General features: G+C 41.9%; 1 protein-coding gene across 1 annotated transcript; it reads right to left on the bottom strand.

The window, feature by feature from the left end:
- Positions 1–36,042: 36,042 nt before the first annotated feature.
- Positions 36,043–61,222, bottom strand: LOC112216835 (myoD family inhibitor domain-containing protein). Its single transcript, XM_024376941.2, has 5 exons — positions 60,965–61,222; positions 60,533–60,695; positions 58,583–58,711; positions 41,436–41,729; positions 36,043–36,878 (listed from the first exon to the last, which is right to left on the bottom strand). Exons 2-5 carry the CDS (start codon positions 60,624–60,626, stop codon positions 36,628–36,630), a joined length of 768 nt encoding a protein of 255 aa, XP_024232709.1. The 5' UTR covers positions 60,627–60,695; positions 60,965–61,222; the 3' UTR covers positions 36,043–36,627.
- Positions 61,223–72,089: the final 10,867 nt, after the last annotated feature.

The raw sequence follows: 72,089 nt of genomic DNA, 5'->3' as shown, positions 1-72,089 counted from the left end.
TATGTGTGTATGTATATGTGTGCGTGCTACAGTAGCTTTATTAAGGCAAGGTAAGTATCTACAAACAGCCATATCCTAAATCAAATCTAATTTTATTTGTCACATACAGTGGGGCAAAAACGTATTTAGTCAGCCACCAATTGTGCAAGTTCTCCCACTTAAAAAGATGAGAGAGGCCTGTAATTTTCACCATAGGTACACTTCAACTATGACAGACAAAATGAGAAGAAAAAATCCAGAAAATCACATTGTAGGATTTTTAATGAATTTATTTGCAAATTATGGTGGAAAATAAGTATTTGGTCACCTACAAACAAGCAAGATTTCTGGCTCTCACAGACCTGTAACTTCTTCTTTAAGAGGCTCCTCTGTCCTCCACTCGTTACCTGTATTAATGGTACCTGTTTGCTCTTGTTATCAGTATAATAGACACCTGTCCACAACCTCAAACAGTCACACTCCAAACTCCACTATGGCCAAGACCAAAGAGCTGTCAAAGGACACCAGAAACAAAATTGTAGACCTGCACCAGGCTATGAAGACTGAATCTGCAATAGGTAAGCAGCTTGGTTTAAATAAATCAACTGTGAGAGCAATTATAAGGAAATGGAAGACATACAAGACCACTGATAATCTCCCTCGATCTGGGGCTCCACGCAAGATCTCACCCCGTGGGGTCAAAATGATCACAAGAACAGTGAGCAAAAATCCCAGAACTACACGGGGGGACCTAGTGAATGACCTGCAGAGAGCTGGGACCAAAGTAACAAAGCCTACCATCAGTAACACACTACGCCGCCAGGGACTCAAATCCTGCAGTGCCAGAAGTGTCCCCCTGCTTAAGCCAGTACATGTCCAGGCCCGTCTGAAGTTTGCTAGAGAGCATTTGGATGATCCAGAAGAAGATTGGGTCAGATATGGTCAGATGAAACCAAAATAGAACTTTTTGGTAAAAACTCAACTCGTCGTGTTTGGAGGACAAAGAATGCTGAGTTGCATCCAAAGAACACCATAACTACTGTGAAGCATGGGGGTGGAAACATCATGTTTGGGGCTGTTTTTCTGCAAAGGGACCAGGATGACTGATCGATGTAAAGGAAAGAATGAATGGGGCAATGTATCGTGAGATTTTGAGTGAAAACCGCCTTCCATCAACAAGGGCATTGAAGATGAAATGTGGCTGGGTCTTTCAGCATGACAATGATCCCAAACACACCGCCCGGGCAACGAAGGAGTGGCTTCGTAAGAAGCATTTCAATGTCCTGGAGTGGCCTAGCCAGTCTCCAGATTTCAACCCAATAGAAAATCTTTGGAGGGAGTTGAAAGTCCGTGTTGCCCAGCAACAGCCCCAAAACATCACTGCTCTAGAGGTGATCTGCATGGAGGAATGGGCCAAAATACCAGCAACAGTGTGTGAAAACCTTGTGAAGACTTACAGAAAACGTTTGACCTCTGTCATTGCCAACAAAGGGTATATAACAAAGTATTGAGATAAACTTTTGTTATTGACCAAATACTTATTTTCCACCATAATTTGCAAATAAATTCATAAAAATCCTACAATTGTTCACTTTGTCTGTCATAGCTGAAGTGTACCTATGATGAAAATTACAGGCCTCTCTCATATTTTTAAGTGGGAGAATTTGCACAATTGGTGGCTGACTAAATACTTTTTTGCCCCACTGTACACATGGTTAGCAGATGTTAATGTGAGTGTAACAAAATGCTTGTTCTTCTAGTTCCGACAGTGCAGTAGTATCTAGCAAGTAATCTAACAATTCCCCAACAACTACCTAATACACACAAATCTAACCGGGTGAATGAGAATATGTACATGTAAGTATATGGATGAGCGATGGCCGAGCGGCATAGGCAAGGTGCAATAGATGGTATGAAAGAGAGTATATACATGTGATATGAGTAATGTAGATATGTAAACATTATTAAAGTTCCATTATTTAGAGTACATTGTATAAAGTGACTATTGATCCATTTATTAAAGACTCTCTGAGTTAGTGATTGCTTTTCAGCAGTCTGATGGCCTTGAGATAGAAGCTGTTTTTCAGTCTCTCGGTCCCAGCTTTGATGCACCTGCTCTGACCTCGGCTTCTGGATGGTAGCGATGTGAACAGGCAGTGGCTCGGTGGTTGATGTCCTTGATTATCTTTTTGGCCTTTCTGTGACATTGTGCGCTATAGGTGTCATGGAGCGCAGGTAGTTGGCCCCTGGTGAAGCGTTGTGCAGACCGCACCATCCTCCAGAGAGCCTTGCGGTTGAGGGAGGTGCAGTTGCCATACCAACTGTGATACAGCCTGACAGGATGCTCTCGATTCTGCATCTGTATAAGTTTTTTTCACCACACTGTCTGTGTGAGTGGACCATTTCAGTTTGTCCGTGATGTGTACGCCGAGGAACTTAAAACTTTCCACCACCTCCACAGCTGTCCCTTCGAAGTGGATAGGGGGGGGGTGGGGGGTAGCTCCCTCTGCTGTTTTCGGAAGTCCACAATCATCTCCTTTGTTTTGTTGATGTTGGGTGAGAGGTTGTTTTCCTGACACCACACTCCGAGTGCCCTCACCTCCTCCCTGTAGTCTGTATCGTCGTTGTTGGTAATCAAGCCTACCACTTTAGTGTCGTCCCACTACTGTTGTGTCATCTGCAACCTTGATGATTGAGTTGGAGGCGTGCATGACCACGCATTCGTGGGTGAAGAGGGAGTACAAGAGGGGGCTGAGCACGCACCCTTGTGGGGCCACAGTGTTGAGGGTCTGCGAAGTGGAGATGTTGTTTCCTACCTTTACCACTTGGTGGCGGCCCGTCAAAGTCCAGGACCCAATTGCACAGGGCGGGGTTGAGACCCAGGGCCTCCAACTTGATGATGAGCTTGGAGGGTACTATGCCAGGGTCAACGATTGGGGGAGGGGATCTTCATTTGGGGCACAAAGACAGATTTATAATTAACAAAAGTTAAATAAACAATGTTATTATTTATGTAAACATGTTTCCCACGCAAATAAAGCCCTTTGAATTGAAATGAAGCGAGAGAGAGCTTGAGATAGTTAGAGAGAGAGAAGCAAGATTTGTGACCTGTTGCCACAAGAAAAGGGCAACCAGTGAACAACAAACATTGTAAATACAGCCCATATTTATGTTTATTTATTTTCCCTTTTGTACTTTAACTATTTGCAGATATGACAATTGACAATATTATTTTGGAACTTTTGTGAGTGTTTGTTTATTTGTGAGTGTTGTTTGTTTATTTCACTGTTGTTTATTATCTACTTCACATGCTTTTACAATGTTAACATATGTTTCCCGTGCTAATAAAGCCCTTAAATTGAAATTGAATTGAGAGAGAGTGAGAAGGGGGGAATTGAAGGGTTATTGAGGAAGGACAGGAGGTTCATCAGCCGTAACCTCTCAAACAGAGATAAGGAAGGAGAGAACAGATGAAGTGTCACAAGATGAGAGCCTCCACGTCTCCTCTGACTGAAATAACACGCTTCAAAGTGACACAAGGAGACATGTCCCAGAGAGAGAGAGGAGCTACAGTTCCCATCCCACTGTTCTATTCAGCAACACAATTCAATTCAAGGGGCTTTATTGGTATGGGAAACATATGCTTACATTGCCAAAGCAAGTGAAATAGATAAACAAAAGTGAAGAAAAAAAAAACATTACACTCACAAAAGTTCAAAAGGAATAAAGACATGTAAAATGTAATATGGCTATATACAGTGGTGTAACGATGTGCAAATAGTTAAAGTATTTGCACATCGTTACAAAAGGGGAAAAAAAGGGTTGTATTGGCAACAGGTCAGAAATCTTGCTGCTGTAAATGCTACACAAAATTGGATTTGTTTTCTAATTTATTGTGGGTCTGTTTAATCTGAGGGAAATGTGTCTCCAATATGGTCATACATTTGGCAGGAGGTTAGGAAGTGCAACTCAGTTTCCACCTCATTTTGTGGGCAGTGTGCACATAGCCTGCCTTCTCTTGAGAGCCAGGTCTGCCTACGGCGGCCTCTCTCAATAGCAAGGCTAAGCTCACTGAGTCTGTACATAGTCAAAGCTTTCCTTAATTTGGGGTCAGTCACAGTGGTCAGGTATTCTGCCACTGTGTACTCTCTGTTGAGGGCCAAATAGCGTTACAGTTTGCTCTGTTTTTGGTAAATTCTTTCCAATGTGTTAAGTAATTGTCTTTTTGTTTTCTCACAATTTGGATTGGTCTAATTTTGTTGCTGTCCTGGGGATCTGTATGTTTGTGAACAGAGCGCCAGGACCAGCTTGGTTAGGGGACTCTTCCCCAGGTTCATCTCTGTGTAGGTAATGGCTTTGTTATGGAAGGAATAGGAATCGCTTCCTTTTAGGTGGTTGTAGAATTGAACGGCTTTTTTCTGGATTTTGATAATTGGGTATCGGCCTAATTCTGCTCTGCATGCATTATATGGTGAAAAAAATTAAAACATGTTTTTCAAAAAAGCATTACTTGATGTTTTACCATATACACTACGCATATTTTTGCAGTCTCTCAATTTGGCGTTTGCCCCATTTTGTGAATTCTCGGTTGGTGAGTGGACCCCAGACCTCACAAGCACAAAAGGGCAATGGTTCTATAACTGATTCAATTTATTTTTTAGCCAGATCCTAATTGGTATGTCAAATGTTATGTTCCCTTTGATGGCATAGAAGGACCTTCTTGCCTTGTCTCTCAGATCGTTCAGAGGAAGTTACCAAGCGGTGTTGATGTTTTGTCCGAGGGACAATGCATTCGGAAATAATTCAGACCCCTTCACTTGTTCCACATTTTGTTACTGTTATAGACTTATTCTAAAATTGATTAAATAGTTTCCCCCCTCATCAATCTACAAACAATATCTGATAATAACAAAGCAAAAACAGGTTTGTAGAAATATTATCCAATTTATAAAATAACAGAAACTGAAAGCATTCAGACCCTTTACTCAGGACTTTGTTGATAGAACTTTGGCAGCGATTACAGCCTTGAGTCTTATTTGGCATGACACAAGCTTGGCACACCTGTATTTGGGGAGGTCCTCCCATTCTTCTCTGCAGATCCTGCAGATCCTCTCAAGTTCTATCAGGTTGGATGGGGAGCATCGCTACACAGCTATTTACAGGTCTTTGCAGAGATGTTTGATCAAGTCCGGGCTCTGGCTGGACTACTCAAGGACATTGAGTCTTGTCCCAAAGCCACTCCTGCATTGTCCTGTTGGAAGGTGAACCTTCGACCCAGTCTGAGATCATGAGCGTTCAGGAGCAGGTTTTCATCAAGGATCTCTCACTACTTTGCTCCATTAATCTTTTCCTCGATCCTGACTAGTCTCTCAGTCCATGCTGCTGAAAAACATCCCCACAGAATTATGCTGCCACCACCATGCTTCACCATAGGGATGGTACCAGGTTTCCTCCAGATGTAATGCTTGGCATTCAGGCCAAAGAGTTCAATCTTGGTTTCTTCAGACCAGAGAATCTTGTTTCTCATGGTCTGAGTGTCTTTAGGTTCCTTTTTGCAAACTCCAAGCAGGCTGTCATGTACCTTTTACTGAGGAGTGGCTTCTGTCTGGCCACTTTACCACAAAGGCCTAATTGGTGGAGTGCTGCAGAGATGGTTGTCCTTCTGTAAGGTTCTCCCATCTCCACAGAGGAACTCTTGCAGAGTGACCATCGGGTTCTTGGTCACCTCCCTGACCAAAACCCTTACCCACCTGATTGCTCAGTTTGACAGGGCGGCCAGCTCTATGACGAGTCTTGGTGGTTCCAAATTTCTTCAATTTATAAATGATGGAGGCCAATATGTTCTTGGGGACCTTCAATGCTGCAGACATTTGTTGGTATCTTTCCCCAGATCTGTGCATTGACAAAATCCTGTCTTGGAGCTCATACGGACAATTCCTTCAACCTCATGGCTTGGTTTTCTCTCTGACATGCACTGTCTTTTTTATATGTGCCTTTATAAATAATTTCCAATCAATTTAATTTACCACAGGTGGACTCCAATCAAGTTGTAGAAACATCTCAAGGATGATGTGGTGGCAGGTAGCCTAGTTGTTAGAGCATTTGGCCAGTAAGTGAAAGGATGTTATATCAAATCCCAGAGCTGACATTGTAAAAATATGTCGTTATGCCCCTGAACAAGGCAGTTAATCCACTGTTCCTAGGCCGTCATTGTAAATAATAGTTTGTTCTTAACTGACTTGCCTAGTTAAATAAAAGTTCAATAAAAGTTCAATTTAAAAAATGACCAATGGAAACAGGACGCACCTCAGCTCAATTCAAGTCTCATAGCAAAGGGTCTGAAAATGTATGTAAATAAGGTCTTTTATATATAGTGGGGCAAAAAAGTATTTAGTCAGCCACCAATTGTGCAAGTTCTCCCACTTAAAAAGATGAGAAGCCTGTAATTTTCATCATAGGTACACTTCAACTATGACAGACAAAATGAGAAAAAAAATCCAGAAAATCACATTGTAGGATTTTTAATGAATTTATTTGCAAATTATGGTGGAAAATAAGTATTTGGTCACCTACAAACAAGCAAGATTTCTGGCTCTCACAGACCTGAAAGAGGCTCCTCTGTCCTCCACTCGTTACCTGTATTAATGGCACCTGTTTGAACTTGTTATCACTATAAAATACACCTGTCCACAACCTCAAACAGTCACACTCCAAACTCCACTATGGCCAAGACCAAAGAGCTGTCAAAGGACACCAGAAACTAAATTGTAGACCTGCAGCAGGCTGGGAAGACTGAATCTGAAATAGATAAGCAGCTTGGTTTGAAGAAATCAACTGTGGGAGCAATTATTAGGAAATGGAGGACATACAAGACCACTGATAATCTCCCTTGATCTGGGGCTCTACGCAAGATCTCACCCCGTGGGGTCAAAATGATCACAAGAACGGTGAGCAAAAATCCCAGAACCACACGGGGGGACCTAGTGAATGACCTGCAGAGAGCTGGAACCAAAGTAACAAAGCCTACCATCAGTAACACACTACGCCGCCAGGGACTCAAATCCTGCAGTGCCAGACGTGTCCCCCCTGCTTAAGCAGTACATGTCCAGGCCCGTCTGAAGTTTGCTAGAGAGCATTTGAATGATCCAGAAGAAGATTGGGAGAATGTCTTATTGTGGGAGCAATATTCCTAAATATTGCAATATTCCTAAATACACCATGACCCATCACGAGAATGCAGAAGGTGGTAACTTGACCCATAGTTTAGATAGTTTAGACGAGTTCATGGAAACAGGTCATAGCTCACACAGAGAGAGAAGGCTATGTAAATCCACATACCCAGTATGGAAGAAGATGGAGTGTAGTGAAAGTAAGGGTTTCAGTTGATACCCTAGTGCCATTCCGGGAAAAAGAGGTTAGGGCAGGTGATAGCTCTATAGTCAGCCAGAATACAAGCAGAGCCCCTGACAAAACAGATACTGACAGTGGAGTCGTCAAGAGCCAAAGGCCGGTATGAATAGTTCAGACGAAAGATTTTAAGGAAGTGATTGAGGTGGAAACTGGTTATGGGGATTCTAACCTACAGTTAGAATGGATTCAGTATACAGCCAGATCAGTAGCGAAAGAAGAATGTTAGGCCTGCGCTACAGCAAAACCTCAGCTGACCACCATTCCCTTTCCATTTGATGGAATTGATACACCCAGGGGAATGGCCTGTATGGTAAAACTGTTCATGAAGGCAGGAAAGCCAGACAATGACAGTTGCATTGATCTGCATTATCTTTATCCACCATGTGCCCATTACATCCAGACTTCCCCCTTTCACAGGAGGACATTATTATTGCAAGGCTCGCTACATCACACACGGATGGGACGTAGGGGAAGTAAGAACATAGAACATGCCATAGGACAAAGAATGTTACAACCGACAAGACAATGAGGGACCTGACTGGCAGATGAAAAGGCCTAGAGTGGAGGTCTGATCATTTGTGGAGTTGTGAGGCTGTGGCCTAACCTGCCTACCAATTGGACCGGTAGTTGTGCACTAGTGCAGTTAGGCACGCCCTTCACCCTTATCAAACACAAGGACCTAGAGCCAGGTAGAAGAGAGAGTAGGAGTGCTCCGTCAGGATCTTTTGACAATAGAGTTTACATAGGATAGCATTGGATATGTTACTGGCTGAAAAGGGTGGTGGGTGTCATATTCGGAGCAGAATGTTGTTCTTTCATCCCCGATAACACAGCTCCAGATGGATCAGTGACCAGGGCCCTGGCTGGTTTAACCACATTAGCTCACGAATTGGTAGAGAACTCTGGGGTAGATGATGCTCTAACAAATTGGTTTGATAGTATGTTTGGGAAATGGAAAAATGTCATAATCACTGTGTTATGGGCAACCTTCACCTGTATGAGTGTTTTGGTTCTGTTTGGATGTTGTTTGGTCCCCTGTGTGAAAGTTTTGCTGATCAGGACTCTGGAGAGGTTAATGATGCAACAGATGGTGAGGTACAGACCGATTTCGAGCTCCGGCCTGTGTGATGACGAATACGGGCCTACAGGCCTAGAAGATGGCTCCGTTTCTTTTAACTACGAGGAGCCAATGTTGGATGAGACTATTTTTGTGGGTTAAGACAGGGTTTTTATTACAATCTTCATAAAAAACAAACAGGAAGTGTTAGGATACCTAATGTAGGCCTATAACTGTCATTGATGGATAAGGAATGAAAATACACATATTGGTTTTGTGAGATTGATTTTGGTTGACATTGACAATATTAATAAAAATACATGTGTCATTTTTTGTAGTTAATGTTTAGGCAATAATTAACAGGATTCCACCCTGTCACTGTATAACGTGTAAATGTATGGCATAAGCAATGTATTGGTCAGGATTATTCTTGTATACAATTGATGTGTCAGTGTGTATTATTTAGTCATTCAGGGTGGATTGTTAGTTGAGATGATCTGTTAATTGAATGATTAGAATATTCCGCCCTGAAACCAGGGCGGACATTTCTGTCCATTTCTGGGGGGAAATGGCCCTAGCCCTCACCCTCTGATCCAACAGGCCCCAGACGTGCTCAATGGGATTTCGATCCGGGCTCTTCGCTGGCCATGGCAGAACACTGACAAGCAGCCCATTCACCCTCTCAGAGTATTTGAATTAGACAGGAGTGCATGTGAACTGGAAAACGTCTAAGGTTACACCACAAACACAATTACAGCGGGGTAAACACAGAGACAGGGCCGGACCACAGGGTGCTATTGTCAAATATAGTTTGTATGAAATTAAACTACAATCAGTATTGGATCAGGTACAGTGGGGTAGACTACTAGACAGTCATACATGCAATACGGCTATGTCCTCGAGTCCACATAACAACCCTTGTTTTCTTCCATCCAGACCAGAGTCACATAAACAAAGCACGGGCATAGAAACAAAGAGTTTTCCACTTACACATTTTTCCACCGAGACCTGACACCAGTGTTAGTAGCTATTTACATACTGAGAAGGCACTGGCGAAGATTTGCATAATGTTTTTTTGTAGCCGGATGCTCAGGGGAGCAGCATTGTAACATATTGGAGCTTAATGAACTCAATAAAAAATACAAATCTTCCACAGAGTAAATTAAGGAACGCATTATAGCTGTTAAAGTCATCTGGAGGGAAATAGGAAGTCTTCCACTGCTAAACTATGCTTGAGCAGTAATAAATTACGTTACACTTTTTTTTTGCTTTAATTCATGCTAATTTCACCCAATTAATATATATCACAGTGGTTCTGAGAGAGGGCCGCCACAAGAGGTTTAATTATTTATCCGATTTCTGTATGTTCATGTGTGTGTTTTCCTGTTTGCATATCTGTGTGTATGGCGGGCTTCTTTCACTGAGTTTATTCATAAATGTCTGTGCGCTATTATGAATGTATATGTAGAAGTTAGTTTTATCCGTGCACAGGGGCGTTTCTAGGATTAGAAGACATTGTGGATTTAGTCTAAAGCCAGTAGGGGGGCATTCTCCCACTGAAGAAAAACAGTATTTCAACAACTAAATGCATGAATTTGGTACACTTTTAGATGAACTGAAGATTAGATCTAATAAGTTTTTTTGTGAACAATTTATTTAGTTTGTCAGTTTTACAATTGGGGGTTATACAGGTATAATATACCCTCCTCTCTGGCCCTGTCATTGTTGTGCAAAGTGTAAAAGTAAACAGTAGTTTTAAAAGCCATTTCACATCACCTGCAAATTATAGGATTCATTTCATTCATTTTCGTCACTTATACCAGCTAATGTGAGACTTTTAGATTATATTTGAGAACTATAACTTAATGGCCTATGTATTTTCAATGTATTGTTCACCTACAATCTAACCACAAAGCTGGTCCCTCTTTCTGGCTGTAGAATGGAAAACAGCATGACTTATCAGAACATCCTTAGAATCCCCTTTCATGAAATATACTGTTAAATACCTCTGACTGACCCAATAGCTTATGGAATACAGTACCAGTCAAAAGTTTAGACAAACCCTTAAATGAGTACTGTAGGTGTTTCTTTATTTTTACTATTTTCTACATTGTAGAATAATCAAAACTATGAATCAAAACTATGAAATAACACATGGAATCACATAGTGAACAAAAAATTGTTAAACACATTTTAGATTCTTCACAGTAGCCACATTGTGCCTTGATGACAGCTTTGCACACTCTTAATATTAAGAGTATATTTTGATTTGTTTAATGCGTTTTTGGTTACTACATAATTCCACATGTGTTATTCATAGTTTTGATGTCTTCACTGTTATTCTACAATGTAGAAAATAGTAAAAATAAAGAAAAACCCGAATGAGTAGGTGTGTCCAAACTATGAATGGTATTCTACAAGTTTTGAAAACGCACAGAAAGCTAAGTATGAATGTTTATTTTCATACACTATAGTTGTGGCTGCCCATAAGGTTAATGAATCACATTGTATTTATAAAACATGGTTTAGATATTGTTGTAATCAATGGCTGTATATGGTTGTAATCCACTATGGTTTTGGGCAGAGTCTCCCCTCCCCTCAACACTCGAAGATGACATTTGTGACAACTAACGTTTCTCCCGTCTCCTTTTTCTTTGTTCTGTTAAACGGGTATGTGGTGTACAAAAGCATTTTCCTATAGAAAATGTTAGAGTCAAAATGGTTGTCCGAGTGATACATACCTTTTATTTAGAAACTGTAAAGTTTAAATGTGTAAATTGATCAAGTGAAAACGGTTAGTAATCTTCACAGAGATGACTGGGTTTGAGGCTAGGCTAGCCCATAGAATAACATAAGAAAAAATTGTGCAAGCCAAATTTCTGGTTTGAACGTATTGATCTTTCGCTCCTCTGAGGTAATATTGTGGTTTCTTTCCTACTCCGTTTTATTTTCTAGCCATGACATCTCCCTATCTAAGGATTGTATTTTTCTATGACCTGACATCTCCCCATCCAAGTGTTAAATATTACAGAGTTGTATTATACTTTTTTTTTTTTACTGTATACGCATACGCTAGGCTAACTGCGCTAATGCTAGCCTGTCAAACCTATATGGTTGCTATTAGCTTAGCGGCTACCATTAGCAGGCTCAGTATTGAGATAGCTGCACTGGTTTATAGTTAATTTAGCTATGAAGGTTAAACAGACTTGCTTATGTGCATTTATTTTTATTGAAACAGTACATTATTGTTAACTTTTATATCATCTGAGGTTGCGACAAATACTGAGAAGACACATTTTCTAATACAAGTCAATGTTTTAGCTAGCGTGACCATTTTAAAAATAGAGGATGCATTATGTTACTGTACTTGCAATACTTTCAAGTCTTTTACAACATCTGACTGAATTATTCATGTTTTGCATTCCCCCAGGCTCCAACGTTACAGTCCCAAGGAACATCTGAAGGGTGGCCATGCAACCAGGCAAACAGTCTCACTGCGATGGCAAGAGTGCAGTTGGGTGCTTTTGATGTTGACATGTTGCTGAAAAGCAACCTGAGAGGTATGTACAGAGATTGCATAGATCGTAAAATTAGAACTAATAGAAGGGGCATAGCCCTTAGATCATGGCTAGGAGGAGCTGGGACTTGGGTGTGAGGGAGAAGCTTTCTCAGGCTCAATATAATTTTGTCTCCAAGTTTGAAAAGATTCAATCACATTGGGTCATTTTTGGGGGGTCCCCTTCTCAGATTGCACATATAAGGATAACAGGAGATACATCGCCTGTGAAAAAAGGCTAATTGCTGTTCACCCAAACCAACACTGTTTCGGATGGGACTGCCCGTTTTATTCTTTCTAATTCTATGGGAAAATGGCTGTGGTACAGGATGTACACTGAGTGTTTGAAACACCTGTTCTTTCCATGACAGACTGACCAGGTGAATCCAGGCGAAAGCTATAATCCCTTATTTATGTCACTTGTTAAATCCACTTAAAACCAGAGTAGATGAAAGGGAGGAGACATGTTAAGGCTTTTTAAGCCTTGAAACAGTTGAGACATCGATTGTGTATGTGTGCCATTCAGAGGGTGAATGGGCAAGACAAAATATTTAAGTGCCTTTGAACGGCTATGGTCATAGTTGCAAGGCTCATAAGTTTGTGTCAGGAGCTGCAATGCTGCTGGGTTTTTCAAGCTCAACAGTTTCATGAATGGTCCAAAACCCAGAGGTTCCTAATATTTGGTATATGCAATGAACATTTCAATACCATGAGTCACATATGAGTACATAAGGTAACATATGACATATCAGGGACATATATGTAATAAACATGTGTGTCACACATGACTATTTACACTACCGGTCAAAAGTTTTAGAACACCTACTCATTAAAGGGTTTTTATTTATTTTTACTATTTTCTACATTGTAGTATATTAGTGAATACATCAAAACTATAAAATAAGACATACGGAATTATGCAGTAAACAAAAAAGTATAAAACAAAAGAAAATAGCCACACTTTGCCTTGCATTCTCTCAACCAGCTTCACCTGGAATGCTTTCCCAACAGACTTGGAGTTCCCACATATGCTGAGCATTTGATGGCTGCTTTTCCATCAGTCTGTGGTCCGACTCATCCCAAACCATCTCAATTTGGTTGAGGTCGGGGGATTGTGGAGTACACCCACACATGCGGAGATCATCTGTTCACCTACTCTGCGACTCACAAAGACACTGCGGTTGGAACCAAAAATCTCAAATTCGGACTCCAGACCAAAGGACAAATTTCCACCGGTCTAATGTCCACTGCTTGTGTTTCTTGGCCCAAGCAAGTCTCTTGTTATTATTGGTGTCCTTTATCAAATCGAAGTTTATTTGTCACGTGTGCCGAATACAACAGGTGTAGTAGACCTTACAGTGAAATGCTTACTTACAGGCTCTAACCAATAGTGAAAAAAAGGTATTAGGTGAACAATAGGTAAGTAAAGTATTAAAAACAACAGTAAAAAGACTGTGAAAAACAACAGTAGCGAGGCCATATACAGTAGCGAGGCTACATACAGACACTGGTTAGTTGGGCTGATTGAGGTAGTATGTACATGTAGATATGGTTAAAGAGACTATGCATATACTCTATACTTTGTTATATACCCTTTGTTGGCAATGACAGAGGTCAAAAGTTTTCTGTGAGTCTTCACAAGGTTTTCACACACTGTTGCTGGTATTTTGGCCCATTCCTCCATGCAGATCTCCTCTAGAGCAGTGATGTTTTGGGGCTGTTGCTGGACAACACAGACTTTCAACTCCCTCCAAAGATTTTCTATGGGGTTGAGATCTGAAGACTGGCTAGGCCACTCCAGGACCTTGAAATGCTTCTTACGAAGCCACTCCTTCATTGCCAGGGCGGTGTGTTTGGGATCATTGTCATGCTGAAAGACCCAGCCACATTTCATCTTCAATGCCCTTGCTGATGGAAGGAGGTTTTCACTCAAAATCTCACGATACATGGCCCCATTCATTCTTTCCTTTACACGGACCAGTCGTCCTGGTCCCTTTGCAGAAAAACAGCCCCAAAGCATGATGTTTCCACCCCCATGCTTCACAGTAGGTATGTTGTTCTTTGGATGCAACTCAGCATTCTTTGTCCTCCAAACACGACGAGTTGAGTTTTTACCAAAAAGTTATATTTTGGTTTCATCTGACCATATGACATTCTCCCAATCTTCTTCTGGGTCATCCAAATGCTCTCTAGCGAACTTCAGACGGGCCTGGACATGTACTGGCTTAAGCAGGGGGACACTTCTGGCACTGCAGGATTTGAGTCCCTGGCGGCGTAGTGTGTTACTGATGGTAGGCTTTGTTACTTTGGTCCCAGCTCTCTGCAGGTCATTCACTAGGTCCCCCCGTGTGGTTCTGGGATTTTTGCTCACCGTTCTTGTGATCATTTTGACCCCACGGGGTGAGATCTTGCGTAGAGCCCCAGATCGAGGGAGATTATCAGTGGTCTTGTATGTCCTCCATTTCCTAATAATTGCTCCCACAGTTGATTTCTTCAAACTAAGCTGCTTACCTATTGCAGATTCAGTCTTCCCAGCCTGGTGCAGGTCTACAATTTTGGTTCTGGTGTCCTTTGACAGCTCTTTGGTCTTGGCCATAGTGGAGCTTGGAGTGTGACTGTTTGAGGTTGTGGACAGGTGTATTTTATAGTGATAACAAGTTCAAACAGGTGCCATTAATACAGGTAACGAGTGGAGGACAGAGGAGCCTCTTTCAGGTCTGTGAGAGCCAGAAATCTTGCTTGTTTGTAGGTGACCAAATACTTATTTTCCACCATAATTTGCAAATAAATTCATTAAAAATCCTACAATGTGATTTTCTGGATTTTTTTTCTCATTTTGTCTGTCATAGTTGAAGTGTACCTATGATGAAAATTACAGGCCTCTCTCATCTTTTTAAGTGGGAGAACATGTACAATTGGTGGCTGACGAAATACTTTTTTGCCCCACTGTATGATGAACAGAGAGGAGCAGTAGCACAAAAGAGGGGTTGGCTGGTAGTGGGTGGCGGGACACAATTCAGATAACCCGGTTAGCCAATGTGCGGGAGCACTGGTTGGTCGGGCCAATTGAGGTAATATGTACATAAATGTATAGTTAAAGTGACTATGCATATATGATAAACAGAGGGTAGCAGCAGCGTAAAATAGGGGTTGGGGAGGGGGGCACACAGTGCAAATAGTCTGGGTAGCCATTTGATTAGCTGTTCAGGAGTCTTATGGCTTGGGGGTGGAACTGTTTAGAAGCCTCTTGAACCTAGACTTGGCACTCCGGTACCACTTGCCGTGCAGTAACAGAACAGTCTGACTAGGGTGGCTGGAGTCTGACAATTTTTAGGGCCTTCGTCTGACACCGCCTGGTACAGAGGGTCTGCATGGCAGGAAGCTTGGCCAAGGTGATGCACTGGGCCCTACGCACTACCCTCTGCCATACCAGGCACTGATGCAACCCAACCAGGATGCTCTCGATGGTGGAGCTGTAAAGCCATTTGAGTATCTGAGGACCATTGCAAAATCTTTTTAGTCTCCTGGGGGGGAATAGGTTTTGTCGTGCCTGTCTAGGTGTGCTTGGACCATGTTAGTTTGTTGGTGATGTGGACGCCAAGGAACTTGAAGCTATCAACCTGCTCCACTACATCCCTGTCGATGAGAATGGGGGCATGCTCGGTCCTCCTTTTCCCGTAGTCCACAATCAGCTCCTTTGTCTTGATCACATTGAGGGAGAGGTTGTTGTCCTTGAACCACACGGTCAGGTCTCTGACCTCCTCCCTATAGGCTGTCTCGTCATTGTCGGTGATCAGGCCTACCACTGTTGTGTCGTCTGCAAACTTAATGATGGTGTTGGAGTCGTGCCTGGCCATGCAGTCGTGGGTGAACAGGGAGTACAGGAGGGGACTGAGCACGCACCCCTGGGGGCATGCACCCCTGGGGGGCTCCAGTGTTGAGGATCCGCGTGGCAGATGTTTTGTTGCTACCTACCCTCACCACCTGGGGGGCAGCCCGTCAGGAAGTCCAGGATCCAGTTGCAGAGGAAGGTGTTTAGTCCCAGGATCCTTAGCTTAGTGATGAGCTTTGAGGGTACTATGGTGTTGAACGCTGAGCTGTAGTCAATAAATAGCATTCTCACATAGGTGTTCCTTTTGTCCAGGTGGGAAAGAGCAGTGTGGATTCCAATAGAGATTGCATCATCTGTGAATCTGTTGGGGCGGTATGCAAATTGGAGTGGATCTAGGGTTTCTGGGATAATGGTGTTGGTGTGAGCCATTACCAGCCTTTCAAAGCACTTCATGGCTATGGACGTGAGTGCTACGGGTCTGTAGTCATTTAGGTAGGTTACCTTAGTGTTCTTGGACACAGGGACTATGGTGGTCTGCTTGAAACATGTTGGTATTACTGACTCAATCAGGGACATGTTGAAAATGTCAGTGAAGACACCTGCCAGTTGGTCAGCACATGCCCGGAGCACACGTCCTGGTAATCCATCTGGCTCCGCAGCATTGCGAATATTGACCTGTTAAAAGGTAGGTAGTGGTTTCTTTACAGGAATTCGACCATGAAGGGCTGATTCACACAGTCTCCTCTGAACAGTTGAGATGTGTCTGTTACTTGAACTCTGTGAAGCATTTATTTGGGCTGCAATTTCCGAGCCTGGTAATGAACTTATCCTCTGCCGCAGAGGTAACTCTGGGTCTTCCATTCCTGTGGCGGTCCTCATGAAAGCCAATTTCATCATAGCGCTTGATGGTTTTTGCGACTACACTTGAAGAAACTTTCAAAGTTCTTGAAATATTCCGCTTTGACTGACCTTCGTGTCTTAACTAACTTGCTAAATAATAATTCAATAATTAATGTGTTAGAGCCAATCAGGTGTGTTGTGATAAGGTAGGGGTGGTGTACAAAAAATAGCCCTACTTGGTAAAAGAGCAAGTCCATATTATAGCAAGAACAGCTCAAATAAGCAAAGAGAAATGACAGTTCATCATTACTTTAACTTCTTCGGGATCAGTGTCCCTTCCACGGGAAGGTTGAGCTAATGTAGGCTAATGCAATTAGCATGAGGTTGTACGTAACAAGAACATTTGCCAGGACATAGACATATCTGATATTGACAGAAAGGTTACATTTGTGTTAATCTAACTGCACTGTCCAATTTACAGAAGCTATTACAGTAAAATAATAACATGCTATTGTTTGAGGAGAGTGCACAATTTTGAACATCAAAAGTTATTTATAAACAAATTAGGCTTATTTGGGCAGTCTTGATACAAAATTTTGAACAGAAATCCAATGGTTCATTGGATCAGTCTAAAACGTTGCACATACACTGCTGCCATCTCGTGGCCAAAATATATATTGCACCCGGGCTGGAATAATACATTTTGGCATTTCTCTTGCATTTCAAAGATGGTACAAGAAAATACAAAATAACGTTGTTTTTTTTCTTTGTATTGTGTTTTACCAGATCCATTGTGTTATATTCTCATACATTCCTTTCACATTTCCACAAACTTCAAAGTTTTTCCTTTCAAATGGTACCAAGAATATGCATATCCTTGATTCAGGGCCTGGTAGTTAGATTTGAGTATGTCATTTCAGGCGAAAATGGGGGAAAAGGAGCAGATCCTTAAGAGGGTTTAAGAACAAATTCTTATTTACAATGACGGCCTACTGGGGACAGTGCCTTGTTCAGAGGGAGAACAACAGATCTTTTTTTCCCTTGTCAGCTCGGGGATTTGATCCAACAACCTTTCGGTTACTGGCCCAACGCTCTAACCACTAGGCTACCTGCTGCCCCTATTAAAATTAAGAAGGAAAGAAATTCCACTCACACATTTTTAAGATGACACACCTGTTAATTAAAATGCATTCCAGGTGACTACCTCATGAAGCAGGTTGAGAGAATGCTAATAGTGTGCAAAGCTGTCAAAGGCAAAGGGTGGCTATTTGAAGAATCTCAAATATGTTTTGATTTGTTTAACACTTTTTTGGTTACTACATGATTCCATGTGTTATTTCATTGTATATTAATAGTAAAGACAAACTAAACAAAAAAATTGTAAAAATAAAGAAAAACTCTTGAATGAGTAGGTGTTCTAATTTTTTTACATAATACATACATAAACTACATGACCAAAAGTATGTGGAAACCTGCACGTTGAACATCTCGTTTCAAAACCATGGGCATTTGTTGGTCCCCCCCTTTTGCTATGATAACAGCCTCCACTCTTCTGGAAAGGCGTTCCACTAGATGTTGGAATAGAGAATTTGTCAGTACGTCTAACCGGCCTCACACACCAATCGAATGCCAATTGTACTTTTTATGCGTATGAAACATTTATGGGATGTTTTATTTCAGCTTATGAAACATGGGACCAACACTTTACGTGTTGCGTTAATATTTTTGTCTAGTGTAAATACTGCATTGCACAAGTGATGTGAGGGTATGGAAACTCATATCAGACGTACAGCCTGAAATGTAAAACATATAGCTATAATAATTTTTGGTCCATCAAAACATTTGGGGCTGGACCAAAAACATCCGGGGATTCAGCCCCAGAAGCCCAGGTCTAACGACGCCACTGTCAGTGTATGAAAAAGTGTGTTAATGTGAATGTGTGTATGTGCGTCTGTGTATGTGTGTGAAAGAGACAACTCAATCCCCTGGCTGACAGAGCCTTATAAACAGAGTCCTGATTGTCTTTGTGTTGCCTGCCTTTGCTTTCCGGTACTCTGTGTGAGCAATGTAGGCTGCAGCAGCACAGACAGGCGATCTGCCTTCCTTCCCCAGCTAGCAGCAGGATGAGTCATTGTTTACAGGCCCTTGCATTCTGCCATGCTATCAAACGATGGTGACGCCACTTTTCCATTGAATCACAACCTTTGCATGTCGCTACATGACACAACGCTGGGCCTACGTTTCCTCTATAAAATGAGACACACTCTCTCTCTCACCAGCCTCTTGCCCATCCTGTTTGTCCACTGAGAATCGGTCATTGGTATTTTTTACCAGCTGCTGTACAATACTGTAGAAATATGGCAATAACATGGGAACATGTCAAGCACTTTAGAAGGTGAAGAAGAATATCAACAACAGGTCTTTCTGGACCAAACATTTTTACCACTTCAGAATGCACCAAGTAAATACAAACATACACCTCACTGGAATGTTAAATGGAATCGCAGGCTGCAGGGTAATGTTCCCAGAGCATGTTGGCAACACCCCTGGAAAAAGTTACTGTTGAATTAGCCTTCTGTGTCACTGCCGGCCGCAGAGAATACACTTCTACCTCGGAAAAATGCAATCCAACCAGGAACTGTATTGCTTGCTAATGTATATCAGGTTTTGATAAAACCACTAAAACAGTGCAATATCAAGAACCTCAAGCACTGCATAGAACACAAAGCTTTTGTTATAAAAAAAAACCCAGCACAGGCATTTAAGAAAAGATGCCCAAGAATCACACCTAGGCAAGAACCAAGAGAGATAAGGAATGAACTGTTTTCCCCCTGCTACAGTAGGCCTTCCCCTTCGGAGAGGCACCGGTAAGTATCCTTTCCGTCATACAGATATTAAAAAGCTTAACCGGAGATAGTTTTCAAGTAAATTAGAGAAAACAAAATCTCCTGATTATAGCAAATTAAGTGGCACATTAGCCAGGGAGTTAATTAAAAGATAGGGCCATAGTCTTTAAGGATACGTCGCTAAGGCAAGAGGAGTGTTTGAACAACTGGTGCTTATTAAAACACACATTTTACACATAGAGCTACACAAACAGATTGTCACACGGTGCCAGTCCTTGGATTCCACTATGTAAATCTTTGGGATGGGAGGAAGTGAGGAGATGGAGAAGAGAAGTGCCATGCTTCACACCATGCTGGCACGTCAAGATGTTAAAGCTTCCTACAATCAGGGGCTTAGTTTGGCTGCCACAGCAACCGAGGAGGAAAAACACACAGTTCTTACTGTTCACTGTGCGTTAATTCTTCTAATTGCTGAAATTAACGTTTTTAACGTTAGACATAACACATCTCTGGACTGGCGACAAATCTCAGCCACAGATGCTTAACCCCAGAAGTATCTGGTTTCGCATGAAGGTTTAGCTTGTGCATAAACAAGGCTGTGGGATGCTGTGTTTGTAAGCAGACGCAATCATTCAGAAGAACATTCAGCGAAAGGGAGAATGTTACACCTTCAGAATGAAACAAGAAAAAGAAAAACTCCCTGAGCAAAAGTCAGGAGTTGAGGCAGAGAGACAACCCAAGAGTTAACAGTAAGGTACACTAAAACATCCCAATTCAGTGGGTGTGTGTGAGCGCGTGCGTGTCTCTCAGACTGAGCCCTGAGAGTTAGGTACACTAAAACATCACAGTTCACTGCACTGTGTTGCCGCCTCAGTCACGTTCAATCCGGAACAATACGACAGCTGACAGCTCACGTCAAGGAGCATCACGCTAAAACTGAATTATTTCTGCCACGTGTTCATTTATTAACAACCTATGCATGCTCTAATGTAGGCACATTTGCATAAACATTTTTAACCTGGAAGCCGAATCATGAATATTCTTGCCAGGCAGGCATGAGGAATATTTCTCTTTGTTACGTGCGTTTGAATTTTGAAGGATGGGGTGAGGGAAAGAAATAGGAGAAAGACAAATGTGTGTGAATGTCTGCAGGCCACTTCTTTAAGGGCAGATATCAACACTTCATCACCTAGAACATATGAGCTATGGCAATACGATCTGAAAGCTCCTCCGCCCCCACAATCCTGTCTCTGCAGCTGCAGCTGTTTGTCTAAAAGAAGCAGGCACATACAGAAACAGGTTTTAAACTAACTGGTTTGAAGTGTTAAGGTCTTTATACAGTTGAAGTCAGAAGTTTACATATACCTTAGCCAAATACATGTAAACTCAGTTTTTCACAATTCCTGACATTTAATCCTAGTAAATATTCCCTATTTTAGGTCAGTTCGGATCACCTCTTTATTTTAAAAATGTGAAATGTCAGAATAATAGCAATAATAATTTATTTCAGCTTTTATTTCTTTCATCACAATCCCAGTGGGTCAGAAGTTTACATGCACTCAATTAGTATTTGGTAGCATTGCCTTTAAATTGTTTAACTTGGGTCAAACGTTTTGGGTAGCCGTCCACAAGCTTCCAACAATAAGTTGGGTGAATTTTGGCCCAATTCCTCCTGACAGAGCTGGTGTAACTGAGTCAGGTTTGTAGGCCTCCAATTTTGCTTTGTTGTCCTTAAGCCATTTTGCACAACTTTGCATTTTTTGGAAGTCAGTTGACTGATATCTTGAGATGTTGCAAATTTTCTATTACACAATCTATTTTGAATTCCCTCCTGAGGTGATGCACCCCGTGGCTTTTCGTGAAGGCCACTTTCTCAACATAACAGTGGCTTTCTTTTTTGTTTCATCAGACCAGAGAATATTTGTCTGATCTTTGTCCCCATGTGCAGTTGCAAACCGTAGTCTGTCTTTTTTATGACGGTTTTGGGCAGTGGCTTCTTCCTTGCTGAGCGGCCTTTCAGGTTACGTTTTACTGTGGATATAGATACTTTTGTACCGGTTTCCTCCAGCATCTTCACAGCGTCCTCTGCTGTTGTTCTGGGATTGATTTGCACTTTTCGCACCAAAATACGTTAATCTCTAGGAGACAGAACACATCTCCTTCCTGATTGTTATGGCGGCTGCGTGGTCCCATGGTGTTTATGCTTGCGTACTATTGTTTGTACGGATGAACGTGGTACCTTCAGGCGTTTGGAAATTGCTCGCAATGATGAACCAGAGTTGTGGAAGTCTACAATTTTTTGGTCTTGGCTGATTTTTTGGGATTTCCCATGATGTCAAGCAAAGAGGCACTGAGTTTGAAGGTAGGCCTTGAAATACATCCACAGGTACACCTCCAATTGACTCAAATGATGTCAATTAGCCTATCAGAAGCTTCTAAAGCCTTGACATAATTTTCTGGAATTTTCCAAGCTGTTTTAAGGCACAGTCAACTTAGTGTATGTAAACTTCTGACACACTGGAATTGTGATACAGTGAATTATAAGTGAAATAATCTGTCTGTAAACAATTGTTGGAAAAATTACTTGCAAAGTCTTCACCGACTTAAGTGTATTTAAACGTCCGACTTCAACTGTAGCAAACATATAGAAGACTTATCCATGAAGTAAAGAATTAAACAACACACCCTAAAGATGAGACACTGATTAACGGATGATAAAATATACAATTAAAAAAGAATAGATAGTGTGAAAGACAACTAATAAATTAAGTATCTTACCGTAGAAACTAGTTAACACCTGCAGAGCACTGACAAACAATCAAGTAATAGGCTGGGTCACAGAGTTCACATGAACATAATTGTAACACAGTACTACTAATGGGGCCATAAAATACTTGATATATTCATCAAGTACGTTGAGACAAAGAGGTCTGTCCCAAGTGTGAAGACAGGTGTTTCAATGCACATACACCTGCAAAGTTTCTCACATATTATCATTCCCCTAGGTTACACATGTGCGAAACCTGCAGAAACCTTCTTTATGTTATGGTGCTGACTTCACAATCACAAACAAAGCCCTTGTGTGTAACAGTGACAGGTTGTTAACGAATGGTTGGTAAAACAAGGATGTAAACAGAGATGTATTTGTTGACTTTGGATGAGACGATTAAGGGGTTGACAAGGAAACAAACACATCAAGGCGATGCGTCTGAGTTGAGAGTCTCAGGTGTAGATGTGTGCCTACGGTGGGTGGAATCTCTGTTACAGTGAGATTGAAAGACTAAAAATGCATTGTTAAAAGTGCTATATGAAACGACTCAATAGGTATACGGCGATTGATCAATTATTACATTTCATCTAAAACCATAGTAGGCATTTATTCATCTCTGTACTGCCTTTCAGAATGTGCAGCCACATTGCGGTGTGTGTGTGCTTGCCTCTGTGTATATGAGACTTCACTTGTCAGTCATGTTAACTCAATGTGAAGAGGGCTGCTCCAAGCATAGCAGCACAGGGCTGGTAGTATTAAGACCTCCTATAGCAGCACAGGGCTGGTAGTATTAAGACCTTCTATCCATCCGCCCATGTTTTTTTCTGCATGGGAGGAGGTAAACTACGCTCTCTTAACTACCAGCCTGTGTATAGTCACTCTGCTGGGCTTATTCGGGGGGTTTAACACCAGCCTGGTGTGTATCTACACATGCACACACACACAAAAGTTTTTGTTATTACACACCATTAGATATGATGTTCAATCTCCTGTCAGGATTCTAAAAGCCTGATAGCATTGTTGCATAGTGATAGTTTTAAAATGGAAGACATTCTGCAATGAAGAATCTACAGAGTAACATGAATGTTAATTATGCTAATTATTTATACATTCCGTCTATTTACTATTGAATAAAAATGGGAGCAAAGTAATGATTGATTTGAAAATAGGATACGTAATAAAGCGAAGATTGTATTTTTAAGAACAATCTTGAAAAATAAACCATTGTCTGTGTTTAGTTTATTAGGATCCCCATTAGCTACTGCACATGCAGCAACTACTCTTCCTTGTGTCCACATAAAACATACAAATACATGAAAGTACAGAACAGTTATAGACAAGATAAAACCTTTTAAGGATCGGACCCTTTATTCAACTTCCACCTAAAATGACATACCCAATCTAACTGCCTGTAGCTCAGGACTAGAAGCAAGGACATGCATATTCTTGATTTCATTTGAAAATAAACACTTTGAAGTTTGTGGAAATGTGAAATTAATGTAGGAGAATAACACATTAGATCTGGTAAAAGATAATACAAACAAAAAAACATGTTTTCTATTTTTTGTTGTTGTTCCATTATCTTTGAGATGCAAGGGACAGGCCATAATATAATATTGGCATTTAGGTACAATTTAGATTTTGGCCACTAGATGGCAGCAGTGTATTTGGAAAGTTCAGACTGATCCAGTGAATAATTGCAATACTGCACAACATGTATCAAGTCTGCCCGAATTGGTCAAATGATACATTTTCAAGTACATAAAAAAATGATATGGTAATAACAAATGTAAGTTTACACACTCTCAGAGAGGTCATATATGATTGAAAATTAGCTTCCCTACAGAAAAGACACTAATCCACACACATCTAGATGGCCGGTCGGGTTGGGTGTGGGGCCAGAAACAGCAGGGTTTCAAACTTTAGAACCCAGTTCCTATATTTGAATATAAAAAATGGATTTTATCAAACAAAGCTATGCTACATTTTACCTCTGGGATCCTCAAGATGACAAATCAGAGCAAGATTACTGAATGTAAGTACATTGTTTACCTTCAGAGTTGAATGTATCAAACCAAGTTCCGTGATAAAAGTTGTTGTTCTGCACTCTAAAACAATTGCATGGTATTTTTTCACTGTAATAGCTACTGTAAATTGGACAATGCAGTTAGATTAACAACAATTTAAGCTTTCCGCACATATGACATGTCTATGTCCTGGAAAGTTGGATGTTACTTACAACGTCATTATCATCACATTAGCAACAACATTAGCAACAACCGTCCCAGTGTAGGGACACTGATCCCGAAGAGGTTTAAATTCAAAATGAAAAATTAAATACGAGCTATATTTTGGAAAAAATACTCTACACAATATGCATATACTACATGACCAAAGGTATGTGGACACCTGCTCTTTGAACATCTAATTTCAAAATCATGGGCATTAATATGGAGCTGGTGCCCCTTTGCTGCTATACCAGCCTCCACTCTTCTGGGAAGGCTTTCCACTAGATAAGGAACATTGCTGCGGGGACTTGCTTCCGTTCAGCCACAAGAGCATTCGTGAGGACGGGCACTGATGTTGGGTGATTAGGCCTGGCTTGCTGTCGGCGTTCCAATTAATGGTGTCGGCGTTCCAAAATGTGTTCGAAATCAGGGCTCTGTGTAGGCCAGTCAAGCTCTTCCACACCTCTCGACAAACCATTTTTGGATGGACCTCGCTTTGTGCACAGGGGCATTGTCATGCTGAAACAAGAAAAGGGCCTTCCCCAAACTGTTAAAACAAAGTTGGTAGCACAGAATGGTCTAGAATGTCATTGTATGCTGTAGCATTAAAATTTCGCTTCACAGGAACTAAGGGGCCTAGCCCAAACCAAGAAAAACAGCCCCAGACCATTATACCTCCACAATTCCTTCACAATAACACTTCAAGTTGACCGGGGCAGCTCCAGCAGGGCAGAAATTTGACGAACTGATGTTGGAAAGGTGGTATACAGTGTCTTCGGAAAGTATTCAGACACCTTGACTTTCTCCACATTGTTTTATGTTACAGCCTTATTCTTAGATTAAATAAATAAAAATCCACCGCAATCTACACACAATACCCCATAATGACAAAGCAAAACCAGAAATACCTTATTGACATAAGTATTCAGACCCTTTGCTATGAGACTCGAAATTGAGCTCAGATGCATCCTGTTTACATTTATCATCCTTGAGATGTTTCTACAACTTGATTGGAATCCAACTGTGGTAAATTCAATTGATTGGACATGATTTGGAAAGGCACACACGTTTCTATATAAAATATCCCACAGTTGACAGTGCATGTAAGAGCAAAAACCAAGCCATGAGGAAGCATAGATCTGGGGAAGGGTACCCAAACATTTATTCTGCATTGAAGCTCCCCAAGAACACAGTGGCCTCCATCATTCTTAAACGGAATAAGATTGGAACCACCAAGACTATTCCTAGAGCTGGCCGCATGGCCAAACTGAGCAATCAGGGGGGGAAGGGCCTTGGTCAGGGAGGTGACCAAGAACCCGATGGCCACTCTGACAGAGCTCACGAGTTCCTCTGTAGAGATGGGAGAACCATCGAGAAGGACAACCATCTCTGTAGCACTCCACAAATCAGGCCTTTATGGTAGTGGCCAGACGGAAGCCACTCCTCAGTAAAAAGGCACATGACCACCCGTTTGGAGTTTACCAAAGGTTATTTATTTACAAGTTTGCAAAAAAGTTCAGAAGTTCAGCTTCTTCAACATGAATTATTGAGCCAATTGGAAGCTTATGTGGCCATTATGGTACGAGGTCCAAATTGGGAACTTCGCAAGCACACCGGGGTTAACACCCCTACTCTTACGTTAAGCGCCATGAGACACCCGCTTAACATTCCATCCGAAAGATTGCACCTTACACAGGACAATGTCCCTAATCACATAGTCCTGGGGTATTGGGATATTATTATTATTATTATTATTATTATTATTATTGACCAGAGGAAAGAGTGCTTCCTACTGGCCTGCCAACTCCACTTCCGGCAGCATCTGGTCTCCCATCCAGGTACCGACCAGGACCAACCCTGCTTAGCTTCAGAGGTAAGCCAGCAGTGGGATGCAGGGTGGTATGCTGCTGACCTGACGACTGACTGTGCATTTAACAGTTCTTACTTTCGCCACTAGAGGGTGATCAGACGATTTCTAGGGGTCTGTAAGTAGTTGACTTTTTATGCTTGCCAATTAGCTGGCAGTTCTCAGCTGTTAGCAGCCAATAACTAGAAGTTTCTCACTGGTGATAAAAACTGATTTTTGCTGTCATTACTGAATTATTTAATGTAACAAATCTAACAAACCTCAACCAATTCATGGTAACATCATAAACAATTCATTTAAACCCAGCGTTTATTTGAAACAGGCATTTATTAGCTTAAATGTGGGCCAATACCGGGCTATTAGAAAGGGACAGGTGGCTATTTGAGACTGCATTTAATTTATGTTTTATATTAGTAATTTGTAAAAATAGAGAAGAGTAACGGCCCAAGGCAACTGCCCTGAGGGATACCGCACTGTACATATCTGATATTATTGTTTGCATTAGTTAGTTACATACCTTTGACAAGCATGGCAGCATTACCTGGTTGTAAATACCCTGAGTATAATGAAGCAAGCACTCAGCGTTCCAAACAAACTGTCAATACTAACGAGATGACTGGAGGCCACTTGGAGCCGTTCATTTAAGTGATGTTAAGATCAAACAATCAAACCAGCGACCCGGGGAGAAAATACAACACATCCACATCAGTAAATGACGGGTAACAATGGTGACATCTAATTTATAGTTCAAGGACCGTGCACAAGCAAACAAACAGGCATTTCTGTTCCACACGTCCTTCTCAATTTGCCTCTCCCACGGTCCATTGCCTTTGGAAGGAAAAAAAAAGTTGAAAGTGCACAACTTTAGTCTGATGTCTCACTTGCAGTGCAGAGGCCTGAGCCCGCAGCCCACCAGTCTTAAACTCCCCCCCCACCCAAACAAAGGAAACAAGCTGACAGGCCTTGACACAAATGGTCCATTTACATGCACGCTTACTTACAGATACAACCCAGAGGGTGGGGTGGGGGGCTAGAAGGCTGTAACGGGTGGGGGTGCACTTTGGTGCAATCGAGCGGAAATGATTTGAAAACATCTCAATGTGTCTACCCTATTTCCTTCCATCCCTCCTTGCCTTCTTTCTTTACTTCATTTCTTCCTTTCATTCTCTCAGGCAGGTGTTGTCAGTCCCCACTTCACAGAGTCAAGTGGCAGAAACTTTGAACCTCTGCACCCCATTCATCTGGCAGGTTTTGGGCTCAGCTCGTGATCTTTATAAGCGCCTGGCTCTTGCTGTCTTTACATGTTGTCAGCAGCGCCTCCAGGTAACAGAGAGATTAAGCACAGTGAGATGCCCTCGTACATCAGCAAAGCTTTAGTGAAGGGGGTCTTTAAATATTTAGGGTATGAGTAGAATGACACGTTGCTGCGCAAAATAAAAAAATAATACAAATCTAACCATTTACATTTAATTCCTGGATGTCTTTTGTAGGTAACTATGGTTTAGAAAAACTGCAAAATGTTTATTTTTGTACAAGATAATACATTTGTTTGTATGACAGTGATATCCTATGTGAGGTGATGAGGAATATTTCATGTTAAATATAAAAGCGTTCATACATCATTAAATGCACATACATCAAATCAGCATGTTAAAAATATATCTATAAAGGCTCAGATATCTAGACATTTCTATAAATAATCATCCATCAAAATGATTTTTTTTAAATAAAAACTTCCTCTCAAAAATCCCTTTTACGTGACTTCCACTATCTTTTCATCTTAATCCATCAATATAATTTTCATGTGTGCAGACTCTAGCCACATTCTCAAGCATTTTCAAAACAAGCAAATAAACATCACGTGATTTCACCGTTCTGGCCCTGTGTCAGAGTCAATTAACTTCTCCAGGTAATGACCCTATTTGCATAGTAAACCAGGCCCGCGAGTGTGAACCCTAATGGGGCCACTACCTGAGGAGATTGAGAGTGACATGAATTGAACTCCATTCTTTTTCCCACCCCTCTTTCTTGCTTACCCCCTCCCAAAAGAACTGTCTCATTTTATTTTCTACCGCGCTACAAGCCTAAATAGCAGGAGTCCTTCAAACTTTGACATGGGGCTCTGAGAAGAAAGGATGTTGCTTGCATTATGCATCATTACATGTGATGTTCGGAGCAGGTGCAACACCGGGCTTGCATGGTGTTCCTAGCCATGGCAGAATATAAAATAAATACCCCAGCTTCATAAGTGAAATGGAACATGAGATGTGCCTTATTACCAAACATGCTGCGTCTCCGTTCTAATTACCAGGTAACGAGGTTTAAATTTGCACAGGCTGAAAAGGACAGCAGTACAAAAGCACACAAAAACAGACAAATCCCACTGTAATGCTAAACATAAGAGTACTATAGCTGGAGCCATTTGGAAGATAGTCTTCTCCGGCAAATTGCCATGTAATGCACCCATCCTCGTTTCCTATCAAATGACTTGTACTCAATATAATTACCGGTGTGGTTAATCTTATCAACATGTGAATGAAGTCCACCTCTAATGTGAAACTGAGGCAACTAAAAACACCATTAAAACCCTGTCCCTTTAAACCCCCGTCCCTTTATGCAATAAAAAGTGACAGAATAAATTTGTTCTCATGGCTAAGGGCAGCAGACATTCATTTTCTAAGTGACAATTCCATCCCACCCAGAAAGGAGAGGAAGGAAGTGAGAGAAAAAGAGTGTGCGCGCGAGAGAGTGAGGAAGAGAAAGAGGGGTGGCAAGGCACTCTGACTTATTTAATATTGTAAGAGCGATGACCCCAGGTCCAAGAAGCGGCAACTTTTAAGACTGAAAACAGAAACAATGGATTCGTCTTAATTGTGACATTACAGGCACTCGCACAGCCAGGAACAGAGGGGGACTGATTAAAAGGACGGGAAAGGTGGGTGACTTTGTGAAAAGGTCATCGCACACTTATACACCTGGGGTTTTCACGTATTTTCCTCTCAAAAAAAAGAGAAGAAAAAAAAAGAAAGAAGAACAAACTCCTATGTGATAAAAAGAGTAAGGAAAGGCGTTTCGGGTGCCGGGGATGATATTTTACAATGCATTAGTGAAATAAGATGGTAATTTCGTGAGCAGTGTGTATCCGGGCAGAAAATTACAAAAGGGAATGATCCTCCCTGTCTCTGTTAGCTTTCAGCGAGTTCGCCTGCCATCACCCAATTGCCAGGTGGGCTAGGCGCGGGGGTTAATTGAGAGGTTAACAGGAGGTTGTGTCAGTCAAAAGGTCAGTGCTGTGCTCTACCCGGCAGGGGGCCCCGTGGTCTCCATGGTCCCTGCTAACCTCGCCGAGTGTTGGTGGCCGTGTTTCCGTGTTCCTCCGCTGCGTCTATGTGAGAGGCTTTCTAATAGAGAGTAGAGCAGAGGGGAGTCACACTGAGCCGTACTACAGACTACCTATTGTCTCAGTGATGAATAGTGGGAAAAATGAAAAAGGACAGTAGCGCAACAGAGTATCATAGGGTCTATGGTCAGTGCCATAGTCATACTACTGACCTCCCACATGACACACCGGTGTCATTTGATGTTACAATATAGTTGGATAAAAAATATATATAATACTAGAAATTGCATAATATTGTAACTAACTGCCAATTCATAAGTATTTTGGAAAGCAGACAGTATAATTACAGAGCACCAACTAATAGAGTTGGTCAAAGTAGAAAGCACACAGACCTGACTTGGAGACCACCACACATTGACTGCTGCCAACCAATTAAGGATGTACAGTACATACGACATACAGTGTATTCGAAAGTATTCAGACCCCTTGACTTTTTCCACATTGTTACAATTTAATCCATTTTTAGAATAACGCTGTATTTTTTCCTCAATCTACACACAATGACAAAAAAATAAAAAATACTTTTGCTTTAAGGACAAAATTTAACATCATATTTACATAAGTATTCAGACCCTTTACTCAGTACTTTGTTGAAGCACATTTGGCAGCGATTACAGCCTCGAGTCTTCTTGGGTATGACGCTACAAGCTTGGTACACCTGTATTTTGGGATTTTCCCATTCTTCTCTGCAGATCCTCTCAAGCTCTGTCAGGTTGGATGGGTAGCGTCTAACCATCCCCATAGCATGATGATGCCACCACCATGCTTCACGGTAGGGATGGTGCCAGGTTCCCTCCAGATGTGATGCTTGGCATTCAGGCCAAAGAGTTCAATCTTAGTTTCATCAAACCAGAGAACCTTGTTTCTCATGGTCCGAGAGTCCTTTAGGTGCCTTTTGGCAAACTCCATGTAGGCTGTCATGTGTCTTTTATTGAGGCTTCCTTCTGGCTACTATACCATGATTACCTAACTGGTGGAGTGTTGCAGATATGGTTGTTCTTCTGGAAGGTTCACCCATCTCCACAGAGGAACTCTGGAGCTCTGTCAGTGACCATCGGGATCTTGGTCGCCTCCCTGACCAAGGGCCTTCTCACCCGATTGCTCAGTTTGGCCAGGCGGTCAGCTCTAGAAAGAGTCTTGGTGGTTCCAAACTTCTTCTATTTAATAATGGAGGCCAACATAGTCTTGGAGACCTTCAATGCTGCAGACTTGTTTTGGTACGCTTCCCCAGATCTGTGCCTCGACACAATCCTGTCTCGGAGCTCCACGGACAATTCCTTCGACCTCGTGGCTTGGTTTTTGCTCTGATATGCACTGTCAACTGTGGGACCGTATATAGACCGGTGTGTGCCCCTCCAAATCATGTCCAACCAATTGAATTGACCATTGGTGTTGTAGAAAAATCAAGGATGATAAATGAAAACAGGATGCACCTGGGCTCAATTGAGTCTTATAGTAAACAACATACCGTTTAAAAAAAAGTTATACATTTGTAAAAAAAATAATAATAATCAAAACCAATCTGTTTTTGCTTTGTCTTTGTGGTATTGTGTGTAGATTGATGAGGAAAAACACATTATCCATTTTAGAATAAGGCTGTAATGTAACAAAAAGTGAGAAAAAAAAAGTGAAGGTGTCGGAATACCTTCCAAATGCACTTCATGTGCTTTAGCCATGTGTTCACCCTGTTAATCTCATGCCAATGCTAGGTACGGCATGACAAGAGTGACAAAACAGTTGGCTAAAGTGCCAACAGATCTGCTTCCATGCCAGGAAAGTGTTACACAATGGCTCATAGCAACTCTGAAGACAAGTAATAAAACATTTACAACATTCATACTTATTTTTAAATGTTTTATTATTTCAGACATGATTCTGAATTCATGTATAACAGCCTACAAAGTGTGTTGTATGCTAAATGCAGTGAAAAGAGGTCTTCTAGAAGATAGAAACGGTGAAGACGGTACAGTATATCACATACACATCAACTCATGGACAGAATATAAAAACATACGAGTTTGAAGAAAAAAAAGATAAATACATGTAAATACTATGTCTTCACATTATCTATAGTGTTGTTCCTGTTAATAGGCTTGCATATCCAGAGGAAGACTGTGGTTAGTTTGTCATACGAACGTTAAGAGGTCTGCGTCTTCGTTTCATACAGAGTGCAACAGAACGCTATCGGCTGCGGAGGTGTCCTTCCAACTCCTTTAAACATAATAACAATCCACCATTAGAGAAGCAAGCCTAAGATTTGACAGCACATTATCTTTTGATGGTGTGAAGAGGAGGAACATTACCATTTAGAATAGCTACACACTAATGAGTCCCCGTGTTAAGTATCACTAAAACAAGATCAAAGCAAATCTTTTCTTCGAGGCCGAGGGAAATGATTCACCACAAACTCAACTTGATACACAGAACTAAGACGAGAAAAAAAATCTGCTGGGAAGAAAAAAAAATGTTGCGCATTAGTTTAGGATTCTCTTCTCCTCCGACTGACAGTCAAGAATATTTCCTTATTGTGTTGCGAGTCATTCACTTGTAATCCAAAAGCCGCTTATGGCAAACAGGGTCAGCCATGTCATAATTCCTTATCACTTTCTGTTTCTAAAGAGTGCAGTTGAAGTGGTAATACTGGAGGCAGTATCCCAAATACATGCCAAAATAACACAGAAGTAACCGTCGTACCGTATAGTATGTAATCAAAGTGGAGTGTAAGACTGAGCAAATAATTGGTCGTCGTCAATGTAAAAACATTGTTTCCTACAATATGAAAATGTTGTGCAATTCACCAGTCGGACAAATTTCTTTGCCCTTGTATATTCCAGGTAGCCAGTATTTCCAATGTATATCCAGTATATTCCCGTCTTGAAAGATCGACAGGTGAAAACCATGGTGAGAGTCTTCAGGATAGACTAAAACCATTATTTCCAACAATATGGCTTTAACATTGCGTAAGGGCACACGCTACAGCATAACTCAAATGTTAATTAAATCATTAGTTATATCAGGCCAACAATCAGGAACAATCTGACAAGATTAATACTATGCATATCTGGAGTGAACTGCTGACGGCCTAAATCAAAATCTCCTCTGATCTAATAACAGCAATGGCAGCATACTCCAAAGCCTGACAACCCAGATGTCCTTTAACTCAATGTTAACCCTGTAGTTAACCCTGCCTGTGATCCATCACTCCTTCTCGAAGAGATTTGTTGACACAGGAGGTAGATATTTTGCTATTAGACTACATCGCATAAATGGTATTGTAACATCTGTCAAAAGACACTGGGATGGGACAACTAACAAGCGATGGAGATTTTAGTTCTAGGTTTCTGAGATTAGCATTGGTTATATGGAATGGAGCTTCATTTGCGCAGTCTTGTAACTAACTCAAGCACACTTGAACCCGAAAGACAACTAAAATGTGTCCTACAAAGCATGTACATTTACATCATTTAAATGGCACAGAACAAAAAGTGATTAAATACATTGTTAACAGAAAAGGTATACATTAATCTACCGGATTTAGTGCTGATCTTCAAACTTTCTTTACATGGAGCTTTTCAATACGTATAGGTTTTGCAAACTACAGTAGATATGGACTAGAACTACGGCTGTTCTGATCGGTTGACGCATATTGTTCATGAATGTGTGTCATGAAGGTGTATTAATATGAGTAGGAAAAACACATCCCAGAAACATCAACATTATTACAGTGTCATACAGTACTGACTAAACACTAGAGGTCGACCAATTAATTGGAATGGCCGATTAATTAGGGCCGATTTCAAGTTTTCATAACAAATCGGAAATCTGTATTTTTGGACGAACGATTTTGCCGATTTATTATTATGTTTTACACCTTTATTTAACTAGGCAAGTCAGTTAAGAACACATTCTTATTTTCAATGACGGCCTAGGACCGGTGGGTTAACTGCCTTGTTCAGGGGCAGAACGACAGATTTTTACCTTGTCAGCTCAGGGATTCAATCTTGCAACCTTACAGTTAACTAGTCCAACGCCTGCCTCATTAGGATCCTGCCTGTTATGCGAATGCAGTAAGAAGCCAAGGTAAGTTGCTAGCTAGCATTAAACTTATCTTATAAGAAACAATCAATCAATCATAACCACTAGTTACAACTACACATGGCTGATGATATTACTAGTTTATCTAGCGTGTCCTGCGTTGCATATAATCAATGCGGTACGCATTCGCGAAAAAGGACTGTCGTTGCTCCAACGTGTACCTAACCATAAACATCAAAGCCTTTCTTAAAATCAATACACAGAAGTATATATTTTTAAACCTGCATATTTAGCTAAAAGAAATCCAGGTTAGCAGGCAATATTAACCAGGTGAAATTGTGTCACTTCTCTTGCGTTCATTGCACGCAGAGTCAGGGTATATGCAACAGTTTGGGCCGCCTGGTTCATTGCAAACTAATTTGCCAGAGTTTTACGTAATTATGACATAACATTGAAGGTTGTGCAATGTAACAGCAATATTTAGACTTAGGGATGCCACCCGTTCGATAAAATCCGGAATGGTTCCGTATTTCACTGAAGGAATAAACGTTTTGTTTTCGAAATGATAGTTTCCGGATTCGACCATATTCATGACCTAAGGCTCGTATTTCTGCGTGTTATGTTATAATTAAGTCTATGATTTGATAGAGCAGTCTGACTGAGCGATGGCAGGCACCAGCAGGCTCGTAAGCATTCTTTCAAACAGCACTTTCGTGCGTTTTGCCAGCAGCTCTTTACTGTGCTTCAAGCATTGCGCCGTTTATGACTTCAAGCCTATCAACTCCCGAGATTAGCGTCTAACCATCCCCATAGCATGATGATGCCACCACCATGCTTCACGGTAGGGATGGTGCCAGGTTCCCTCCAGATGTGATGCTTGGCATTCAGGCCAAAGAGTTCAATCTTAGTTTCATCAAACCAGAGAACCTTGTTTCTCATGGTCCGAGAGTCCTTTAGGTGCCTTTTGGCAAACTCCATGTAGGCTGTCATGTGTCTTTTATTGAGGCTTCCTTCTGGCTACTATACCATGATTACCTAACTGGTGGAGTGTTGCAGATATGGTTGTTCTTCTGGAAGGTTCACCCATCTCCACAGAGGAACTCTGGAGCTCTGTCAGTGACCATCGGGATCTTGGTCGCCTCCTGACCAAGGGCCTTCTCACCCGATTGCTCAGTTTGGCCAGGCGGTCAGCTCTAGAAAGAGTCTTGGTGGTTCCAAACTTCTTCTATTTAATAATGGAGGCCAACATAGTCTTGGAGACCTTCAATGCTGCAGACTTGTTTTGGTACGCTTCCCCAGATCTGTGCCTCGACACAATCCTGTCTCGGAGCTCCACGGACAATTCCTTCGACCTTGTGGCTTGGTTTTTGCTCTGATATGCACTGTCAACTGTGGGACCGTATATAGACCGGTGTGTGCCCCTCCAAATCATGTCCAACCAATTGAATTGACCATTGGTGTTGTGATTTGACCATTGGTGTCTATGATTTGATAGAGCAGTCTGACTGAGCGATGGCAGGCACCAGCAGGCTCGTAAGCATTCTTTCAAACAGCACTTTCGTGCGTTTTGCCAGCAGCTCTTTACTGTGCTTCAAGCATTGCGCCGTTTATGACTTCAAGCCTATCAACTCCCGAGATTAGGCTGGTGTAACCAATGTGAAATGGCTAGCTAGTTAGCGGGGTGCACGCTAATAGCGTTTCAAACGTCACTCGCTCTGAGACTTGGAGTAGTTGTTCCCCTTGCCCTGCATGGGTAACGCTGCATCGAGGATGGCTGTTGTCGATGTGTTCCTGGTTCGAGCCCAGGTAGGAGCGAGGAGAGGGACGGAAGCTATACTGTTACATTGGCAATACTAAAGTGCCTATAAGAATATCCATTAGTCAAAGGTATATGCAATACAAATCGTATAGAGAGAAATAGTCCTATAATTCCTATAACTACAACCTAAAACTTCTTAACTGGTAATATTGAAGACTCATGTTAAAAGGAACCACCAGCTTTCATATGTTCTCATGTTCTGAGCAAGGAACTTAAACGTTAGCTTTCTTACATGGCACATATTGCACTTTTACTTTCTTTTCCAACACTTTGTTTTTGCATTATTTAAACCAAATTGAACATGTTTCATTTTTTATTTGAGGCTAAATTGATTTTATTGATGTATTATATTAAGTTAAAATAAGTTCATTCAGTATTGTTGTAATTGTCATTATTACAAATAAATAAAAATTGGCCGATTAATCGGTATCGGCCTTTTTTCGGTCCTCCAATAATCGGTATCTGTATTGAAAAATCATAATCGGTCGACCTCTACTAAACACACTAAAAGGCTGCTAAATATCAAAGTAAAATATGTATTCCTTTGATTTTTCGTCAGGACTTGACAGTTTGGTCGAGAAAAAGAAGAACACTTTTAAAGGCAAAGATGTCAGTCGGATAGGATTCCTGAAATGATAGAGATCTTCCTATCCAATAAGGCATCTAAAGTAATACTGTTTAAAGAGCTGATTAACATATCTGTCAACAGTAAACACACTTTGGTTAATTAAAACATGTTTATACTTGTGGTACGTAACAAAAGCATTTCTAAACTATTTTTGGCCCCTGCTTGGCCATGTTGGCAGAGAGGCCCAGTGTAGATTAACAGATCTCTCTGTGTAGGCTTATATCGAAGGCACGCACTTGTACACACGCACATATGCTAGGTCACACACCCCACTTCCCCCTCTCCCTCCCTCTGCTGGAGTGTAAAGTACAGGTAACAGTAGCAATACGGCCATCATTCCCAATCCCATCATGGCCCTTCCTATGTGGGGAAGCAGATGCCGCAGCACTCCATGCAGATCTCCAGGCAGTCGGAGGACTCGCAGCAGGCGTCCATGATGCCACAGTCCATGTCGTCGCAGGGGCAGTTGCAGTCGTCTCCCATGTCCTCAGCGCAGCAGCAGCAGCAGACCTCCGACGTGCAGGTGCCACAGCTAGCCTGGGCCACCACCATGTTGCACAGGGTCAGGAACTCACAGAACAGACAGGCCAGGATGCAGTGGACACAGCAGTCTGGGTCCAACACACACCATGTCCATAGAGACGGGTGGAGGATGATGAAAAAGGATGAAGGATGCATGAAAAAAAAACACAGAAAACATGATCAAATACAAAGAAGACAAACAGAAAACAAGAACTAAAGCCTATTAAAAGGCCCGTGGGAAAAATCTGATTAAAACCCCTGCCTGGAACAGAGCGAGTTAATCCCTGGGTCCTTTGTAATCAGAAGCCTTGAGCAGGGCTCAGGCAGTTATACAGTCACAAATCAGACTGGCCAATTACTCAGACACATACAGTATGATAATGTCCTAACAGTAAATAGGGCAAGATAACAGACTATCACTATTAACTGACAAAATAATTTGCAAAACAAGACAAAACCACAGAATGAAATGGAACAACGGTAGAATAGTCAATAGTAGAATATTGTCTCTATGGATGAAACTGTGTCCATGACTGGGTGTGTGTATTGTGTGGGCGTGAACCTGTGTGTGTGTGTGTGTGCGTTCAGGTGCATAAGAGAGAGTGTAAACTGAGTAGAAGGTGCAGACTAAGCAGGGAGGAGGAAGGAGGGCCAAATGGAATCAGGGAAAATTCCAAGAGACTGAATTCCACTTTTGAGTTTTGATTAGCAGCTTTCTAAATAATAATTGGGGCATTATCATGCAAATGCAGACATGATTACGTAAAGCTGATTAGCAAAGTCCGAATTCTTCTCCCTGGCAAATTGTTGTGCCAATGCTGCCGTTTTCCTCATCACTGATTAACATTCAACCTCTTCTTCGACCTTTTACGTGGCTGGGGAGCACAACGCCAAATCACTGTTGTCTTCCAATGAACGGATGGAAAGCCCTCTCTGCTTCACCAATGAGACAGCTGTCATTTTATTTTATGGAATTTATTACTCCGTTGTTTGTTCAGAATGTAAGTGATGTCATGCACTAACGGCCGTTACATGAAAATCAGGTGGTACACAGTAAAAACAAAACAAAAATTGATGGACAACAGATTTAGACAAAACGATAAGCAAAGAACATGTAGACATTTTTAAAAATCAAAGCACATACAAGCATTTTAAACAATGTTAGTTGAAATTAATAATCAGCTTTGTACTAAGTCCTGTGTCCTACGTCACAGATCTCCTCTGCCGGGCTGTTTTCTGTACCATGCAAAGAGCTGAGAAGTCTCTCCCAGCAGAGCCAGCCCAGCAGAGCTTTGGAGCTGCAAGATATGGATATGGATGCAGAAAAATGCCAGTACAAACAGAGTGCATTTTCAGAACTTTCATCAGACCATCCTCAGCCTGTCAGAAAGACAGGGCTCCTTTCTGACTGGGTTTGAGGAAGAGAATGAAGGAGAAGGAAAAGAGGAGAGGATGGGACGGGCTGAGGAATGCTGAATGCTCATGTTTGAGCAATCAAAGTTAGTTTTTTTCCCCCCTGTTCCCTCACACAGGCAAAGCTTGACCAGTGGCGCTGTATCAGATACAAACCAGATAGAATGCCAACATGGAAAGATGCAATTGTGTTCCCAAAGATGTTTGAACGCAGCTAAATCATAGGCAAACTACAACGGAGACACTTTTGAAGAAACGCTTCATTTGTCAGCATTTGAAACGATGGCATTAAGTTACTGAAAAATCATGAATTCATGATACTGTGCCTATACATATTGTGCACTGTATTCTAGAACTGAAAGTGCTTGTGTACTACTGGAGAAAGTGGAATGAGCAGAACTTTGCCAATGTCAAATGATGAAACCTCAAAGCCTCTCAAACCTTGAAAGACGCCTTGCAATAATTAAGCTAGTACCAGAACAGTACACGGTTCTGATACAAAATTATCTAAATACTGGCCATAGCGTCAAGCAGTTAGGGCATCTTAGTTAGCTATTCACTTGGATGTATGATTCAACAGCAGCGATTAGTGAAAAACCTTACAGAAGGGGGCAAGGAAGGGGGCTGGGTCATGTACACAAGAACGCCAGACATCTCTCCTTACCACAAAGAAAAATACGGCGGAAATTGACACCGCCTCAGCGAGAGATCGTTCATGTTTAATGTCAGGCCGCGGCGAAGATGCCCAGATTCTGGAGGGCCAAAAACAGCGGCGAGCGCATCAGAGGAAATTGTTTGAGACATCTGGAGAAAGAAAAAAACTCCAAAGGCTCACATCAAAAAGAGGAGCAGCATGACATAAAACAAGCTGGAATGGGTGCACACCATCGAGCCAAAACGAAAACATTCCAAATGAAGAGAGACTGTTGGATGGAGGGCCAGGATACTGCCTAGCTGCCTGCCAAAAGCACAGGGAGGGAGAGAGGGAGGGTGAGGGAGAGCGATTGAGAGGAGAGGCCCACCCCATGCAGTAGCCTTTACAGTGCAAGTCCATAACGCATGAATGAGGGTCAAACTTGTGGCTATGGGGAATATACACACAAACCAAGGTGTGACGACAGAGCATGCAGACTACAGAGCAAAGAAAGCATTCAAAATCAGTCACCACAAAGCCCTTAAAAAGTACTGAATGGGACTTAAGGAGCTCAAATCATAATTGACAATTTTTTTTTTTAAATAACACAAAAAAGGCCCCAACCGACCCCCAGCCTGACGAAAAGACGAGCGGTAAACAACTCTTCAGTCAGTAGGAAATACAGAACTTATCACAGCTTTATTTCAGTGCTAGAGATCATGTGCCAAGAATGCTCTGTTGTAGAATCCCCTGAGCTAGGTCCTCTTCCAGAGGAGCTGTTTGGTAGCTCATTTCACAGGCAAACAGATTATGTTAATCCATGTAAACATTAAAACACAACAGCTTGCTGTTTTCCGCCGGGAAATAAATACTTGAGTGTGAACATATTGACTTTAGAAAACACAAGTCGGGAAAATAAGCAACACAAAAGCTGTAATGAGACAGACTTATTGAACTGTTGCTGCTATTTGAGTTTGCCAATTAAGACGTGGAAGAAAACATGACACCGGTGGAATACATCATTGGAGAATATTTAACTTGTATCATACCTTATATTTATAGGGAACTCTATCACTTGTTAGTCTTAGCCCTACCGCCAATCTGCTGCATATTTCAAATAGCGTAACCTTGGTGAAGACAATCTCAAATTCCCCAATCCATATAAAAAAAACACCGTGAGCTCCAAAAGTACTTTGTTTTGGCTCTGTACTCCAGCACTTTGGATTTGAAATTATACAATGACTATGAGGTTAAAGTGCAGACTGTTAAGCTTTAATTTGAGGGTGTCATTCAGGACTACCCATTATCATGGTAGCATCCACATGAATGAAGGTGTGTTTAGAAACATATTCTACTCTTATTTGCAATCAAAGTGACTCCAGAAGGACAACACATTATGTACCATTAATTTCTATTGGGCACAAAATCATCTGAAAACACAACCAAAACAAACAGCAAATGCATCCAACAAGTCTGTAAGAGTCACAAGCTTGATGTAATCATTCTGAGCTATGAATATAGGACCAAATAATACACTTTTGACTACTTGCACACACACATAAGTGAATTTTGTCCCAATACCTTCGGTCTACTAAAATGGGGGACTATGTACAAGAAGTGCTGTAATTTCTAAACAGTTCACCCGATATGGACGAAAATACACAAAACTTAAAGCTGGTAGTGTGCACTTTAACCTCAGTCATTGTATCATTTCAAATCCAAAGTGCTGGAGTACAGAGCTAACATTAAAAAAATGTCACTGTCCCAATACTTTTGGAACTCACTGTAATCACACTTCCTATCATCCAATCTTATTTTTACTCCCTCTTCCTCTATAAGACAAAGTAAAAGACAAAGTGAGAGGAGTCCGAGACGAGGCGATGATAAGCAGGGTGCAGCAGGCAGGTTAGATAATGGATAGCAGATAACAGATAGCAGACAGCTGTTACAAGATAAAAAAGAGGATGTGTGTGTGTGTGACTCCCAGACAGACAGAGCCACTGTTAATGAGGAGCCACAGTGGGGCTGGAGACTGGAGGACAGACATGAGCCCATGCAGAGGGAGGAAGGTATGAAAGGAGGGATGACACTTCGCAGGCAACCTGGGCGGCTCAGCCTCATTAGCGGGTCACACCTTACTGACCATTAGTCATTCAGAACACCAATCACCTTCATTACACTCACCTCCGCACAACACCAGAGAAAATGATGGTTCCTCCTGAATTCTAAAATCCATCCTTTCGGTTGTTGTTGAGTAAAATAAAGCCATAGGAAGCAGGCCTTGACCAAATGAAAGTGTACTTTCATCATTAAAATAAGACAACCGACAGAATCTGTCCATTGTGACTGTCTATTCTGTCCCCTCCACAAATAGCATTTTAAATGGTGGAAGACCTGCCCTAAAGGTGTTGATGAAGTGCTAGGAGAAAGTCAAGCCAAGCAGATGAAGGATGTGTGTGTTCATTGTGTGATTATTAGTGTGTGAGTGACTCTAATGACCTTAAGTTGGAGCACAGTACTTACCTCCTAGTGAGAGAGTGTGTTCTATATAAGACAGAGTATGTGTGTGTACAGTCAGCGCCCAGTACTTATAACTCACCCTCTGGTAATGTCCCAGGCTTGTGGGATCCGGTGGAGCTTCCCTTACTCTGTCTGCTGCTGTCGCTGTTGACCGACAAGCTGGAACGAAGCTGGCTCTGCATCTTCTGGGAGACGCCGGGCGATGGGTGCTGCTCCACCCCACAGGTACATTGCCGGCGAATTCCATTGCCGTTACTCAGGCCGGTGGAGGATTGGTGGTCATTTTGACTGCTGGCAGAATCAGTTTCTTCTCCTCCCTCGTCGGGCTCTCCCTGCGCAGAGGTGGTTGTCTGGGGCAGCGGCTGAGGTTGAGCTGGATGGGAAAAGTTTTTTTTTTTTAAATGTCACACTCCTCTCTTTTCAGTTAGTGAGGACTTACTGTGCTTTCAGCATGTTTGACAGAGAACATGGCATTTATTCTCTACTCAGGTTATATAGAGAAGGATGTTTAGAAGGTTCAAGGCACTGCGTGTCTTTGTTATGTGCTCATGACAAGTACCAAATAAGTCACTTAAGGTTACTTTTTTTGTAACCCTCAAGATTTCTCGTTTTGATCTTTTCATACCATCAGAACAGATATGGGAATCCCGCGGCTAAACCTTCAACAACTGTCCTTTTCTTGTACTGTCATCGTGGAGCCTTAACAAATAAAAGAGCACAGAAGAGGATGCAACCTTCACCACAGCCAAATGATCACACAGTACAGTATCCCTGTAGGTGAACAGTGATTGAACAAGCGTTTTCTTGGAGAAGCACCCAGGTGAGTTAAGACGGAGAGAGAGAGAGAGACTGATCATGCATTCCTGCCTCTGCTACAGTAGAGTAGTGATTTCCCTTCCCCTTTCGCAAAGCTCTGGCTCTTCACACTCTTACAGTCGCTCCACGTGTGACAGGTAGCAGCCAGCCATGAAGAGTCAACCCCCGAACAAATGAACGTCGGGCCATCTGATAAAATAAAGGGAGCGGTGACATTTCCAGGGGAAGAGACTCCTGCACCTCCAGCTCTACAGGGAGCTAGCTAGCTCCTGCATTTTACGTCCCATCTGCATCACAAAGGAGAGACAAGTAGCAGCACGGTGACTTATTGATCTCCGTTGAATTATTCAGCTCTTTAGGGTTTCTCCCCCTTTCTTTTTCACAACCTCTGCATTTTTAGGGTGCGAGTGCTGTACAAGAGGCGGCCCATACAGCAATACAACACTCACACAATGTAGTGTTGATTTGCAGAGTGCTACTACTGTACCTGAACTTTTCCAAGTCCAAGTGGATGCACCAAACAGCGATCTGAAAATGGCCATTCTTTCGTTCCTGTCTGCTCACCAACTAGTAGAAATTGTTAACAAGAGAAAGGAAAATTTAGCTCTAGCCAAACTTTTTTTTTTTTTTTTACAACACTCAGCACCCGGGGGGAGACTTCTCTGACGAGAATGTAGATGCAAAACAATGCAATGCAATGCAAGAGAGACACTGCTTTGTCTCCTCGTACAGTGGTCCGCATGCTGCCTCTATAAACAAAGACTTTTGGGATCAGGTTTCAATGCAAATTGAATTAGCACAAAGGATAATTCATTATGCTCTGGTTTAAACCCAGGTTGATGGATTTGACAGCTTTTTACATGACATTGTTAGTAAACTATGGTGGCTAAAAAGGAGATTCAACAATTGCTTGTTGTTTTCTTTCACCATATCCACATGTAACTTGTGTGATATCAATTTTGTTCTTCTATAGTGAACATCAACAATCTACTCTGTGATAAGGCACATATTGTAAGAGTGGAATTCAGAATCGGCAACAAACACACCATAATATAAACTAGTACAAAAGTTATCTTAAGCTTGCCACCCAAGTGGCGCAGCGGTCTAAGGCACTGCGTCACTACAGCCTCGGGTTCGACCCCAGGCTGTGTCACAGCAGGCTGTGACCGGGAGACCCATGAGGCGGCGCACAATTGGCCCCTCGTGTTCCGGCTTAGGGGAGGGTTCGGCCGGGATTTCCTTGTCTCACCATGCTCTGGCAACTCCTTGTGGCGGGCCGGGTGCCTGCAAGCTGACTTCGGTTGTCAGTTGGACGGCGTTTCCACCGACACATTCGTGCGGCTGGCTTCCGGGTTCAGTGAGCAGTGTGTCAAGAATGGCTCTCGACCTTCGCCTCTCCGGAGTCCGTAGGGGAGTTGCAGCAATGAAACAAGACTAACTACCAATTGGATAACACACAATTGGGGAGAAAAGGGGGTAAATGTAAAAAGTGATATATAATAAGCTCAATACCCTTTACTGAAATAGTCTACTGGGTGGGTACAAACACAGTATGTACGTAGGACTATGTGACGCCACACTCTGGCCTAAAAGACTACATTTGCCTATGAAATAAATTACCCATAGCAGCTTGTGTAATAAAGCAGTCTCTTTTCTCATACAGAGGTCATGGAGGCATCCACAAACGACCAACACACAGTCGGTCTATTCCCTGCCTCAGCCAGCATAATTACCTTTCCCTTTGGAGAAAGTCAAGCTTTCAATTTACGAAGTATAAATAGTTATTAGGAAACCACCAGATAAAAAAGCAGCGGTTTGGGTTTCCGACACACTAGAAAGCCTAGAAAGTGGTTCAAGTGCGAGCCTAGGAAGACACATTTCCAGGGACAGGTTCCCAGTGTCACTGGCAGACATTTTTATTTTTACCCAGAGAAGGCAATGGGAGACGAAGATGAATGAACAGGGTAACATTCAGAATCATTGATCACGTTAATGATGATCCTGCCAAAGATGACGGCATGATGAACCATGTAACCACACTGAACCAAGCCAGCTAGTAGAATATACTGTAGAACTCCTTCTGGTAATAAGAGAGAAATAGAACTAGCAGCAATAGACAGTAACAGTCAAACATCAACTTGGATAACAACTGTATACTCTATAGATCAGGTATACAATATAAATGCCTATGTAATATAAATGCACTACAAAGTCAATATTCCTACCCAGACAAGGAAACATATCCCCCATAAAAAATATATATATTAAAAAATCCCCCCAGAAGTTTAAATAATCATAAGCGATTAAAATTGAACAGTTGAGTGGTTTACCACAAAAACTTGTTCGGAGCTGGTGGACGTACACAACCTGGCAGATCGCATTAAAAAAACATGTTTAGGAGAGGAAGAAAAAAAGCACACTTCAAATTGGACTTCTAACCACCCTATTTCTAACACAACAACTGTTGAGAGTGTACATCTGTAGTTGAATAATACATGGAGTAGTCCTCTACACAGGCTGTCAAACATATCAGAGGGAACTGGGGGTGAGTGGTTCTTGACGGTCTAAGCAGCATCCCAATTTGGTCCCTTATATCTGACAGGCTCAAATATCTCGGGAGCATTTTTTTATTTATTAAAAGGCCAGTGTTTGATGGATTCATGAAGAACACACAAATATAATTGCCATTTGTCACCAAGTGTTCAGCAAGTAGTACCCCCCACGCCATGGGGACAGCAGCACCGGTGCGCCTAGAGCGCGCTACGGTCTGTGTGTGGGATCGCTCTGTATGTAAAACTGTGTATAAACACCTACGTTTTGTTTTGTGTGCCAGAAAATAGGTCCTACAGGAAGAATTCAAAATTGCACCCAAAAGACACGAGTATAACACTGACCCACCAGGAAGACACAGGAATATGAACATCAACTCAAATGTGCTGTATAAACAATTATACGACTAAGAGGTCAAAACAGGGCAGCTTGGAATTCTCATTTGCACATTACTACACTGTAAGTCATAGGTAAGGCAGGAGCTGGATTGAAAAACATAGAACGCTGTGCTTCTATGGCTCAATCCTTTTTAATATTAAACGGGAGAGAGAGTTCTGTTTGCAGAGACCTATTAGGATGCCTATCATAAGGAACGTACAGTTAGTTATTCAAATGTCACACGTCAGCAGGCTAAACAGATCCATCCAGCCCCATCTCCTAACAGCTAGCCAGATACAGCTTGTCAAATGCACTGTGGAATACTCACAGGGGAGCGGGGGGACAAATATGGCAAACAAGATGTAAACTAATCCAACAGGAGCATCTCTTTCAAAAACACTGAAAGGCACTTAAAATGGTAATTCTTCAAGTAACTTGTTTGTTTATCTTTGTACTCATTACATATGTACATATTATAAACATGTTTCCTACACATGTTCCGACCTTGTACCTGGTTGATCGAAATGCTAATTTGTGAATGTGCCCATGACCTAGCAGCGGTCTCATCGTCCCCTAAACAGCCTGGGGTGGCGTTTCCCCTCCTAACAAACACCCCTGTAATGTCTGGCTGGCTGGGTTGCTCAATCCAAAAGGGATAGATTTTCTCATTAGAAATTATACGTCTCCCATTCCCATAGTTATAGACGCAAAACCAGGGGAATTATATGAGAAGGAGGGGGAAAAAAATAGCACCATAAATGTTATTACAAAGGCTCTGATTTTTTGTTAAATCCTTCGGCATATCAAAGCTCATTTACAGTTTTACCTTCCAACTCTGTGACAAGGACTTTCTTTATTGTGTCAGAGGACAGGTTGTTGGAAGCGACATGCAATGTCAGAGTCATCGTGAGTTGTCCTTTCAACTCCCCCAACTGAACACAACCCAGGCTGTGATCATTGCACATGTGAGCATCAGGCGTAAAAAAATTGCATTTTAATTGCATTGAAATTGATTCAAATCTAGCGTGAAAATGATGATGAGTGTTAGGGTGCTGTAGCTTAGAATAGCCTGGATAAACTAGTCCAACAAGCCTAGTCTAACTAATTAATGGACACTAGCATTCACCTAAAAAATTATTGTATGGCAGGAAGGCATTCAACACATGCAGCGTAACAGGAAAATGTATCATGCTTCAACAGAATAAAACATGTGACAATCTCAGGATGACTCTGTGGTGGTTGTCGTGGTAATGTCAAATCACTCCTATACTAAAAAAGTAACCGTCCAACTGATCACACACAGCTCTATTCATCTTAGCCTAGTGACCATCGGCCATCTGTGCCCGTTGAGGGAACTAAATGACCTTCTCTGATAGGATACTCTATCAGCAGGACGTGACAGGTTATGCGACAGAAGTGTTTTAACTCCATTAGCCCTCCTACCCTCCATTCTGATGGTATTTTATAATATTGCATCTAATTCCTGGAGAAACATCCATATCTACAGTAATGTCTTATTTTCTTGCCGTTTTGAATGAGGAAAGTTACTACTACTCAGCTGGTTTTCACCGTGGCACACTTAATTCTCTGTGACAAATTATCATTCAAATTTGGGCCTTCAAATGTAACCTGCTGTAGTGATCTGACACTTGAGTGTTTTAGTATTCTGAGCCATCCTCTCTTTCCCTTGTTTGCAGTCTCTTCCCTATTTCAGACTGCCTCTCTCTCACCCTCTTGATAACAATGACAAGGAAAGCAGGGCGTCTGGGATTTACTCATTTCAAATTTGGTAATTTCGCCGCTGATTGAGGGGGGGGAAAAATAACCCCTTCGGACCTTGTTCTGCTTAATTACATTTTACAGTGGAGAAGGCAACTTGAAAGACAAGAGCTTGATTCGACGACCTGAACCTTTCAGGCGCTCTTGGGGGAGGTGGAGGCTATCATCAATTACCCTTCGATTTCAAAATGGAACATTTGGCGAGATTAATATGTCTGACTGCTATCCAAATCATTAAAATCACCCAATGAGATGCCGTTTTCTCTTAAATGAATCACATTGAGAGGAAAATCATTCACATTGTGCAAACGCCAAAAGCTCACAGATGTTGAAGTTCTTCTCGTTCCACCTCTTGTGTTGTGTGGAATTTGGTGTGCTGCTAATTTGAGTGGTGCAAATGTAGCAGAACAGAACAGAACAAAGACATCCACCACAGCCTTAAAATTACACTTTTCTCCCTCCTTTTCATCCAAGATAAAAAAATAAATGAAAAGACCTGTGCTGTGACTGTCTTAAGCTTTATAAAATCCACATTTTTCCCCAATCTATTTCCATCTGAGAGCAAGAGAGGAGTGTAGTAAAATCAAATGTAAACATGTCTTCACAAGTTTAAGAAAATTCACATATAGCACAGATTTATGCTTTACACAGGCATCTACCACATTTTCTAGAAAGATCAATTATGACGTGACTCAGAGCAGGCCTAGGGGAGCTGCCAGACTCCATACTCGCAGAGTGCTCCACCCTCTCTGACGACTCAAAACCAAAATTAAGCAGCAGCGAAGTGGTGTGGGGAGATTATTTTCAGCTTCAGTTACATTGATGACTCACAGATTCCACAAATTTCTAAATCTCTATGCTGAAGTTAGCTACAAATTCCACAGGAAACAGACTTGTTTGAAATTCAAAAGGGGCACAGTGCATCTGGAGGGAGGGCATTATTGTACTAACAGCAGCAGAGAGAAGGACAGATGCATTCCAAATCAACACACAGCAACAAAAAACTACAAAAGGAACTAGGCAAAACTGACCTGTCCATAACGGCCAGCTAGTATAGGGTCTGTATGGGGCAGACAGTCTATAAAAAAATATCTATAGACATGGTTCCTTTATTTGCTCAGTATCAATCTGAGCATTAACCACAGCTAATGGGACAGCTGTGGGTCAATGGTCTTTGTCTTCAGAGGTGCCAATCAGGGCCTTAAGCTGTGTGATCAGACTAGGGGACAGAGGTGCTAGTCTGCCTCTGAGTGGGTTTTTAACGGAGACGGCCGTATTGATTTCAGCTCTAGCCAGGGAGCGCCGTCTGCATGGTGTCTGAATGGAGCCAGCCCAGCCGGGTCCCCAGTCACAGTCCAGTGATCAGAGCCCTGGCAGAATGACCTACCAGAGAGGTGGTGAACCTGCAAACATCGTGGGGGCAACAGCACTAGAGATCTCTGTAATAGAAAAGGGTTTTAACCTTAATGTTGGAGCCAAAACCCTGTTAGAAGCCAAGTAATCCCCCCTGCACTGCTCTCATTTGAAGTGGGACCCTGTGTGTGTGTGTGTGTGTGAGAGAGTGAGAGAGAGAGAGCTTTCCTTCTCTCTTCTCCAAGGCACTCGCTCTGTGCTGTATTGTGGAGTTGGTTCGGGAACCAACAGAGTGGAGCTGCACCAGGGCATTGCTGTTCAGGGAATGCAGCAGAGCCTTTGCAGTAGAGTGTATATAGCGGAGCTCTGTGCACACCTGCTCTGACTGCTCCAAGAAGACAGGTAAACTAGGGAATGACATCTAGGCCTGTGTGTTTTACTCCGATTACAAAACTGACAATTTGAATGTGTTTGAGTATTCAAATCTTCCCTCCAACACGGCAAAACAATATTTCGTTCTCCATAGCCAATAACCTTGTTTATTTGCATTATGGCGGTGATAAGATATCCCCACATTAGACATACTTGTGTATAAGATTTCAGTACACAGATGGGTGTGAATACAGTGCCTTCAGAAAGTATTCAAACCCCTTGACTTTTTTCACATGGTTACAAAAACAGCCTTATTCTAAAATGGATTAAATAAAAATCCTCAGCATTCTACACACAATAGCCCATAATGCCATAGGGAAAACAAGTTAGTAGGAATTTTTGCAAATGTTTTACCAATAAAAAACTGAAATACCTTATTTACATAAGTATTCAGACCCTTTGCTATGAGACTCGAAATTGAGCTTCGGTGCATCCTGTTTACATTTAAGTGTCTACAACTTGTTTGGAGTTCACCTGTGGTGAATTCAATTGATTGGACATGATTTGGAAAGGCACACACCTGTCTATATAACACAGTTGACAATGCACGTCAGAGCAAAAACAAAGCCATGAGGTCGAAGGAATTGTCCGTAAAACTCCGAGACAGGATTGTGTCAAGGCACAGATCTGGAGAAGGGTACCAAAAAAAGTCTGCAGCATTGAAGGTCCCTAAGAACACAGTGGCCTCCATCATTCTTAAATGGAAGAAGTTTGGAATCACCAAGACTCTTCCTAGAGCTGACAGTCTGGCCAAACTGAGAAATCAGGGGAGAAGTGCCTTGGTCAGGGAGGTAACTAAGAACCCGATGGTCACTCTGACAGAGCTCCACAGTTCCTCTGTGGCGATTGGAGAACCTTCCAGTAGAACAACCATATCTGCAGCACTACACCAATCAGACCTTTATGGTAGAGTGGCCAAATGGAAGCCACTCCTCAGTAATAGACACATGACAACAGCTTGGAGTTTGCCAAAAGGCACCTAAATACTCTCAGACCATGAGAAACAAGATTCTCTGGACTGATGAAACCAAGATTGAACTCTTTGGCCTGAATGCCAAACGTCACATCTGGAGGAATCCTGGCACAATCCCTATGGGGAAGCATGGTGGTGGCAGCATCATGCTGGGTGGATGTTTTGTCAGCGGTAAAGACTGGGAGACTAGTCAGGATCGAGGCAAAGATGAACGGAGCAAAGTACAGAGAGATCCTTGATGAAAACCTGCTCCTGAGCACTCAGGACCTCAAGATGTTCACCTTCCAACAGGACAACAACCCTAACCACACAGCCAAGACAACACCGGAGTTTCTGAATGTCCTTTAGTGGCCCAGTCAAAGCCCGGACTTGAACCCGTTCGAAGATCTCTGGAGACAACAGAAAATAGCTGTGCAGAAACGCTCCCCATCCAACCTGACAGAGCTGGAGAGGATCTGCAGAGAATGGGAGAAACTCCCCAAATACAGGTGTGCCAAGCTTGTAGCGTCATACCAAAGAAGACTCAAGGCTGTAATCGCTGCCAAAGTGTCAAAGTACTGAGTAAAGGGTCTGAATACATATGCAAATGTGATGTTTTAATAAATTAAAAACAATTTCTAAAAACTTGTTTTTGCTGTCATTATGGGGTATTTTATGTAGATTGATAAGGGGGGGAAACTATTTAATCAATTTTAGAACAAGGCTGTAACGTAACAAAATGTGGAAGTCAAGGGGTCTGAATACCTTCCGAAGGCACTGTATCTAATCATTTCACTTTAGTATTTTCAAATCTCTTTTTCACAATGAAAATGCTTCAACACTTCTGGAAATGCTCATTTGAATGCTTAAAATGTCCCATATGAAATCCATCTACAGCAAGACAATGAGGAAATAATTACAATGGCCATTTTAATCAACCCCTGTGCTACCTTTTCACCCTATTTATACTGTTTTTGATTCCATGACCCACGGGTAAGTAATCACTTGAAAATGATGCCTCTGTTTTTAATGCACTCGTGCTTTAGACACATTTTGTTCAGTAGAGACAGGGGTCTACTGGATTACAAGAAAGATTTAGCTCATGGATAACAACAACCATGCTGTTATTTTTGGCAGAAAGAATAGCACAACAAAATTGATGAGACACATTTTTTTGAATATTGATGATATAGGAACGTTTCTGAAGTTCACAGGATCTTACCCTGTTTACTAGGGTGCTACATTTTGTATGTGGGTCTAACTAGTCTTTACACAACACTATTCAAAACAATGACGATTCCTGGATATCTCACTATTCTGCATTAATTTCATAGATGCTATATTGAGGCATCAATAAGCAAGCTCTTCTGCAACAATTCATCAACACATCTACCATTGGAAGTGTCAAATATGAACTACCTAAAAGGTCATTTCTACACCCGGTTAATAACCTTGAAGCTTCCAGAGTAAAAGCACAATCAGGGATTCACACAAAGGCCACACTAATGTCTTTCTTTTCAAGGCGACAGCCATGTTATTTGACCTCACGACTTCACTTCAGAATTTCCCTCAAGATAAAAAAAATAAAAAAGAATAATCATTTGAGCAGCCAGGGTTCTTCTTTATCCACGGCGAGAGCACTTCAACTATTTGACAATCACAGTGAATAATGTGGCAATTAAACACCTAAAACTGGCGTTAGGTCATGGCAATTTATTTAAGGCCCGGGCCTGCAGTGCCAAAGCCCAGTCTGGAGGAGATATCACCCGAGTGTATTCCCCTAGGGGCCGAGCCTCACAAGACCCTGCTAGCTGCCACATACTGGGGCCTTATAGGTGAAGGGCTCTAACAAAAAAAACAGCGACCTGAACATACATGCCCTTCACGCTTTGCATAATTAAGGTCAGAAATAAACTTGCGTTATTTAGCTCAAGTTAACTGTTGAAGAGTAACTTAATTTAAATCTGAAACCAGTTGTTTTAGGCTAAGTTGTAGTGAAACACTTCAATTCTGGTCTTCATTTTAACAGTTTGTTGCAAGTGATATTGGTCTTTTAGTAGTATATCTAGCTCTTTTTACCCCTAGCGGATCAAAGGTGGGGTTCAGTATGAAATCCATTCCCTTCTAGATGTGCTGGGTGGTGCCACCTCAATGCTTACTATAAAAAGGGAGAGGTTCAGTATGAAATCCACTCCCTTCTAGATGTGCTGGGGGGTACCACCTCAATGCTTACTATAAAAAGGGAGAGGTTCAGTATGAAATCCACTCCCTTCTAGATGTGCTGGGTGGTACCACCTCAATGCTTACTATAAAAAGGGAGAGGTTCAGTATGAAATCCACTCCCTTCTAGATGTGCTGGGTGGTACCACCTCAATGCTTACTATAAAAAGGGAGAGGTTCAGTATGAAATCCACTCCCTTCTAGATGTGCTGGGTGGTACCACCTCAATGCTTACTATAAAAGGGAGAGGTTCAGTATGAAATCCACTCCCTTCTAGATGTGCTGGGTGGTACCACCTCAATGCTTACTATAAAAAGGAGAGGTTCAGTATGAAATCCACTCCCTTCTAGATGTGCTGGGTGGTACCACCTCAATGCTTACTATAAAAAGGAGAGGTTCAGTATGAAATCCACTCCCTTCTAGATGTGCTGGGTGGTACCACCTCAATGCTTACTATAAAAAGGGAGAGGTTCAGTATGAAATCCACTCCCTTCTAGATGTGCTGGGTGGTACCACCTCAATGCTTACTATAAAAAGGGAGAGGTTCAGTATGAAATCCACTCCCTTCTAGATGTGCTGGGTGGTACCACCTCAATGCTTACTATAAAAAGGGAGAGGTTCAGTATGAAATCCATTCCCTTCTAGATGTGCTGGGTGGTACCACCTCAATGCTTACTATAAAAGGGAGAGGTTCAGTATGAAATCCATTCCCTTCTAGATGTGCTGGGTGGTACCACCTCAATGCTTACTATAAAAAGGGAGAGGTTCAGTATGAAATCCACTCCCTTCTAGATGTGCTGGGTGGTACCACCTCAATGCTTACTATAAAAAGGGAGAGGTTCAGTATGAAATCCATTCCCTTCTAGATGTGCTGGGTGGTACCACCTCAATGCTTACTATAAAAAGGGAGAGGTTCAGTATGAAATCCATTCCCTTCTAGATGTGCTGGGGGGTACCACCTCAATGCTTAGTATAAAAGCAGGTGACAGCGCGCCTTATTTGGCAATGGTCTTGGTATGTGGAGTGTGCCGATACATTTAGCTAAATGCTTCCTTGACCACTGACGTTACATGAAATTCAAAAGGCAGTAAGGCACATTTCCACATATGATAAATTCAACATTTTTGCTTACCGTTTCACACACCTATGTGCTTTTATGAAGAAAGAACAAACATGTACACTACAGCTCAAAGGTTTGGGGTCACTTAGAAATGTCCTTGTTTTTGAAAGAAACTCAACTTTTTGTCCATTAAAAAAACATCAAATTGATCAGAAATACAGTGTAGACAATGTTAATGTTGTAAATGACTATAGTAGCTGGAAACGGCTGATTTTTAACTGAATCGAACCCAAAAATGCTGATGGTTTTATTGCTTCTTTAAATCAGGACAACAGTTTTCAGCTGTGCTAACATAATTGCAAAATGTTTTCTAATGATCAATTAGCCTTTTAAAATGATAAACTTGGATTAGCTAACACAACGTGCCAATGGAACACAGGAGTGATGGTTGTTGATAATGGGCCTCCGTACACCTATGTAGATATTCCATAAATGTATTATTATTATATAAATAATATATAGAAATTAGCCATTGCCAGATACAATAGTCATTTACAACATTAGCAATGTCTACACTATGACAACATTAGCAATGTCTACACTATGACAACATTAGCAATGTCTACACTATTTCTGATCAATTTGATGTTAGTTTAAAATGGACAACAATTTTTTTTTGCCTTTCATTCAAAAACAAGGACATTTCTAAATGACTCCAAACTTTTGAACGGTAGTTTAGGCTATGAGGATTATACGTTTATATTCATTGCTACATCCATCGTCAAAAGACAGATGACCACCATTGTCATGACAACTATTTTCCCAATCTCTATGACTGGCAGTCTACAACAGTTGGCTCATAGTTCACTGGTTGTGAGTTCTAATCCCACAAGGGGCAGATATTTTTCCTGTGCCCAAATACTTTTTATTCTGAAAAGTGAAACCATACCTGTAACTACTACCCCCTGGTAGTAGTAGTTTTTTTTTTACAGTGCCCAAAACCAATTAGAGTTAATTTGACCATTTTATTTAACTAGGCAGGTCAGTTAAAGAACACACTCTTAATTACAAAAATGGCCTACACCGGACGAAGCTGGGCCAATTGAGTGCCGCCCTATGGGACTCCCAATCATGGCCGGTTATGATACAGTCTGGATTCGAACCAGGGTGTCTGTAGTGACACTAGCACTGAGATGCAGTGCCTTGGACCACTGTGCCACTCGTGAGCCCCCCCAAAATGAGCTACTGCAATGCGGGTTGGATTGAATCCCTGATTTTCATTTTGAAGGTGCTGATTGCACTTTTCTTCCCAAAGCAAGAACGGAATAAATGTGAGTCCACATTTCAATTACTTTTGTGCCCCATTGGGGACTCGAACTTACACCACAGGTGGCAATACATAAAGAACTCAGCGCCTTACCACTGTGCGTCAACTCTCCAGAGCCTAATATACTCGCAATGCACAGAATTGTATTATCAGAGTGCCAGTGGACTTCTGGTAAGTATGCTTTAGTGAGAAAGTGTTAGGATCAGGAAAAACAAAGTTTACCCACCAGCAAAATGAATATTTATGAGCATCTCCCCCCCCACAACTTCTCACCTGAATGCATAATTTTGGGGGGGGTTAGGCAAAGGCTGAAATTGGGGCTGAAGTTACCCTTTAAGACAGAAATAGACAACATGCTCAAATAACAAGCGCCAGCTTCTCTGTTTTGAGTCAGGCTAATAAAAAAACAACAGAGCCAGACAGATCCCATGCAGCCTAGGGCACCCAACAAGTTGGAAATCGGACAGCGGGAGGAAAGAAAAAGCAGTAAAGTGGCACTATGTGGTCGGTAAGATGATTTCCTGTTTCAGTAAGCGAGGGCTTCATTAGAGTCAAGCAGGCCCTCTATACACAGGTTGGGTTTTTTTAAATCATTATTTGAAGTGACTAACACATGTTCCTGTACCTTTCGCTCAAAAGGAGATTTGTCATCTCCCTCACTTTCATATTCCCCAAACACAGTCTGTGGGGGGGTGACTACAATTGCTACATTAAAACTGTTGGCACAGACTTCTTTATTTTGTAGATGAAAGTGATGCATTTCACATGCAAGTAATGCAGAACACCATGGAGTACACTACATAACCTACACTTAGGGCTGGCACAATAACCTTGTTACCGAAAGCTACATGAAAATAAAATAACAGTCATAGCCCTTTAAAAACATATATATTTTTTAATTTGGGTGTGGAACAAACAGCTGACTGAAGACAGAATGGCCTACATTAGTGTGGCAATTTGACTCACGTACACTCGCAATGGCTGCCTGGTATTGTGATGCAATAATTGTAATGGCAATGTAGAAAGTCCATTAAAATTATGCAAAATTATCTATTTTTGTCAGGAAGGAAGAGGAGAAAATTTACCTCAATGTTTTTTTTAAAAACTTTTTTTTGCCATTCTGTTATTACGGTGAACGTGGTCATTTGGGTGGCCAATTCCCATCATCCAAAATTCCATGACCATCAGAACACCTACTTACACCTGCTAGCTACAGTAGAGACCTTAGTTTGACAAGTTCTTGCTTCAAAATCCCTGTTCGAAGCTGCACCGGTAAACAAACCAATGGCAAGTCAATTAGCGTAATAGCGAAAAGGCGCCCTGGAAAAGTTTAACAGCCTAGAAACAAAGAGCTGCTGCATCAGAATGTAAACAATCCTCTTACAGCTACATGGATGGAAGCAATCAGGTTGTTGTTGCTATTAGTGTTGCCTGACAACACACTCTCCTTATGGAGTGGCAAACACAACAGGGTTTGAGAGGAGTTCGAATTGCTGCTTTTTATGATTCTACTGCTTGTACTGACCTGGAATGTGGATTATCGAGTTTGTTTCAAACAGTCAATCTTGAGGTAATGAGATTGCTTTAGCCTCTTGGCAAAAGACAGTGCGATTTAAGTGTAAAATATCGCTTTGGCAAACTTGGTAGGTTAAATGACAAGCAGTAAGAGGCATTGTGAGTGGGTTAATAGTGACATCTCAAGACAAGAGATTTGGTTGGTAATGAACTGGCAGAACATTCTGGAAAGAACTGTGATAATAGAAACAACCTGTTCTGTTCTAACTCCGTGGGACTCACGAGTTGGAAATAGGTTGACATTCACTTTCCATTCAAAAACGGTGAGAACTTTCCAATCAATGTATTTGTTTCCCCTATTATTTCTGCTGAACAAAAGGGCACAACGACTCATAAGGAAGTGTTTACATTGCTTATTAACCCTTTACACTCATTGGGAATTGAAATGTTTTACAGAAGAAATATGAAAAGCATTATGCATAACCATGGTAGCAGTTGAAAGGGAACAGTTTGGCGATAATGGGACAATTATTACACTATAATAAGGTGAGGACACAACAGTTCACCTGACAAGACTGAATCCAAACCATTACACTGTTGATTTTATCTGCATTTCACATTTACTGTACATTTTGCCGCATTTGTTGATAACGAAATCTGAAAATTCTCCGGAGACATTCAGTAACATGATAAGACTATTCCTGGGAAATGTGAGGTAGGTGCATCATAAGACCCCCCCCCAAAAAAATGACAGGAGTTTGGTTGAGTGTATCCAAGTGGCCACACACCTCGCCAAAGTGTGCACAGCTCCTAAGCAATTTCAATGCGCTTTTATAAACGCAAAGAACAGTCTTTAACTCTTGTCGCGTGCGGTGCTCAACCTCAGAATGCCTGCCAGTCAAAACCCATACAGCGCTGTGAAGCACAGAGCCAGAGCTCTGACGTCATGTACAGCATGTTACTGTACAGCCACAACGGTCCAATTTAGACGGTTATTATTTTCAACTTGTATACCGGTATGAGTGTAAAGGGTTAAGAAACAACCAAGTGTGTCTCACCTTGACTGCAAAATAACCACAGATTCCTTTGTTGCTATGGCCCCTTCTTTCATTAGTAACAGGATATTTCCCCCCCGGGTGCACATTTTGGTTATCCCCTAGCACTACATAGCTGATTCAAATAACCAACTCACCATCAAGCTGTGATTATTTGAATCAGATGTGTAGTGCTACGGCACCACCACCACCACCACCACCACCACCAGAGAGTTTGGGATCTAGCAGACGCTCCTCTCCAGAGCGACTTACAGTTCATGCCTTCATCTTAAGATAGCTAGGTGGGACAACCACATATCACAGTACATTTCTCCTCAAAGTAGCTATCAGCAACGTCAGCGCTAGTAAGGGAGATTTTTTTTTAATCTCACAAATAAAGAACCCCCTTGGGTTGTGCCGTGGTGGAGATCTTTGTGGTCTTTACTCGGCCTTGTCTCAAGATGGTAAGTTGGTGGTTGAAGATATCCCTCTAGTGGTGTGGGGGCTGTGCTTTGGCAAAGTGGGTGGGGTTATATCCTTCCTGTTTGGCCCTGTAAGTGGGTATCATCGGATGGCGCCACATTGTCTCCTGACCCCTCCTGTCTCAGCCTCCAGTATTTATGCTGCAGTAGTTTGTGTGTCGGGGGGCTAGGGTCAGTTTGTTATATCTGGAGTACTTCTCCTGTCCTATCCGGTGTCCTGTGTGAATTTAAGTATGCTCTCTCTAATTCTCTCTTTCTTTCTCTCTCTCGGAGGACCTGAGCCCTAGGACCATGCCTCAGGACTACCTGGCATGATGACTCTACCTGGCCGTGCTGCTGCTCCAGTTTCAACTGTTCTGCCTGTGATTATTATTATTTGACCATGCTGGTCATTTATGAACATTTGAACATCTTGGCCATGTTCTGTTATAATCTCTACCCGGCACAGCCAGAAGAGGACTGGCCACCCCACATAGCCTGGTTCCTCTCTAGGTTTCTTCCTAGGTTTTGGCCTTTCTAGGGAGTTTTTCCTAGCCACCGTGTTTCTACACCTGCATTGCTTGCTGTTTGGGCTTTTAGGCTGGGTTTCTGTACAGCACTTTGAGATATCAGCTGATGTACGAAGGGCTATATAAATAAATTTGATTTGATTTGAGTTTGATGTTATCCGCTTCACTCTAAACATGGCTTCAGTGCAAACATGCCATGTAAAACACTATGCTTGCCTTCTAAAAAGATTCAAGTGCACTGAAAGCTGAAACAAGTGGGCCTAGACAGTCAAAGTCAAACCACAACAGGATTTCCTCACTCACACTACAGAAAGCCGAAGGGTTGGAAGAGCAACCATGCCAACTATTGGTCAGTATAGCAGAATGAGAGAACACGCATGCTACTTCATCCCATGTGATTGTTATTTAATCCCACAAGACCATTGTATTGGACTTCAAAACCATCTTGCCATTTCTCTCTGAAACTGGGAGGGTAACTTTTCAGAGAGACCGTCTGTCAACGGGCATATGTCACTCTGCCACAGGGCCTAGTGACAACAAGTGTTGATTGATGATGCCAGCTTATGACAAGTCCGAAGGTCCTGACAGAACATGTTCATGACAAAAACATTACTCAGGTATGATAGTTGGGCTTGGCTACTGCACAAGGCAATACATGTTTAGAGTGTTTCTGTCGCAATGTCATTGTTTCTGTCAATGTGTACAGTACAATTGTTAGGTATTGTGTTTTGTGTGGATCCCAGTAAAGTAACAGATGAGGATCTGGGCAAACACGTAAGAGCAGGATTTCCCCGAAGTGCCCCTCATTGTAACACTTACTTCGAACAGGGTCACAATAGGCCGTGTTTCCCTCTGTCACGTGACTTTGTACTTCGGTGGACGTGCCTCTGGGACACGATGTTCCGGATGGGTTTGTAGTTTCAGATGATTCGTTACGGTCACAAGCATCTAGGATCAAAGCCACAGAACATAAGAAAATGAACAACTGTTTAGCAGAAGAAGAAGGTGGGAGAGAGAGACAGAGAGATTGTTTGCATGCTACTCCCACTGAACAACTCAACTGGTCACAATAAAGTTGCACTATGTACTTCTACTCAGAAACAGATGTAAACTGTGACGAGAAGGTCAACTTCGGTGGACGTAATACTACTATCAGGGACAGAAGGACAAGCCAAGTCAGGGCTGCCTTATTTTTTGCCAGAGAAAACATTGTCCTTTGTCGAAAGGTTACACAACAGAGTCGGGAGCAAGGCGGTTTCATGTAAAAGCCAAAGCCAGATTTCTGGATTTCATTTTCTCTACTCTCGGGTGTGCACTACCTGCCAAGGTTGTTACAACCATAAAGACAGCCTTCATCTACATTGAAAAAAGTATGTAGGCAAAATCCTGCTCCGATAAGTATGCAAAAAGGTCAGATCCATCTCTCTGAGTGACGTTATGTCAACCCTCATCAAATATTGTACATTAAATGATCAATGCCATCTCCATTCCTGTTATGTTTAGCTAATTGGCTACAACATCAAAAACATCTACAACGTCTTTATGACATTAAAAAAAAGAGGACCAAGGCACTCTTCATGCAATTAAAATGCCTTTATTTGTATGGCATGTTCAATGGAAACAAAGTTTTAAAAATTCTCATGCGTTTCGGCTGCATGACCTTTGTCAGGGAGTCTTTATGACATAGTTGAAAAAACTAATTCCGTTTGCTTCAGACAATTCCTGTATGTTTTTGTTTTTGGGGGGTGATGTTTTGGTTGTATCCATAGTCCTTTCATGTTATTTGGTTCTGGAAAAGAAGGTGACGAATGGCTCAGCGCAAGATGGCAAATGTTATTTTCCTTAGACGGATGATGTATTTGTTGCAGGCCTGTAATGCTGCCGCTCTGTCTGGTAAGCAATGGCAGATAGATGAACGAGCCACAGTGGCTCTAGATAGATATGGCCCAATCTTAGCCAGAGGCAGGGGCTGATAGATGGCAAGTCTTTAGTCTTGGTGTGACTCCCTCCCTTTCAGATCGATGCACACTTACAGTAGCAGTGTGTGATGCATCGCTGTATTTAGTGACTACAGTTAGAAATAAATTAGCCTATTCTCAGAACATCTACAGCCTCCTGAGAGAGGGGAAATCCAGTCTTAACTGAGAAAGGCTTAGAAGGTCCAGCGAAAATCCATTTGCCACCCGTCCCTGTGATTGCTTACTCTGTCCTACTTTGCTATTTTTGACAGTGCTGTAATGATGCTTGGTATAAATAAGATGGGGTAACGGTTCACTGGCTGTTTGAAAGAAGAAAAAAATATTTTTTTTAAAAACAGGGCCAAGCTTATTTTACATGTGATAATCTTACGGCAACTAGAAAGTTAATTAAAAACTATAATTGGCTGTGGTTCCTGCTAATAGTCGCCAAGGCATTCCTTCAATCTTTATTGCGAAATAATGAAAACATTAACATGCCTAATGCTGGTGAATAGATACTGATGTCTGGTAAAACAGCAGGAATATAATTTAGCGGGAATGGGTTCATGTTGGTTGTTATTATTGTTCTGAGTGAACTGGTGGATTTTGACATGCAAGATCATGACTTCAATGATGACTAATCTCGACCAAGTTATTATTGATGGAATATTCCCTCAATGGTAAATTGACACCAGAGTTCATTGAAAGTGAAAGCGATGTAGAGCACAAGTACAACACCGTCACCAAACCAGTAAACAACAATTGCATAAGAGTCATGTTGTCAGCCCTTATAAGCAGTATATTGTCATACCGTGAGAGTTTGGGAGAAGAGGACTTGTCTCCTGTTGAAGGTTCTCCCCTGGCCCAGCAGGCCCTTCCGGAGGTAAGACGGTATCCGTGGACATGAGACAGTCCTCTTGGAGAGATACACGACAGATAACGAAGGTTCTCCTTTTCCTCCTTAGCCCTTAACCCTGGGGATTTGAATGTAGACGTGAGTAACAAACTACCACTCAAGTGAACGACAATGCTGGTTCTCTCTCATAGAGAGCGGAGTATGAGTGACGTCAACCCACAATGTATGTCGTTAAAAGTTAGTGGAATTTTCCCCCTTTACTGCCTTACAGAAACTATACAAACGGCAAGGAAACCTGCAACTAAGTAGTTTACATTTCCACATATATGGTTATTTATTATAGGCCTGCACTGTAAACACATGCATAATACGTTTGTTGATAAGTACCTTACAAACATGACAACTCCCTGCCTCAAGTTTGACTCATTCCCATCCCTCCTCCATAGTGAAACGCCTTCTCGTTTGAAAATGCAGCACTAGTTGTAAATTCAAATATCTCCAAAGTTCTCCATACGTTTCCAATTATTCGCTTTATTCCGATTATCGCGCGGGACGAGTTGTAATATTACTCCTAATTGTCCTCGACGTTCTGCTGGTTCGCTTGATAAAAGTTTGGTCTAAAACATTTTCATCATATCCGGATTCTGATTACAGTAGAGAGTTCGTGTGCAGTGTCTAAAGGACCATGGGAACATTTCGGAAAAGTCAACTTTGACGTGTAAACAAACTATTGCCACTTGACCGTATCCTAAACAAAGTGTCCTCAAGGTATAGCTGCTGCTTATTTGCCGCTAAGATTATTGTCTGCTTGTCACCTATCATTATATTGATATGCATCGATGCACCTTGTCCAAGAATGATGCAGATCGTCCTCCCAAGTCATCACACGACTCAAATCGTTTTTTAAAATCTAACTATTAAACTGATCACTACTGAAGTTTAAAACGTATTGAAGAGTACGTTTACAACATAATACGTTGCATGGACTCACACTGTGTTCAATAATAGTGTTTAAGATGATTTTTGAATTACTACCTCATCTCTGTAACCCGCACATACAATAATCTGTAAAGTCCCTCAGTCAAGCAGTGCAATTCCAATTCAGATTCAAACAGGACAATTGTCTAATGCCCTGTAAAGAATGGCACCTATTGGTAGATATATATACAGTACCACTCAAAAGTTTGGACATACCTACTCATTCCAGGGTGTTTCTTTATTTTTACTATTTTCTACATTGTACAATAACAGTGAATATATCACAACTATGAAATAACACATATGGAATCATGTAGTAACCAAAAAAGTGTTTAACAAATCAAAATATATTTTATATTTGAGATTCTTCAAAGTAGCCATCCTTTGCCTTGATGACAGCTTTGCACACTTGCCATTCTCTCAACCAGCTTCATGATGTAGTCACCTGGAATGCATTTCAATTGATGGGTGTAAAAGTTAAATAGTGGAATGTTATACAGCAGATAGCCCTATTTGGTAAAAGACCAAGTCCATATTATGGCAAGAACAGATCAAATAACCAAAGAGAAACGACACTCCATCATTACTTTAAGACATGAAGGTGGAAAATGTCAAGAACTTTGAAAGTTTCTTCAAGTGCAGTCTCAAAAATGCTCAAGTGCTATGATCAAACTGGCTCTCATGAGGACCGCCAACAGGAAAGGAAGACCCAGAGTTACCTCTGCTGCAGAGGATAGCATCATTAGAGTTACCAGCCTCAGCAATTGTAGCCCAAATAAATGTTTCACAGAGTTCAAGTAACAGACACATCTCAACATCAACTGTTCAGAGGAGGCTGCATGAATCAGGCCTTCATGATTGAATTGCTGCAAAGAAACCACTACTAAAGGACACTAATAAGAAGAAGAGACTTGCTTGGTCCAAGAAACACGTGCAATGGACATTAGACCAGTGGAAATCTGTCCTTTGGTCTGATGAGTCCAAATTAGACATTTTTGGTTCCAACCGCTGTCTTTGTGAGATGCAGAGTAGGTGAATGGATGATCGCCGCATGTGTGTTTCCCACCGTGAAGCATGGAAGAGGAGGTGTGATGGTGTGGGGGTGCTTTGCTGGTGACACTCTCAGTGATTTATTTAAAATACAAGAAACATATATGTTAAACTATTGTCCTGACTCTCTGTGGTCACAAAAGATCCCATGGTACTTGTTGTAAGAGTAGGGCATAGGAGGCTGCTGAGGAGAGAACAGCTCATAATAATGGCTGGAACGGAGCCAATGGAATTGTGTCAAACACCTGGAAACCCTGTGTTTGATGTATTTGATGCCATTCCACCAATTCCGCTCCAGTCATTACCACAAGCCCGTTCAACCCAATGAAGGTGGCACCAAACTTCCCAATCTGGCCCGCGTACCATGATGGCCACCTAATCATCCCCAGCTTCCAATTTTCTCATTCATCCCCCTGCTCTTCCCTGTAACTATTCCCCATGTCGTTCCTGTAAATGAGAATGTGTTCTCAGTCAACTTACCTGGTAAAATAAAGATTAGAATTTTAACCATTTCACCATGAGGCCAATGGTGACATTAAAACAGTTACTGAGTTTAATGGCTGTGATAGGAGGAATCTGAGGATGGATCAACAGCATTGTACTTACTCCACAATACTAACCTAAATGACTGAATGAAAAGAAGGTTGTACTGAATAAAATATTCCAAAACATGCATCCTGTTTGCAACAAAGCACTACAGTAATACTGCAAAAAAATGTGGCAAATAAATACACTTTTTGTCCTGAATACAAAGCGTTATGTTTAGGACAAATCCAACACAACACATCACTGAGTAAAACTATTGATATTTTCAAGCATGGTGGTGGCTGCCTCATGTTATGGGTATGCTTGTCATCGGCAAGGACTAGGGAGTTTTTTAGGATAAAAAGAAACATAATAGAGCTAGATGAATGCCTGGTTCAGTCTGCTTTCCAACAGACCGTGGAAGACAAATTCACCTTTTAGCAGGACAATAACCTAAAACACAAGGCCAAATATACACTGGAGTTGCTTACCGAAAAGTCATTGAATGTCCCTGAGTAGCCTCGTTACAATTTCAACTTAAATTGGCTTGAACTGGCTGTCCATCAATGATCAACAACCAATTTGAAAGAGCTTGAAGAATTTTTAAAATAATAATGTGCAAATATTGTTCAATCCAGGTGTGCAAAGCTCTTAGAGACTTACCCAGAAAGACACAGCTGTAATCGCTGTCAAAGGTGATTCTAACATGTATTGAATACGTATCTAATCAAGATATATTAATTAAATTTACATTTTTTTATAGAGTATTTTGTGTAGATCGTTGACAAGAAAAATGCAATAAAATCCCACCTGGTAACACAACAAAATGTGGAAAAGGTCAAGGGGTGTGAATATTTTCTGAAGACACAGTATCCTCCTACTTTGAAGGGGTAAGAGGGGTAGGCTCTAGTCGAGATGATCCTATCCGCAAATCAAATATTTAAATATATATCAACAAGGCCACACAAAGGGCCTCCCGAGTGTTGCAGCAATCTAAGTCACTTGAGGCATCACAACAGACCTGGGTTCGATCCCAGACTGTGTCGCATTTGGCTGGGATGGGTAGACCCATTAGGCGATGCACAATTGGCCCAGCGTTGTCCGGATTAGGGGAAGGTTTGACCGGTCGGGATGTTATAGTCCCATCGCACTCTAGCGACTCCTTGTGAGCAGTATCAAGAAGCAGTGCGGCTTGGCAGGGTTGTGTTTGGAGCACGCAAGGCTCTCGACCTTCACCTTTCCCAATTCTGTACGGGAATTGCAGAGATGAGACAAGACTGTATCTACAAATTGGGGAGAAAAAGGTGTAAAAAGTACTTGTAAAATTATAAAAAAACAAGCTCATACAATCAGACTGAGCAATGGCAGAAGGAGGTTCAGAAATTAAATTGCAAAAAATTTATGTTGCATTATTGTCATGAAATAAACACACACTGTGATTTATTAGACATACAGTGATGATTTTAAAAGGCTACACAGAGGCTTTAAAACAGGCACCAACAATGTTCAAAGTAGTCTAACCTAAGACTAAACCAGCAGACCACTTCAACTACAATAACTTTCTTAGTTAATGGTTACAGAAAAAAATCTTGCTATGACTTCGATATGTTGTTGTTTATCTACCTTGAATTAACTATAAGTTGCTCTAGATAAGGTTGTCTGTTGAATGACCAAATGTAAATTTAAAAACAAACAATTGCAAAGCATGTTGGGTAGTATTATTCTAATAAGCTCCACCCCCAGACAAGTACACATTTTGATGTTCCTGACCTGACCAAATCTGAACGAATCATAGACCTTTAGGCTATGTTTCACAAGTTTGAGCAGCACAGTAAAGTATAACACAGTTCAGTATAGCACAGTAGAGTACAGTATGGTATGGTACAGTACAGGACAGTACAGTTTTATCACTGGGGCCTATCTCTCTGCCATCCAGGACCTCTCTGCCAGGCGGTGTCAAAGACTCCAGTCACCCAAGCCATAGACTGTTCTCTCTGCTACCGCATGGCAAGCTGTACCAGTGCACCAAGTCGGGAACCAACAGGAACCTGAAGAACTTCTACAGCCAAGCCATAACACTGCTAAATAGCTAATCAAATGGCTACCCGGACTACCTGCACTAACTATCTTACACTGACTCTATGCACACACACTGGACTCTACCCACAAACTCAAACATACAGTGGGGCAAAAAAGTATTTAGTCAGCCACCAATTGTGCAAGTTCTCCCACTTAAAAATATGAGAGGCCTGTCATTTTCATCATAGGTACACTTCAACTATGACAGACAAAATGAGAAGAAAAAAAATCCAGAAAATCACATTGTAGGATTTTTAATGAATTTATTTGCAAATTATGGTGGAAAATAAGTATTTGGTCAATAACAAAAGTTTATCTCAATACTTTGTTATATACCCTTTGTTGGCAATGACAGAGGTCAAACGTTTTCTGTAAGTCTTCACAAGGTTTTCACACACTGTTGCTGGTATTTTGGCCCATTCCTCCATGTAGATCTCCTCTAGAGCAGTTATGTTTTGGGGCTTGTGCTGGGCAACACACTTTCAACTCCCTCCAAAGATCTTCTATGGGGTTGAGATCTGGAGACTAGCTAGGCCACTCCAGGACCTTGAAATGCTTCTTACGAAGCCACTCCTTCGTTGCCCAGGTGGTGTGTTTGGGATCATTGTCATGCTGAAAGACCCAGCCACGTTTCATCTTCAATGCCCTTGCTGATGGAAGGAGGTTTTCACTCAAAATCTCACGATACATTGCCCCATTCATTCTTTCCTTTACACGGATCAGTCGTCCTGGTCCCTTTGCAGAAAAACAGCCCCAAAGCATGATGTTTCCACCCCCATGCTTCACAGTAGGTATGGTGTTCTTTGGATGCAACTCAGCATTCTTTGTCCTCCAAACACGACGAGTTGAGTTTTTACCAAAAAGTTATATTTTGGTTTCATCTGACCATATGACATTCTCCCAATCTTCTTCTGGATCATCCAAATGCTCTCTAGCAAACTTCAGACGGGCCTGGACATGTGCTGTCTTAAGCAGGGGGACACGTCTGGCACTGCAGGATTTGAGTCCATGGCGGCATAGTGTGTTACTGATGGTAGTCTTTATTACTTTGGTCCCAGCTCTCTGCAGGTAATTCACTAGGTCCCCCCGTGTGGTTCTGGGATTTTTGCTCACCGTTCTTGTGATCATTTTGACCCCACGGGGTGAGATCTTGCATGGAGCCCCAGATCGAGGGAGATTATCAGTGGCCTTGTATGTCTTCCATTTCCTAATAATTGCTCCCACAGTTGATTTCTTCAAACCAAGCTGCTTACCTATTGCAGATTCAGTCTTCCCAGCCTGGTGCAGGTCTACAATTTTGTTTCTGGTGTCCTTTGACAGCTCTTTGGTCTTGGCCATAGTGAAGTTTGGAGTGTGACTGTTTGAGGTTGTGGACAGGTGTCTTTTATACGGATAACAAGTTCAAACAGGTGCATTTAATACAGGTAACGAGTGGAGGACAGAGGAGCTTCTTAAAGAAGAAGTTACAGGTCTGTGAGAGCCAGAAATCTTGCTTGTTTGTAGGTGACCAAATACTTATTTTCCACCATAATTTGCAAATAAATTCATAAAAAATCCTATAATGTGATTTTCTGGATTTTCTTTTTGTCTGTCATAGTTGAAGTGTACCTATGATGAAAATTACAGGCCTCTCTCATCTTTTTAAGTGGGAGAACTTGCACAATTGGTGGCTGACTAAATACCTTTTTGCCCCACTGTACTTACACTGACAACCCAACACACATACACACACACACTACAAACACCCACACACACATAACATGTACACACACTCACAGACTCACACGCTCTGCTGCTACGGTCGATTATCTATCCTGTTGCCTATACACTTTACCCCTACCTACAGTGCATTTGAAAGTATTCAGACCCCTTGACTTTTTCCACATTTTATTACATTACAGCCTTATTCTAAAATGGATTGAAAACCCCATAACGAAAAAGCAAAAATAGATTTTTTGACATTTTTGCACATTTATACTTTTTTTCTAACTGAAATATCATGTTTACATAAGTATTCAGACCCTTTACTCAGCACTTCGTTGAAGCACCTTTGGCAGTGATATTACAGCCTTGAGTCTGCTTGGGTATGATGCTACAATCTTGGCACACCTATATTTGGGGAGTTTCTCCCATTCCTCTCTGCAGATCCTCTCAAACTCTGTCAGGTTGGATGGGGAGCGTTGCTTCACAGATATTTTCAGGTCTCTCTAGAGATGTTCAAGTCCGGGCTCTGACTGGGCCACTCACAGACATTCAGAGACTTGTCCTGAAAATCCCAGGACATAGACATATCGGATATGGGCAGAAAGCTTAAATTCTTGTTGATCTAACTGCACTGTCCAATTTACAGTAGCTATTACAGTGAAATACTACCATGCTACTTTTTGAGTAGAGTGCACAATTATGAATTTGTGAAGTTATTAATAAACCAATTATGCACATTTCGGGCAGTCTTGAATCAACATTTTGAACCAAAATGCAATGGTTCATTGGATCAGTCTAAAACTTTGCACAATGCTGATGCCATCTAGTGGCCATAATCTAAATTGCGCCTGGGCTGGAATAATACGTTATGGCCTTTCTCTTGCATCTCAAAGATGATGGTACAAAAAAAATGTAAAACGCATTGTTTTTCTTTGTATTGTCTTTTACCAGATCTAATGTGTTATATTCTCCTACATTCATTTCACATTTCCACAAACTCCACAGTGTTTCCTTTTAAATGGTATCAAGAATATGCATATCCTTGCTTCAGGTCCTGAGCTACAGGCTGTTAGATTTGGGTATGTAATTTCAGGCGAAAATTGAAAAAAACCTTACAAGGTTTTAACTAGTTGGATGCGAAGGATTTACTTCAGACACCCGACACGGCCCACATCCCCGTCATTCGCAGGAGAAAGAGATGGAGATATTGGGGACGTTGGTTTTGTGCCTTGTAAGGATCCGACGACGAGTGGGTAATCTGCCTCTACCAACAGTCCTAATAGCCAACATACAATTATTGGATAAGAAAATAGACAAACTACGATCACAAATATCCAACCAACGGGACATTAGCACAGACTGGAATATGTTCCAGGATTCTTCAAATGGCATTGAGGAGTACATCACATCAGTTACTGGCTTCATCAATAAGTACATTGGTGACGTCGTCCCCACAGTGACTGTACGCACATACCCTAACCAGAAGCCATGGATTATAGGCAACATCCTCACTGAGCTAAAGGGCAGAGGTGCCGCTTTCAAGGAGCAGGACTCTAACCCGGACCCTAATAAGCAATCCCACTTTGCCCTGAGACGAACCATCAATGAGGCAAAGCGTCAATACATGACTAAGATTGAATCGCACTACACCGGCTCCGACGCTCGTCGGATGTGGCAGGGCTTGCAAACTATTAGAGACTATAAAGGGAACCACAGCACAGAGCTGCCCAGTGACACGAGCCAACCAGACAAGCTAAATTACTTCTATGCTCGCTTCAAGGCAAGCAACACTGAAGTATTCATGAGACCATCAGCTGTTCCAGATGACTGTGTGATCACGCTCTCCGTAGCCGATGTGAGTAAGACCTTTAAACAGGTCAACATTCACAGGGGCACGGGGCCAGATGGATTACCAGGACGTATACTCTGAATATGCTCTGTCCAACTGGCAAGTGTCTTCACTGACATTTTCAACCTGGCCCTGTCTGAGTCTGTAATACAAACATGTTTCAAGCAGACCACCATAGTCCTTGAACACTAAGGGAACCAGCCTAAATGACTACCGACCTGTAGCACTCACGTCTGTAGCAATGAAGTGCTTTGAAAAGCTGGCCATGGCTCACATCTTATTCCTCTCTTATCCCAAGATGGCATAGCAGTTCAGACGTCTTTTGTCCTCGTCTTGTCGTGTCCCGTGTATATATATATATATATATTTACAACTTTCTTCGCATACCTTTTTCTATATATATTTTTTTTCCATAAACTCATCTTCAAAACACTCTCCTGCAACCCGCCTCACCAATTTATATTTAAAAAAATGTAAAAAAAAGTATTATTTACCTCAAATCTGTAATCCTCCATAGAAGCTAACCAGAAGCTAACCAGAAGCTAGCCAGAAGCTAATCCAGAAGCTAGCCTGAAGCTAGCCTGAAGCTAATCAGAAGCTAATCAGAAGCTAGTTAGCTTCTTTACTGGCTAATCGTTAGTATTCAGCTAACCACGGTTTAGCTCAAAAATCTATCGCCATTTTTGTACGGCGCGGCTCGGACCGGAACATACCGGACCTATTTTTTTTCTCCATGTCCCTGGATTTCAACCGCTAACTCTGGACATTTTATACCTGGATCTAACAGCTAGCTAGCTGCTATCCGGCTTTCATCGATTCCGGAGCAAACATCAATTATTCCGGAGCTAGCCAGCTGAAGAGTTCCATCAATCACTCCTGGGCTACAATCACCTATCCGGACCCGTTTTACTGCCAACACGGAGCCCCACCGGGCCTTCACAACTGGACTACCGACGTTATCTACCCGAGGGAGTTATCCGGCTGGCTCCTCCGTCGCTACGTTACCTGAACGCCCATCTGCGGTCCGCTAACCGTTAGGTCTATTCAGATAGCAGCCGATAAGACAACTATCGGACAATTTATTTATTTATTATTTTTTCTTTTTTTCTTGGGCCTCTATAACTATATCTCTTGTTTTTTTTGTTTTTTTTGTGTGAATTGGATTCATCCCCTCTACCACACAGAACCCCACTAATCCTACCGACGGAACCACACGAGGTGGCTAATAACAGACCTCCATCCTATGCTAGCTTGCTACCGATGGTCCGGCTAGCTGTCTAAATCGGCGTGAGCCCAACCAACCTCACGACTCACTGGACCCTTTTGATCACTCGACTAAGCATGCCTCTCCTTAATGTCAATATGCCTTGTCCATTGCTGTTCTGGTTAGTGTTTATTGGCTTATTTCACTGTAGAGCCTCTAGTCCTGCTCACTATACCTTATCCAACCTATTAGTTCCACCACCCACACATGCAATGACATCTCCTGGTTTCAATGATGTTTCTAGAGACAATATCTCTCTCATCATCACTCAATACCTAGGTTTACCTCCACTGTATTCACATCCTACCATACCTTTGTCTGTACATTATACCTTGAAGCTATTTTATCGCCCCCAGAAACATCCTTTTACTCTCTGTTCCAGACGTTCTAGACGACCAATTCTTATTGCTTTTAGCTGTACCCTTATCCTACTCCTCCTCTGTTCCTCTGGCGATGTAGAGGTGAATCCAGGCCCTGCAGTGCCTAGCTCCACTCCTATTCCCCAGGCGCTCTCTTTTGATGACTTCTGTAACCGTAATAGCCTTGGTTTCATGCATGTTAACATTAGAAGCCTCCTCCCTAAGTTTATTCTATTCACTGCTTTAGCACACTCTGCCAACCCGGATGTTCTAGCTGTGTCTGAATCCTGGTTTAGGAAGACCACCAAAAATTCTGAAATTTTCATCCCAAACTACAACATTTTCAGACAAGATAGAACTGCCAAAGGGGGCGGTGTTGCAATCTACTGCAAAGATAGCCTGCAGACTTCTGTCCTACTATCCAGGTCTGTACCCAAACAATTTGAACTTCTACTTTTAAAAATCCACCTCTCTAAAAACAAGTCTCTCACCGTTGCCGCCTGCTATAGACCACCACCCAGCTGTGCTCTGGACACCATATGTGAACTGATTGCCTCCCATCTATCTTCAGAGCTCGTGCTGCTAGGCGACCTAAACTGGAACATGCTTAACACCCCAGCCATCCTGCAATCTAAGCTTGATGCCTCAATCTCACACAAATTATCAATGAACCTACCAGGTACCTCCCCAAAGCCTTAAACACTGGCACCCTCATAGATATCATCCTAACCAACTTGCCCTCTAAATACACCTCTGCTGTCTTCAACCAAGATCTCAGCGATCACTGCCTCATTGCCTGCATCCATAATGTGTCAGCGGTCAAACGACCTCCACTCATCACTGTCAAACGCTCCCTGAAACACTTCAGCGAGCAGGCCTTTCTAATCGACCTGGCCGGGGTATCCTGGGAGGATATTGATTTCATCCCGTCAGTAGAGGATGCCTGGTTATTTTTTTTAAATGCCTTCCTAACCATCTTAAATAAGCATGCCCCATTCAAGAAATTTAGAACCATGAACAGATGTAGCCCTTGGTTCTCCCCAGACCTGACTGCCCTTCACCAACACAAGAACATCCTATGGCGTTCTGCATTAGCATCGAACAGCCCCTGTGATATGCAGCTGTTCAGGGAAGCTAGAAACCTTTATACACAGGCAGTTAGAAAAGCCAAGGCTAGCTTTTTCAAGCAGAAATTTGCTTCCTGCAACATTAACTCAAAAAAGTTCTGGGACACTGTAAAGTCCATGGAGAATAAGAACACCTCCTCCCAGCTGCCCACTGCACTGAAGATAGGAAACACTGTCACCACTGATAAATCCACCATAATTGAGAATTTCAATAAGCATTTTTCTACGGCTGGCCATGCTTTCCACCTGGCTACTCCTACCCCGGTCAACAGCACTGCACCCCCCACAGCAACTCACCCAAGCCTTCCCCATTTCTCCTTCTCCCAAATCCAGTCAGCTGATGTTCTGAAAGAGCTGCAAAATCTGGACCCCTACAAATCAGCTGGGCTAGACAATCTGGACCCTTTCTTTCTAAAATGATCTGCGGAAATTGTTGCCACCCCTATTACTAGCCTGTTCAACCTCTCTTTCGTGTCGTCTGAGATTCCCAAAGATTGGAAAGCAGCTGCGGTCATCCCCCTCTTCAAAGGGGGGGACACTCTTGACCCAAACTGCTACAGACCTATATCTATCCTAC

The sequence above is a fragment of the Oncorhynchus tshawytscha genome, linkage group LG17 (assembly GCF_018296145.1).
Source record: "Oncorhynchus tshawytscha isolate Ot180627B linkage group LG17, Otsh_v2.0, whole genome shotgun sequence".
In the NCBI taxonomy this organism is placed as follows: domain Eukaryota; kingdom Metazoa; phylum Chordata; class Actinopteri; order Salmoniformes; family Salmonidae; genus Oncorhynchus; species Oncorhynchus tshawytscha.
The sequence above is the reverse complement of the archived record's forward strand: the minus strand, read 5'-3'. Positions and strand labels throughout refer to the sequence as shown.

Coding starts and splice junctions, on each gene's coding strand:
- LOC112216835 (XM_024376941.2), bottom strand. CDS start 60,626: ATGTCCACGGATACCGTCTTACCTCCGGAAGGGCCTGCTGGGCCAGGG. Junction 58,712..60,532: donor TCTTCTCCCAAACTCTCACG/GTATGACAATAT, acceptor CTTTGATCCTAG/ATGCTTGTGACCGTAACGAA. Junction 36,879..41,435: donor GCCTGGGACATTACCAGAGG/GTGAGTTATAAG, acceptor TGTTGGACCCAG/ACTGCTGTGTCCACTGCATC.